Source organism: Pseudophryne corroboree, chromosome 2 (assembly GCF_028390025.1).
Source record: "Pseudophryne corroboree isolate aPseCor3 chromosome 2, aPseCor3.hap2, whole genome shotgun sequence".
Lineage (NCBI taxonomy): Eukaryota > Metazoa > Chordata > Amphibia > Anura > Myobatrachidae > Pseudophryne > Pseudophryne corroboree.
The window spans coordinates 14,477,642-14,549,730 of NC_086445.1; the positions used below are offsets into that span (position 1 = coordinate 14,477,642).

The 72,089-nt window shown below is 46.9% G+C and overlaps 1 protein-coding gene and 1 pseudogene across 1 annotated transcript; both read left to right on the top strand.

Moving 5' to 3' along the window:
- The first annotated feature begins 8,224 nt into the window (after positions 1 to 8,224).
- LOC134988967 (olfactory receptor 51G2-like) lies at positions 8,225 to 32,062 on the top strand. The gene is made up of 6 exons (XM_063950582.1): positions 8,225 to 9,155; positions 10,930 to 10,937; positions 29,246 to 29,374; positions 30,748 to 30,787; positions 30,893 to 31,083; positions 31,916 to 32,062. Exons 1-6 carry the CDS (start codon positions 8,225 to 8,227, stop codon positions 32,060 to 32,062), a joined length of 1,446 nt encoding a protein of 481 aa, XP_063806652.1.
- Positions 32,063 to 34,411: 2,349 nt separating this feature from the next.
- On the top strand, positions 34,412 to 53,214 carry LOC134988983 (olfactory receptor 51G2-like; annotated as a pseudogene).
- Positions 53,215 to 72,089: the final 18,875 nt, after the last annotated feature.

The following is a 72,089-nucleotide window of genomic DNA, read 5'->3' on the forward strand; positions in this document are numbered from 1 at the left end:
CTTTCACTAATCTCGTGGGTGTCGCTGTGCCTACTGTGGTCTCTGCTATGGTGGCTGCAAGAGAGAGAGCTGAAATTGTTGCTGAATCGTCTTCTTGATCACACTCCTGAGGAAGGTTCAAAACAGGGTACATCTTGCACGGGTTAATACTTGCATGAGTTATTTGGTTAACATCATTAACATTTACAGGGTTACTAAGAGTTTGTGTTTTACAACCCAGTGCGTTTCTCTCCGCAATCAACTTCTCTCCTGCAATGTATGGTGGAGGAGGAGCTGTGGCAATCAACTTCCTGACTGCCCCAGATCCTGCCGCCAGAGCCAAACCTCTCTGTATCTCACCTTCCTGATGCCATAACTGTAAATAATCATGATGCTGAATTCGTCTCTTTGCTGATTTTACGAGACATATCCTCCTCCTTAAATTTTGTAACACTTCTGGACTAAAGCTACCTATTCTTGGGAATTTGTCCCTGTCTTGTACAGTCATTCTCTCCCATTCATCACATAAAGATTCGGTGTGAATTCCATATTTTTCACACATTACATATCGTGCCGACCCAACTGGTCGGTTCACAGAATCAACCTGAACCAGGGTTGATCGCCCCCTACCTGAACAAATGGCCCCCATAATCTGCAGGCGTTGCTTATTCCTCCTTGAATATCAAGGCTTTCAGCGAACCCTTACAAACAAACCAAGATGTCCTTGGGCAGGCCGGCGGTGGTGGTTTATCAAGTACCCCACTTACTTCTCGCCCACGTTGGCCTGTGCTGCAATCACTGTAGCCAGAGCTGCTGGACCCAACCTAGGGCCCCTGTGAACCTTTAGTTTACTGGAACATATGAGGGTTACCCGCAGGACACTTACTCTTTCCAGTAAAGTTGGGGTTGTTAGATAGTTCCTGAGTGACCAGCGAACTTCCCTTCCAAAAATAAAAAATTACACAAATCACGTCAGAATGTACAGATAGCGTTTGTGACCACTTTACTCTAATGGTATTAGGTCAGATTACTAACTACTGCACACAATAACGTGCGGTCCAATCGTTCAGTATACGAGCACTACTTGTCATGTACTGAAAGATCAATGGAATCTATGTTTCCGGCTGCGATTCCTTCAGCCAGAGCTTGTATGGCCTATATGGGTTCTGCACCAACACCCCAGGCGTTGTGCCACTGGACTTTTATAGCGGACCTTTTACCTTACGACCTCCTGGTCTTGTTACCTTATGACCTCCTGGTCTTGTTACCTTATGACCTCCTGGTCTTGTTACCTTATGGTCCGCTATACTCTAATGCTCAAATATTATTTAACCAGGGATGCCTCCCTAGCCACCGTATATGTCACTTACACGTATGTCCCTTGACGAGTACCCGGCTTTCCTTTTGGTTCCACCTTAAAGTTATATAAACTTTTGTATACAAAACACACTCACTCAACACAAGTACACTTTTGTTTCTATATCTATTTCTGCGCAGAAATTGTCTTTAGGCCAAAAGTGTTACCAATTAGGAGCAGGATCTGTTAAACTAAATTTCAGATTTTCCAAAAATAGATTTGCGTTATTTACCGCTTCGCGTTATCTACCGCTGTGCGTTACTTATCGCCTTGCGCTAATTATCGCTTTGCGCTAATTCAACTTTTTCGTGACTTGAGCTACGTGAGCGTAACCGGACGCTACGTTGCGTAATGTACGCTGCGTGCGTCTGCCTTTTGGATTGCGTACGCTAGTCTTTGTTAGCGACACGTGTACGCAATGCAAAGGATCCACCGTAACACAATATATTTTTATCAATGTAAATGATCTCTGATCATCTACCGCAATCCACACTGACTGCCTTGTATCTCAGACAAACCGTGTGTTGTTCTATACTTTAACTATTACCTCTACTATTAAATAACAGCAAATCTCCTTTTAGCACTTTCTATCAACTATAAAATTTGGCAAACAGGAATAGTGATATACGAAAAATGAAATACACAAGTGAAAAGAAATGCAGGTATGTATGCGTACGCAAGACAAAAGAAAAATAAACAGTTTTAAAAAGACACAAGCGTTTTGTTCTTACTTCCGGTTACCGGGTTCCTTCAGCACTCTTTATCTAAGCGAAGCAGACGCTTATCCCGCCAGCACTATGAGACAATCTCCCACCCTTTGCTGGAGGGATAATGTCTGCTGATCTACCTAGTGCAGATATGAGAAGTATAGGACGAGCCCGCAATTGACAATGCTAAATTCCTTTGTCGTATAAACAACCCTTTATGAAGCTAAGAACACTGTACGCTGTTTACTTAAGAAGTACCGTAATGGTACGCTAGTTGCGTAACGATCGCTCAGCCGTAGGCGAGACGCTCAAGCGTCACGTTCGCTCACGGCCCAGGGATCACAGGACACGTTATTGGTTATGTCTAGGGTAATGATTCGCTATGGCGTAGCTTACGCTCGAGACCACGAGGAGGTCACCAGCGATGCAGACGCTCACAACACTATACCTTTATGATAAAACCTTATACCAATGAAATACACTGAATACCTTAATGTGAGTACAGGGTGTAAGTGCAACCTTGTGTAACCTGACTAACTACAAAGCTGCTTGAGCGTCACCGACGCTCAAGTGAACACTTAACACTATAGAAAATACACAGATACTGGTTTAGGTTCCAAGGCCTATTAACTGTATTATGTCTAATATACTTGTAAAAGGGGATAACAGTACATATGATACACTACAATATAACAGAGACTTCCTAACCACAGAACTAAACAATAAATACAAAAAGACAATACTACACTGACCTAAATGCAATACAATACAATACTATCTAATACAATACAATACTAGCCTAGTCTAGGGGAGATATGAGAGAACAGAACAGAGAGAGAGAGAGAGAGAGAGAGAGAGAGATGAGATGAGAGAAATTGGCTCACAGAATGACAATGATTACGGAGAGAAACTTACGCACAAAGGGTATGATCGCCTGCGCCTCGATATCCAGCTCCCGGCTATCAGCAGATAACCGTTGATGAGAGAGTGAGAGCTGGATGTGGTCGGCCTGCCTATTTATGCCCCACACACAATGCAATCTCCTGGTCCTACAATCCCATTGTCCATTGGCCGAAGGAATTCGGCCCTGCATCATAACAAAAGGTCATAGGGTGATTCATACAGGTGGGCTGTGACGATTTCCAACAGCTCAGGTGGGTGGGAAACTGGGTTTCCCGCCGCATACCTGAGTATGTGTAATTAATAGAAATGGACATAAACTTCTTATGTCCATAACTATTCGCACGAGCGATTAATACGCTCCAAACCAACACCGGAATATTGCTAATTAAATACTCTTCCGATGGGTACCAAACACTGCTGTACGATTCCTGTTAGACCCTTCGTACGATATAAAGAGGGATTCCTCAGCTCTGGGACATTGTATTTTAACCAAACTTTCAGAATCTATCAAAGGGACCATGATCTATAAACTACATTAGTTGTGAACATTTGTAACGAATGAGTCGCACGCTACGACTACATAAACTCTACCGTAAATACGCATACCGCGCCTGCGAGTGCACGTTATTGCGGGTATGCGAATCCACGGGAGAGCGCATGCACGCGCAGCGCGGACCAGTGTGCGGTGCAAATATGGCAACGTGCATTGAGACATTTTTCTGACTTTGACACAAAGTACATAAACTAATGAGCAAAACAATAAAAAAAAAATTACAGTACAAGACAATGTAGGACAAGTACAGGGTATACAGCGCATCCGGAAAGTATTCACAGCGCTTCACTTTTTCCACATTTTGTTATGTTACAGCCTTATTCCAAACTGGACTAAATTCATTTTTCCCCTCAAAATTCTACACACAATACCCCATAATGACAAAGTGGAAAGTTTTTTGGGTATGTTTTGCTAATTTATTAAAAGTAAAAAACTAAGAATTCACATGTACATAAGTATTCACAGCCTTTGCTCAATACTTTGTTGATGCACCTTTGGCAGCAATTACAGCCTCAAGTCTTTTTGAATATGATGACACAAGCTTGGCACACCTATCTTTGGGCAGTTTCGCCCATTCCTCTTTGCAGCACCTCTCAAGCTCCATCAGGTTGGATGGGAAGCGTCGGTACACAGTCATTTTCAGATGTCTCCAGAGATGTTCAATCAGATTCAAGTCTGGGCTCTGGCTGGGCCACTCAAGGACATTCACAGAGTTCTCCTGAAGCCCCTCCTTTGATATCTTGGCTGTGTGCTTAGGGTCGTTGTCCTGCTGAAAGATGAACCGTCGCCCCAGTCTGAGGTCAAGAGCGCTCTGAAGCAGGTTTTCATCCAGGATGTCTCTGTACCTTGCTGCATTCATCTTTCCCTCTATCCTGACTCGTCTCCCAGTTCCTGCCGCTGAAAAACATCCCACAGCATGATGCTGTCACCACCATGCTTCACTGTAGGGATGGTATTGGCCTAGTGATGAGCGTTGCCTGGTTTCCTCCAAACATGACGCCTGGCATTCACACCAAAGAGTTCAATCTTTGTTTCATCAGACCAGAGAATTTTGTTTCTCATGGTCTGAGAATCCTTCAGGTACATTTTAGCAAACTCCAGACGGGCTGCCATGTGTTTTTTTTACTAAGGAGTGGCTTCCGTCTGGCCACTCTATCATACAGGCCTGATTGGTGGTTTGCTACAGAGATGGTTGTCCTTCTGGAAGGTTCTCCTCTCTCCACAGAGGAATGCTGTAGCTCTGACAGAGTACCATCGGGTTCTTGGTCACCTCCCTGACTAGGGTTCTTCTCCCCCGATCGCTCAGTTTAGACAGCTGGTCAGCTCTAGGAAGAGTCCTGGTGGTTCCGAACTTCTTCCATTTACGGATGATGAAGGCCACTGTGCTCATTGGGACCTTCAAAGCAGAAGATATTTTTCTGTACCCTTCCCCAGATTTGTGCCTCGAGACAATCCTGTCTCGAAGGTCTACAGACAATTCCTTTGACTTCATAATTGGTTTGTGCTCAGACATGGGGGCCTTATATAGACAGGTGTGTGCCTTTCCAAATCATGTCCAATCAACTGAATTTACCACAAGTGGACTCCAATTAAGCTGTAGGAACATCTCAAGGATTATTAGTGGAAACAGGATGCACCTGAGCTCAATTTTGAGCTTCATGGCAAAGGCTGTGAATACTTATGTAAATGTGATTTCTTAGTTTTTTATTTTTAATAAATTTGCAAAAATCTCAAAAAATCTTTTTTCACGTTGTCATTATGGGGTATTGAGGTCAGATAGGAGGAGATACAGTAGTCCAGTCTTGAGATGACCAGTAAGACGAAAAGGGTTTTAGTAGCTTCCAGGGTAAGAAAAGGTCTGATACTGGAGATACCTCTGAGATGGAAGCAGCTATCTATTTTTCTTTCTTTCTTTCTTTCTTTCTTTCTTTCTTTCTTTCTTTCTTTCTTTCTTTCTTTCTTTCTTTCTTTCTTTCTTTCTTTCTTTCTTTCTTTCGTATATCTCTATATGATCACCCCCTAAGGAGTGCAGCCATGCCCCCAACATACTGTTGCCACACACCCTCCAGAGGGGGCCCAGGAAGTTGTTGTACTGGGGCCCAGGAATTATCTTGGCAGCCCTGAGTGTACTTGGGGGCTAGAGTTGATATAGTACTTGTGCCATCAATAGACAATGAATTTGTTGGAGGTGAGGTTGTGCGGGATTGTGGGGAGATGATCAACTCAATCTTAGACATGTTAAGTTTAAGAATGGGCTGGGACAGCCAAGAAGAGTTAGCAGAGAGACAGTTGGAGCTATGAGTGAGGAGAAAGGGTGTGAGGTCTGGGGAGGAAAGGTATCATCAGCATAGAGATGATATTGAAAGTCAAAGAGCTTATGAGCTCACCTAAACAGGATGTATTTAGAGAGAAAAGCAGAGTCTTGCGAGATACCTACTGTTAGTGGAAGAGGGGAGGAGGTGGAGTCCTGAGAGGAGACAGGGAAGGAATGATCAGAGAGGTAGCAGCGCAGCCAGGAGAAGGTAGTATTAGGCAGATCAAGGGACTGAAGATTTGAAGAAGGAAAGGTGGTCCACAGTGTCAAAAAGCAGCAAAGAGGTCAAGAAGAATAAGCAGAGAGTAGTAGCCCTTTGATTAAGCAGAAAGGATGTCATTGTAGACTTTCGTGAGGGCAGTTTAAGTGGAGTGAAGAGGATGAAAACCACACTGAAATGAGCCAAGCAGGGAGTGTGAGGAAAGACAGTAAGGCAGTTGTAGACAATATGCTCAAGGAGCATGGAGGCAAAAGGGGGAAGAAAGATGGGTCGGTGGTAGGAGAGAGTATCAATGGTAGGTTTTTAAGAATAGGGGAGCATGCTTGAAGGCAGTGTGGGCAGTGCCTGATGAGTTTGAGATACTGAGAAGGTGGGCAAGATGGGAACAGTCAGAAGGAGAGAGGGAGGAAGTGGTGGGAGGGGATAGGGTCAAGTGGGTGGTGGGGGGAGGACATGATGAGGGGCATGACTTTCTCTCCAGATACAGGGGAAAAGGAAGTCAGAGTTGGTGAGATGTATGGAGAAGAGTGGTCAGGGAAATAAGGGAGCAGGTTGTTGAGGGTCTGGTGATGTCCTGACATATGGAGTAAATGTTGATGTGAAGTGAGTGGCAAAGTCAAGGGTAGAGAGTGAAGAGGGGAGTTGAGGTGAGGACAGTAGCAAAGAAACGCCGGGAGTTTGAAGACTGGGAGGGGATGAGGTTCTTGAAATATGACTGTTTAGAGAGGGAGAGGGCAGTACTGTAGGATGAGAACATAAATCTGAAATGGAGGAAATCCATCTTGGAGCATAATTTCTTCCACTGCCACTCAGTGGTACATAAACACTTTTGCAGAAATCTGGTGAATTTGGAGCGCCAGAGTTGAGGTGTTGATCTGCGAGGGTGAATAGTGGTCGCTGGAGCAACAGAGTAAAAAGTAGAAGTAAGGGATGTGTTGTATAGGGAAGTGGCTTGTTCAGGGCGAGAGAGAGAGAGAGAATAGGAGAGAGAAGTGAGTCAAACAGGGAGGATAAAGAAACGGTGCCAATAGCTTCAATGTTACACTTAGAGATGGTAGCCTTAGGAGGCAGAGGTGGAGAAGCAGAGAGGGATTAGTTAAAAGAGAGGAGATATTGGGGAGTTGGAATAGTCAGAAATACCACAATAGTGAGTGAAAACCAGATCAAGTGAGTGTCCACCCATATGGGAGGGTAAGGAGGTCCATTGGGAGAGGCCAAGAGATGATGTGAGGTTAAAAAGATTAGAGGCAGAGGATTTTCTGGGGATATCGACTGGGAAGTTGAAATCACCTAAGATAATGTAGGGAATGTCTAAAGAGAAGAAGTGAGTGAGCCAGTAATAAAAGTTGTCAAGATATTTTGTGGGAATGCCAGGGGGATGGTATATGACATCTACTCATAGATGAACAGATTGGAAGAGGCATATAGCTTGGAACACAAATGTGGAGAATATAAGTGAAGGTTCTGGTGGTATCATTTGGTAGGAAAAACAGATTATAAAAGGACCCAACACCACCACTATGATGACCCCCGGGATGAAGGTTGTGAGAGAATGTGAGGCCCCCCGCAGAGAAAGCATGGGAGAAGTGGTGTCAGAGGGAGTAATCCAGGTTTCTGTAATTCATAGAAGATTCATTGAGTTGGAGATGAAAAGGTCATGGATGGCGACCAGTTTGTTATAGACAGATCTGGAATACCAGAAGTCACATGAGAGAGGGAAAGAGTTTGTGGGAGAATTGTGAATGAGGTGATGAGATTTGGTGTAGCATTGAGGTGAGATTCATTTGGATGGCAGGGATGAAGAGGGTGTAGTGGTGGTGTGGGCTGCTGGGTTAGTAAAGGAAACAGCCAAAGGTTGGCATGGAAGGAGTACAGTGTGATGCGGATGTAGGCGAGATGAGGTAACAAATAGAGAAGGGAGGGAGCAGAGCTGAGTGGTGGAGTAGTAGGCCCATGGTGGGGCAGAGGTGAATGAAAGTAGGATAACAGGAAAGTAAAGTGAATCTCTGAATTTGTGGCACCCGTGGGGAGCTAGGAAAACAAGTCACTTGTACACTGACTACTGACTGAGTTAGCTGCAGATACATAGATTAGGGTAGATGTTACTTACTGGGATTGGCTATGATGGAAATTAATGCATGAGGTGTTAATTCATATGTTCTCATATTATTTTTACTGCATCTAGGTAACCATGTTGCCACTGAACAGCAGCCATATTCCAGCAACATTCATCTTGTTGGGCTTCCCTGGTCTGGAAGCCATCTATGGCTGGATCTCCATTCCATTCTGCTTTATGTTAATCATATCATTTGCTGCGAATGGGCTACTTCTTCATGTGATTATTAGAGACTACAAACTCCACCAGCCAATGTACCTATTCCTCTCCATGCTGGCCATCACAGACATCCTCTTCTTGCTTTCTACATGTCCAACGATGCTAGGTATTTTCCTCTTACACTGCCAGAGCATTAGATCTGAAGCTTGTCTCTTACAGATGTTCGCTCTCCACATCCAGGTCATAATTGAGTCCTCAGTATTGGTAGCTATGGCCTTTGACCGATATGTAGCCATCTGCCAGCCTCTAAGATACACATCCATTCTTAGCAATTCTGTTATAACCAAGGTTGGCTTGTTCTCTGTCCTCCGGGGAACTGTGATGCATGCTCCCTTAGTGACTAGCCTCCTGTTTCTGCCATACTGCAAAGGTAATCATCTGTCCTATTCTTTCTGCTTACACCAAGACCTTATGAAGTTGGCCTGTGATGAAACCAATACCTTCAACATCATGTATGGCCTCGCAGTCATCATCTGCAGCTTTGCTTTGGATTTGGCCATTATTATACTATCTTACATCCTCATAATTAGAGGTGTGCTTGATGTTACCTCAGAAATGGAGCAGAAAAGATTATTTAACACATGCGCCTCTCATCTCTTAGCTGTTTTCTTTTTCTATCTTTCTAACCTGGCATCAAGTGTATCAAACAGATACATTCCGATGAATCCGCTATTTACAACTGTTGTGACCAATACTTTAATGTTTGTTTGCCCCTTGCTGAACCCCATCACTTACAGCATCAAGAACAAACAGATCCATGATAGCTTGTATCAAGCGTTCCACAAACGTAAGATAGGTTTCTAAAGGTTACATGTTCCAGAATTCTTCTCAATAGTCTACATGATGCAATCTGCATGCTTAGAGTAATTTGTAGACTGCACGAGTTAAGCTGGCCTCCTGTGTATGGAATTACACAATCAGATGGGGGCTTGAAGAACAGTCAACAAAATGTTAACACTGTGTCAAAGTCGAAAAATATAGCGACCTATGATGCCTTGTACTAACCCCATGCGCTTGCCCGCTGCACATCCTCTCCCGTGCGTGTGCATATTCGCAGTTGCGTGACGACGCCTCCATGGTCGTGCGCTCAGGCGCGTGGTATGTGCATTTACGGTAGAGTTTGTGTGCGTCTGGCGGGCGACTCGATCGTTACATAGTTAATCCAAATAGTGTATTTTATAGGTTATGGTCCCCTTAATAATATCAGTAAGTTTGTTTAGTGTAACTGGTTCATGGACAGAGAGATCCCTCTTTACATGATACGAAGGGTCAGACAGGCTTTGAGCAATGGTGTTTAGTATGTAACGGAAGAGTATATTATTAGTAACATTCCGGTGTTGGTTTGAATGAGATTAATCGCTCCTGCGAATAGTTATGTTTATAAGAAGTTTATGGGCATTTACTGTATTTGCAGTTCATTATCCATGCGGCGGGAATCCTGAGATTCCCTCCCACCTGAGCAGTTTGAAATAGTCGCAGCCCACCTGTTCGAATCAACCTATGACCTTTTGTTATAATGTGAAGACAGATTCCTGTGTCCAATGAACAATGAGATTGTAGGGCCCTTTGTAGTGTACTGTATGTAGTGTATAAAAGAACAGCCAGCCAGGGCCAGCTCAGTCTACTCTCCACAACGGTTTTCATCATTGACTAACTAGAGAGCTGGTACCAGGACTGCGCAGCGATCATTCCCCACGTGTGTAAGTTCTCTGTAACCAACTTATTCTCTGTTTGTATTTGCCATATTCTCTCTCTCTCTCTCTCTCTCTGTTATTGTTTAGGATGAAGACGCTGTTGTATATTGTATAATTTCAGTTATTCTGTTTAGGTGTTTTATGTTAGTGCTGTAGTGTATAAGCTGTAACTGTTTTCCCCTTTTTACATAGCTAAATCTAGTTAGTAAAGGTGTTGGAACCTAAGCAAAGTGTCTGTGTTTCTCTAGCTAGTATAGAGGGTTTCTGAGCGTCTCAATCGCTCAATCAGCTTTTATGTAATAGAGGTTAATCAGCGTTACATTGTGTTAACATTACAAGACCAAGGTTTACAGTATAAGCTTAGCCTTTCAGTGTGTTGCATACAAGGTTTACTGTGTGTCATCCTGTGAGCATCTGCGCCGCTCGTGTTCCTCTTGTGGGCACAGCGTCCGCTACGCTAGTAGCGTAGCATTACGGTACTCGGGCCGCCTATAGCGTGCTCGATACCCAGCGTAAGCCGTGAGCGAACGTGCCGCTCGTGCATCTTGACCACGGCCTAGCGTCTGCGTACCATTACGGTACCCCGTACGCCCATTGCGTACTGAGTCTCTTACCAATATATAGTGAATGTCATAAGATAAATAATCAGCTTTATCAACTGCTATAAAGTATCAACACCATAGAGCAGAATGAACCAGGTTTGAAGCTCTCCTTCCGCCAAGGACCCAAGCCACGAGTTACAGTAAAGTGGTCACCGCTGTGTACATTTTCCTGCTGCGGTGCCATCATGGACACCTGTGGACTGAATTCATAACTAATACTGTGCGTAATATATGTTCAACTCTAATAACGTGTTGTATTTATTAGGTGGCACTGTAACATAGTAACATAGTAATTGAGGTTGAATAGAGGCAAATTGCCCATCGTGTTCATCCTGTTTTAAGTTGTGATGATTCTACATACTTGCTGAATAATGTTTTATGACTAGTTAGCTACTATAACTCATGTTACCCCCGGATTAACCATGTTGATATTTTAAGTATTATAACCTTGGATAGCTTTTTCATTCAGAAATGTATCCATTCCTTTTTTAAATCCAATTACAGAGTCCGCCATTACCACCTTCCCTGGCAGGGAATTCCACATCCTGATTGCCCTAACAGTGAAGAACCCTTTCCTCCATTGCGTTCGGAACTTTCTCTCCTCCAGTCGCAGCTAGTGATGTGCACCGGACATTTTTCGGGTTTTGTGTTTTGGTTTTGGATTCGGTTCCGCGGCCGTGTTTTGGATTCGGACGCGTTTTGGCAAAACCTCCCTGAAATTTTTTTGTCGGATTCGGATGTGTTTTGGATTCGGGTGTTTTTTTCAAAAAAAACTAAAAAACAGCTTAAATCATAGAATTTGGGGGTCATTTTGATCCCATAGTATTATTAACCTCAATTACCATAATTTCCACTCATTTCCAGTCTATTCTGAACACCTCACACCTCACAATATTATTTTTAGTCCTACAATTTGCACCGAGGTCGCTGGATGGCTAAGCTAAGTGACACAAGTGGCCGACACAAACACCTGGCCCATCTAGGAGTGGCACTGCAGTGTCAGGCAGGATGGCACTTCAAAAAAATTGTCCCCAAACAGCACATGATGCAAAGAAAAAAAGAGGCGCACCAAGGTCGCTGTGTGACTAAGCTAAGCGACACAAGTGGCCGACACAAACACCTGGCCCATCTAGGAGTGGCACTGCATTGTCAGGCAGGATGGCACTTCAAAAAAATTGTCCCCAAACAGCACATGATGCAAAGAAAAAAAGAGGCACACCAAGGTCGCTGTGTGACTAAGCTAAGCGACACAAGTGGCCGACACAAACACCTGGCCCATCTAGGAGTGGCACTGCAGTGTCAGGCAGGATGGCACTTCAAAAAAATTGTCCCCAAACAGCACATGATGCAAAGAAAAAAAGAGGCGCACCAAGGTCGCTGTGTGACTAAGCTAAGCGACACAAGTGGCCGACACAAACACCTGGCCCATCTAGGAGTGGCACTGCAGTGTCAGGCAGGATGGCACTTCAAAAAAATTGTCCCCAAACAGCACATGATGCAAAGAAAAAAAGAGGCGCACCAAGGTCGCTGTGTGACTAAGCTAAGCGACACAAGTGGCCGACACAAACACCTGGCCCATCTAGGAGTGGCACTGCAGTGTCAGGCAGGATGGCACTTCAAAAAAATTGTCCCCAAACAGCACATGATGCAAAGAAAAAAAGAGGCGCACCAAGGTCGCTGGATGGCTAAGCTAAGCGACACAAGTGGCCGACACAAACACCTGGCCCATCTAGGAGTGGCACTGCAGTGTCAGGCAGGATGGCACTTCAAAAAAATTGTCCCCAAACAGCACATGATGCAAAGAAAAAAAGAGGCGCACCAAGGTCGCTGGATGGCTAAGCTAAGCGACACAAGTGGCCGACACAAACACCTGGCCCATCTAGGAGTGGCACTGCAGTGTCAGGCAGGATGGCACTTCAAAAAAATTGTCCCCAAACAGCACATGATGCAAAGAAAAATTAAAGAAAAAAGAGGTGCAAGATGGAATAGTCCTTGGGCCCTCCCACCCACCCTTATCTTGTATAAACAGGACATGCACACTTTAACGAACCCATCATTTCAGCGACAGGGTCTGCCACACGACTGTGACTGAAATGACTGGTTGGTTTGGGCCCCCACCAAAAAAGAAGCAATCAATCTCTCCTTGCACAAACTGGCTCTACAGAGGCAAGATGTCCACCTCATCATCATGCTCCGATTCCTCACCACTTTCACTGTGTACATCCCCCTCCTCACAGATTATTAAATCGTCCCCACTGGAATCCACCATCTCAGGTCCCCGTGTACTTTCTGGAGGCAATTGCTGCTGGTGAATGTCTCTACGGAGGAATTGATTATAATTCATTTTGATGAACATCATCTTCTCCACATTTTCTGGAAGTAACCTCGTACGCCGATTGCTGACAAGGTGAGCGGCTGCACTAAACACTCTTTCGGAGTACACACTGGAGGGAGGGGAACTTAGGTAGAATAAAGCCAGTTTGTGCAAGGGCCTCCAAATTGCCTCTTTTTCCTGCCAGTATACATACGGACTGTCTGACGTGCCTACTTGGATGCGGTCACTCATATAATCCTCCACCATTCTTTCCATGGTGAGAGAATCATATGCAGTGACAGTAGACGACATGTCAGTAATCATTGGCAGGTCCTTCAGTCCGGACCAGATGTCAGCACTCGCTCCAGACTGCCCTGCATCACCGCCAGCGGGTGGGCTCGGAATTCTTAGCCTTTTCCTCGCACCCCCAGTTGCGGGAGAATGTGAAGGAGGAGATGTTGACGGGTCACGTTCCGCTTGACTTGACAATTTTCTCACCAGCAGGTCTTTGAACCTCTGCAGACTTGTGTCTGCCAGAAAGAGAGATACAACATAGGTTTTAAATCTAGGATCGAGCACGGTGGCCAAAATGTAGTGCTCTGATTTCAACAGATTGACCACCCGTGAATCCTGGTTAAGCGAATTAAGGGCTCCATCCACAAGTCCCACATGCCTAGCGAATTGCTCTGTTTTAGCTCCTCCTTCAATGTCTCCAGCTTCTTCTGCAAAAGCCTGATGAGGGGAATGACCTGACTCAGGCTGGCAGTGTCTGAACTGACTTCACGTGTGGCAAGTTCAAAGGGTTGCAGAACCTTGCACAACGTTGAAATCATTCTCCACTGCGCTTGAGTCAGGTGCATTCCCCCTCCTTTGCCTATATCGTGGGCAGATGTATAGGCTTGAATGGCCTTTTGCTGCTCCTCCATCCTCTGAAGCATATAGAGGGTTGAATTCCACCTCATTACCACCTCTTGCTTCAGATGATGGCAGGGCAGGTTCAGGAATGTTTGGTGGTGCTCCAGTCTTCTGTACGCGGTGCCTGAATGCCGAAAGTGGCCCGCAATTCTTCGGGCCACCAACAGCATCTCTTGCACGCCCCTGTCGTTTTTTAAATAATTCTGCACCACCAAATTCAATGTATGTGCAAAACATGGGACGTGCTGGAATTTGCCCAGATGTAATGCACGCACCATATTGCTGGCGTTGTCCGATGTCACAAATCCCCAGGAGAGTCCAATTGGGGTAAGCCATTCTGCGATCTTCCTCAGTTGCCGTAAGAGGTTGTCAGCTGTGTGCCTCTTATGGAAAGCGGTGATACAAAGCGTAGCCTGCCTAGGAACGAGTTGGCGTTTGCGAGATGCTGCTACTGGTGCCGCCGCTGCTGTTCTTGCTGCGGGAGGCAATACATCTACCCAGTGGGCTGTCACAGTCATATAGTCCTGAGTCTGCCCTGCTCCACTTGTCCACATGTCCGTGGTTAAGTGGACATTAGGTACAACTGCATTTTTTAGGACACTGGTGACTCTTTTTCTGACGTCTGTGTACATTTTCGGTATCGCCTGCCTAAAGAAATGGAACCTAGATGGTATTTGGTACCGGGGACACAGTACCTCAATCAAGTCTCTAGTTGCCTGTGAATTAACGGTGGATACCGGAAACACGTTTCTCACCACCCAGGCTGCCAAGGCCTGAGTTATCCGCTTTGCAGCAGGATGACTGCTGTGATATTTCATCTTCCTCGCAAAGGACTGTTGGACAGTCAATTGCTTACTGGAAGTAGTACAAGTGGTCTTCCGACTTCCCCTCAGGGATGACGATCGACTCCCAGCTGCAACAACAGCAGCGCCAGCAGCAGTAGGCGTTACACTCAAGGATGCATCGGCGGAATCCCAGGCAGGAGAGGACTCGTCAGACTTGCCAGTGACATGGCCTGCAGGACTATTGGCTTTCCTGTATAAGGAGGAAATTGACACTGAGGGAGTTGGTGGTGTGGTTTGCAGGAGCTTGGTTACAAGAGGAAGGGATTTAGTGGTCAGTGGACTGCTTCCGCTGTCATCCAAAGTTTTTGAACTTGTCACTGACTTCTGATGAATGCGGTCCAGGTGACGTATAAGGGAAGATGTTCCTAGGTGGTTAACGTCCTTACCCCTACTTATTACAGCTTGACAAAGGCAACACATGGCTTGACACCAGTTGTCCGCATTTCTGTTGAAATAATTCCACACCGAAGAGGTGATTTTTTTGGTATTTTGACCAGGCATGTCAATGGCCATATTCGTCCCACGGACAACAGGTGTCTCCCCGGGTGCCTGACTTAAACAAACCACCTCACCATCAGAATCCTCCTTGTCAATTTCCTCCTCAGCGCCAGCAACACCTATATCCTCATCCTGGTGTACTTCAACAGTGACATCTTCAATTTGACTATCAGGAACTGGACTGCGGGTGCTCCTTCCAGCACTTGCAGGGGGCGTGCAAACGGTGGAAGGCGAAACCTCTTCCCGTCCAGTGTTGGGAAGGTCAGGCATCGCAACTGACACAATTGGACTCTCCTTGGGGATTTGTGATTTAGAAGAACGCACAGTTCTTTGCTGTGCTTTTGCCATCTTAACTCTTTTAAGTTTTCTAGCAGGAGGATGAGTGCTTCCTTCCTCAGTTGAAGCTGAACCACTAGCCTTGAACATAGGCCAGGGCCTCAGCCGTTCCTTGCCACTCCGTGTCGTAAATGGCACATTGGCAAGTTTATGCTTCTCCTCAGACGATTTTGATTTAGATTTTTGGGTCATTTTACTGAGCTTTATTTTTTTGGATTTTACATGCTCTCTACTATGACATTGGGCATCGACATTGGCAGACGACGTTGATGGCATTTCATCGTCTCGGCCATGACTAGTGGCAGCAGCTTCAGCACGAGGTGGAAGTGGATCTTGATCTTTCCCTATTTTACCCTCCACATTTTTGTTCTCCATTTTTTAATGTGTGGAATTATATGCCAGTATCAATAGCAATGGCCTACTACTATATATACTGCGCACAACTGAAATGCACCACAGGTATGGATGGATAGTATACTTGACGACACAGAGGTAGGTAGAGCAGTGGCCTTCTGTACCGTACTGCTATTTATTATATACTGGTGGTCAGCAAACTGTGCAAAACTGAAATGCACCACAGGTATGGATGGATAGTATACTTGACGACACAGAGGTAGGTAGAGCAGTGGCTTACTGTACCGTACTGCTATATATTATATACTGGTGGTCAGCAAACTGTGCAAAACTGAAATGCACCACAGGTATGGATGGATAGTATACTTGACGACACAGAGGTAGGTAGAGCAGTGGCCTACTGTACCGTACTGCTATATATTATATACTGGTGGTCAGCAAACTGTGCAAAACTGAAATGCACCACAGGTATGGATGGATAGTATACTTGACGACACAGAGGTAGGTAGAGCAGTGGCCTACTGTACCGTACTGCTATATATTATATACTGGTGGTCAGCAAACTGTGCAAAACTGAAATGCACCACAGGTATGGATGGATAGTATAATTGACGACACAGAGGTAGGTAGAGCAGTGGCCTTCTGTACCGTACTGCTATATATTATATACTGGTGGTCAGCAAAATTATGCACTGTACTCCTACTATATACTACAATGCAGCACAGATATGGAGCGTTTTTCAGGCAGAGAACGTATAATACTGGTGGTCACTGGTCAGCAAAACTCTGCACTGTACTCCTCCTATATAATACTGGTGGTCCCCAGTCCCCACAATAAAGCAGTGTGAGCACAGATATATGCAGCACACTGAGCACAGATATGGAGCGTTTTTCAGGCAAAGAACGTATAATACTGGTGGTCACTGGTCAGCAAAACTCTGCACTGTACTCATCCTATATAATACTGGTGGTCCCCAGTCCTCACAATAAAGCAGTGTGAGCACAGATATATGCAGCACACTGAGCACAGATATGGAGCGTTTTTCAGGCAGAGAACGTATAATACTGGTGGTCACTGGTCAGCAAAACTCTGCACTGTACTCCTCCTATATAATACTGGTGGTCCCCAGTCCCCACAATAAAGTAGTGTGAGCACAGATATATGCAGCACACTGAGCACAGATATGGAGCGTTTTTCAGGCAGAGAACGTATAATACTGGTGGTCACTGGTCAGCAAAACTCTGCAATGTACTCCTCCTATATAATACTGGTGGTCCCCAGTCCCCACAATAAAGCAGTGTGAGCACAGATATATGCAGCACACTGAGCACAGATATGGAGCATTTTTCAGGCAGAGAACGTATTATACTGGTGGTCACTGGTCAGCAAAACTCTGCACTGTACTCCTCCTATATAATACTGGTGGTCCCCAGTCCCCACAATAAAGCAGTGTGAGCACAGATATATACAGCACACTGAGCACAGATATGGAGCGTTTTTCAGGCACAGAACGTATAATACTGGTGGTCACTGGTCAGCAAAACTCTGCACTGTACTCCTCCTATATAATACTGGTGGTCCCCAGTCCCCACAATAAAGCAGTGTGAGCACAGATATATGCAGCACACTGAGCACAGATATGGAGCGTTTTTCAGGCACAGAACGTATAATACTGGTGGTCACTGGTCAGCAAAACTCTGCACTGTACTCCTCCTATATAATACTGGTGGTCCCCAGTCCCCACAATAAAGCAGTGTGAGCACAGATATATGCAGCACACTGAGCACAGATATGGAGCGTTTTTCAGGCAAAGAACGTATAATACTGGTGGTCACTGGTCAGCAAAACTCTGCACTGTACTCATCCTATATAATACTGGTGGTCCCCAGTCCTCACAATAAAGCAGTGTGAGCACAGATATATGCAGCACACTGAGCACAGATATGGAGCGTTTTTCAGGCAGAGAACGTATAATACTGGTGGTCACTGGTCAGCAAAACTCTGCACTGTACTCCTCCTATATAATACTGGTGGTCCCCAGTCCCCACAATAAAGTAGTGTGAGCACAGATATATGCAGCACACTGAGCACAGATATGGAGCGTTTTTCAGGCAGAGAACGTATAATACTGGTGGTCACTGGTCAGCAAAACTCTGCAATGTACTCCTCCTATATAATACTGGTGGTCCCCAGTCCCCACAATAAAGCAGTGTGAGCACAGATATATGCAGCACACTGAGCACAGATATGGAGCATTTTTCAGGCAGAGAACGTATTATACTGGTGGTCACTGGTCAGCAAAACTCTGCACTGTACTCCTCCTATATAATACTGGTGGTCCCCAGTCCCCACAATAAAGCAGTGTGAGCACAGATATATACAGCACACTGAGCACAGATATGGAGCGTTTTTCAGGCAGAGAACGTATAATACTGGTGGTCACTGGTCAGCAAAACTCTGCAATGTACTCCTCCTATATAATACTGCTGGTCCCCAGTCCCCACAATAAAGCAGTGTGAGCACAGATATATGCAGCACACTGAGCACAGATATGGAGCGTTTTTCAGGCAGAGAACGTATAATACTGGTGGTCACTGGTCAGCAAAACTCTGCAATGTACTCCTCCTATATAATACTGCTGGTCCCCAGTCCCCACAATAAAGCAGTGTGAGCACAGATATATGCAGCACACTGAGCACAGATATGGAGCGTTTTTCAGGCAGAGAACGTATAATACTGGTGGTCACTGGTCAGCAAAACTCTGCAATGTACTCCTCCTATATAATACTGCTGGTCCCCAGTCCCCACAATAAAGCAGTGTGAGCACAGATATATGCAGCACACTGAGCACAGATATGGAGCATTTTTCAGGCAGAGAACGTATTATACTGGTGGTCACTGGTCAGCAAAACTCTGCACTGTACTCCTCCTATATAATACTGCTGGTCCCCAGTCCCCACAATAAAGCAGTGAGCACAGATATTTGCAGCTACCTGAATAAAACTGAGAGGACGCCAGCCACGTCCTCTCTCTATCATTTCCAATGCACGAGTGAAAAATGGTGGCGACGCGCGGCTTCTTATATAGAATACGAATCTCGCGAGAATCCGACCGCGGGATGATGACGTTCGGGCGCGCTCGGGTTAGCCGAGCAAGGCGGGAGGATCCGAGTCTGCCTCGGACCCGTGTAAAAAGGGTGAAGTTCGGGGGGGTTTGGATTCCGACGAACCGAACCCGCTCATCACTATATCTATATATACATAGTTATTTTTATATATACATATATATATATATATATATATATATATATACTGATCCAATTCAGCCGGCACTCCTTGCTGCAGTAACAACTGGTCCTGGTGCCCAGTGCAAGACAATCAACATATCCATACAAAAAGCACGGCACTCCAAGGACTCTTATGCAATCGCCTTTATTGGCGGTGTGTTACATCAACATGTTTCAGGGCGTCAGCCCTTTCGTCAGGATATTGGTGTATCCTGACGAAAGGGCTGACGCCCTGAAACATGTTGATGTAACACACCGCCAATAAAGGCGATTGCATAAGAGTCCTTGGAATGCCGTGCTCTTTGTATGGATATATATATATATATATATATATATATATACTGCACAGGATATATAAATATATATATATATATATATATATATATACACACATTGTACAGTAAAATTACAGGCTGCCCATGAAACGTCTGCCATCTCACCGTGAGGATCGACGGCGTCAGACAGACACTAATGCAGCACAGAACTGCAGGCAGCCAGGGCTTCCATCACGGCCCGGGGCTTCCAGTCAGGCAGTCATGGCCAGTCACAGTGTGAGCGCTCTGCCTGTGCGCTGCGTAGCTGGACTGGAGACTGGGTGCGGCGGCAGGTCGGTGCCTTTGTGACGTCACACGTCGTGACGTTGGCGGCGTGGAGGAGGCGCCGGGTTTCTGTTAGGGATGAGCGGGTTCGGTTCCTCTGAATCCGAACCCGCCCGAACTTCAGCTTTTTTCCACGGGTCCGAGCAGGCTCGGATCCTCCCGCCTTGCTCGGTTAACCCGAGCACGCCCGAACGTCATCATCCCGCTGTCAGATTCTCGCGAGACTCGGATTCTATATAAGGAGCCGCGCGTCACCGCCATTTTCACACGTGCATTGAGAGTCATCGGGAGAGGACGTGGCTGGCGTCCTCTCCGTTTAGAGAAGAGAGAGACACAGTATTTTGGGGAGCATTATTAGGAGGAGTACTACTATACTGTATACTACTATACTACTTGCTGAAGTGATATTTATAGAGTCATAGGGAGAGGACGTGGCTGGCGTCCTCTCCGTTTAGAGAAGAGAGAGACACAGTATTTTGGGGAGCATTATTAGGAGGAGTACTACTATACTGTATACTACTCTACTACTTGCTGAAGTGATATTTATAGAGTCATAGGGAGAGGACGTGGCTGGCGTCCTCTCCGTTTAGAGAAGAGAGAGACACAGTATTTTGGGGAGCATTATTAGGAGGAGTACTACTATACTGTATACTACTCTACTACTTGCTTAAGTGATATTTATAGAGTCATAGGGAGAGGACGTGGCTGGCGTCCTCTCCGTTTAGAGAAGAGAGAGACACAGTATTTTGGGGAGCATTATTAGGAGGAGTACTACTATACTGTATACTACTATACTACTTGCTGAAGTGATATTTATAGAGTCATAGGGAGAGGACGTGGCTGGCGTCCTCTCCGTTTAGAGAAGAGAGAGACACAGTATACTATTTTGGGGAGCATTATTAGGAGGAGTACTACTATACTGTATACTACTCTACTACTTGCTGAAGTGATATTTATAGAGTCATAGGGAGAGGACGTGGCTGGCGTCCTCTCCGTTTAGAGAAGAGAGAGACACAGTATTTTGGGGAGCATTATTAGGAGGAGTACTACTATACTGTATACTACTCAGACACAGTATTTTGGGGAGCATTATTAGGAGGAGTACTACTATACTGTATACTACTCTACTACTTGCTGAAGTGATATTTATAGAGTCATAGGGAGAGGACGTGGCTGGCGTCCTCTCCGTTTAGAGAAGAGAGAGACACAGTATTTTGGGGAGCATTATTAGGAGGAGTACTACTATACTGTATACTACTCTACTACTTGCTGAAGTGATATTTATAGAGTCATAGGGAGAGGACGTGGCTGGCGTCCTCTCCGTTTAGAGAAGAGAGAGACACAGTATTTTGGGGAGCATTATTAGGAGGAGTACTACTATACTGTATACTACTCTACTACTTGCTGAAGTGATATTTATAGAGTCATAGGGAGAGGACGTGGCTGGCGTCCTCTCCGTTTAGAGAAGAGAGAGACACAGTATTTTGGGGAGCATTATTAGGAGGAGTACTACTATACTGTATACTACTCTACTACTTGCTGAAGTGATATTTATAGAGTCATAGGGAGAGGACGTGGCTGGCGTCCTCTCCGTTTAGAGAAGAGAGAGACACAGTATTTTGGGGAGCATTATTAGGAGGAGTACTACTATACTGTATACTACTATACTACTTGCTGAAGTGATATTTATAGAGTCATAGGGAGAGGACGTGGCTGGCGTCCTCTCCGTTTAGAGAAGAGAGAGACACAGTATACTATTTTGGGGAGCATTATTAGGAGGAGTACTACTATACTGTATACTACTCTACTACTTGCTGAAGTGATATTTATAGAGTCATAGGGAGAGGACGTGGCTGGCGTCCTCTCCGTTTAGAGAAGAGAGAGACACAGTATTTTGGGGAGCATTATTAGGAGGAGTACTACTATACTGTATACTACTATACTACTTGCTGAAGTGATATTATAGAGTCATAGGGAGAGGACGTGGCTGGCGTCCTCTCCGTTTAGAGAAGAGAGAGACACAGTATACTATTTTGGGGAGCATTATTAGGAGGAGTACTACTATACTGTATACTACTCTACTACTTGCTGAAGTGATATTTATAGAGTCATAGGGAGAGGACGTGGCTGGCGTCCTCTCCGTTTAGAGAAGAGAGAGACACAGTATTTTGGGGAGCATTATTAGGAGGAGTACTACTATACTGTATACTACTCAGACACAGTATTTTGGGGAGCATTATTAGGAGGAGTACTACTATACTGTATACTACTCTACTACTTGCTGAAGTGATATTTATAGAGTCATAGGGAGAGGACGTGGCTGGCGTCCTCTCCGTTTAGAGAAGAGAGAGACACAGTATTTTGGGGAGCATTATTAGGAGGAGTACTACTATACTGTATACTACTCTACTACTTGCTGAAGTGATATTTATAGAGTCATAGGGAGAGGACGTGGCTGGCGTCCTCTCCGTTTAGAGAAGAGAGAGACACAGTATTTTGGGGAGCATTATTAGGAGGAGTACTACTATACTGTATACTACTCTACTACTTGCTGAAGTGATATTTATAGAGTCATAGGGAGAGGACGTGGCTGGCGTCCTCTCCGTTTAGAGAAGAGAGAGACACAGTATTTTGGGGAGCATTATTAGGAGGAGTACTACTATACTGTATACTACTCTACTACTTGCTGAAGTGATATTTATAGAGTCATAGGGAGAGGACGTGGCTGGCGTCCTCTCCGTTTAGAGAAGAGAGAGACACAGTATTTTGGGGAGCATTATTAGGAGGAGTACTACTATACTGTATACTACTATACTACTTGCTGAAGTGATATTTATAGAGTCATAGGGAGAGGACGTGGCTGGCGTCCTCTCCGTTTAGAGAAGAGAGAGACACAGTATACTATTTTGGGGAGCATTATTAGGAGGAGTACTACTATACTGTATACTACTCTACTACTTGCTGAAGTGATATTTATAGAGTCATAGGGAGAGGACGTGGCTGGCGTCCTCTCCGTTTAGAGAAGAGAGAGACACAGTATTTTGGGGAGCATTATTAGGAGGAGTACTACTATACTGTATACTACTATACTACTTGCTGAAGTGATATTATAGAGTCATAGGGGGAGAGGACGTGGCTGGCGTCCTCTCTGTTTAGAGAAGAGAGAGACACAGTATTTTGGGGAGCATTATTAGGAGGAGTACTACTATACTGTATACTACTCAGACACAGTATTTTGGGGAGCATTATTAGGAGGAGTACTACTATACTGTATACTACTCTACTACTTGCTGAAGTGATATTTATAGAGTCATAGGGAGAGGACGTGGCTGGCGTCCTCTCCGTTTAGAGAAGAGAGAGACACAGTATTTTGGGGAGCATTATTAGGAGGAGTACTACTATACTGTATACTACTATACTACTTGCTGAAGTGATATTTATAGATTAGATAGTGTGACTGTAAGTGTATTATCTGACTTGTGGGGGAGACACTGACAGTGGGGAGCAGTTAGAGTCTGAGAGCAGGACTCAGGAGTACATATAACGGACAGTGCACACTTTTGCTGCCAGAGTCAGTGCCACACTGCCATTGTTGTGACCACACTGACCACCAGTATAATAATATATTTTGTGATTGTCTGCTTAGGACTCGGAGTACTAGTTGCAAGTTGCAACGTGACCTGACCACCAGTTTAATAATCAATCACCACCAGTTTAATATATATATAATTGTATATAATATATATATATATATATATAATATTGTATACCACCTACCCGTGGTTTTTTTTTTCTTTCTTCTTTGTACATACTACTATAGTATAGTAGCTTACTGTAGCAGTCTGCGGTGCTGCTGAGCTGACAGTGTCCAGCAGGTCCGTCATCAGTCATCATTACCAATACCTAATAAATATATTATCTACCTGTCCGGCTGCAGTACTAGTGATATTATATATATATACATACATATATATATTGATTTCATCTCATTATCAATCATCCAGTCTATATTAGCAGCAGACACAGTACGGTAGTCCACGGCTGTAGCTACCTCTGTGTCGGCACTCGGCAGTCCATCCATAATTGTATACTAGTATCCATCCATCTCCATTGTTTACCTGAGGTGCCTTTTAGTTGTGCCTATTAAAATATGGAGAACAAAAATGTTGAGGTTCCAAAATTAGGGAAAGATCAAGATCCACTTCCACCTCGTGCTGAAGCTGCTGCCACTAGTCATGGCCGAGACGATGAAATGCCAGCAACGTCGTCTGCCAAGGCCGATGCCCAATGGCATAGTACAGAGCATGTCAAATCCAAAACACCAAATATCAGTAAAAAAAAGACTCCAAAACCAAAAATAAAATTGTCGGAGGAGAAGCGTAAACTTGCCAATATGCCATTTACCACACGGAGTGGCAAGGAACGGCTGAGGCCCTGGCCTATGTTCATGGCTAGTGGTTCAGCTTCACAGGAGGATGGAAGCACTCAGCCTCTCGCTAGAAAACTGAAAAGACTCAAGCTGGCAAAAGCACCGCAAAGAACTGTGCGTTCTTCGAAATCCCAAATCCACATGGAGAGTCCAATTGTGTCGGTTGCGATGCCTGACCTTCCCAACACTGGACGTGAAGAGCATGCGCCTTCCACCATTTGCACGCCCCCTGCAAGTGCTGGAAGGAGCACCCGCAGTCCAGTTCCTGATAGTCAGATTGAAAATGTCAGTGTTGAAGTACACCAGGATGAGGAGGATATGGGTGTTGCTGGCGCTGGGGAGGAAATTGACAAGGAGGATTCTGATGGTGAGGTGGTTTGTTTAAGTCAGGCACCCGGGGAGACACCTGTTGTCCGTGGGAGGAATAGGGCCGTTGACATGCCTGGTGAAAATACCAAAAAAATCAGCTCTTCGGTGTGGAAGTATTTCACCAGAAATGCGGACAACATTTGTCAAGCCGTGTGTTGCCTTTGTCAAGCTGTAATAAGTAGGGGTAAGGACGTTAACCACCTCGGAACATCCTCCCTTATACGTCACCTGCAGCGCATTCATAATAAGTCAGTGACAAGTTCAAAAACTTTGGGTGACAGCGGAAGCAGTCCACTGACCAGTAAATCCCTTCCTCTTGTAACCAAGCTCACGCAAACCACCCCACCACCAACTCCCTCAGTGTCAATTTCCTCCTTCCCCAGGAATGCCAATAGTCCTGCAGGCCATGTCACTGGCAATTCTGACGAGTCCTCTCCTGCCTGGGATTCCTCCGATGCATCCTTGCGTGTAACGCCTACTGCTGCTGGCGCTGCTGTTGTTGCTGCTGGGAGTCGATGGTCATCCCAGAGGGGAAGTCGGAAGACCACTTGTACTACTTCCAGTAAGCAATTGACTGTCCAACAGTCCTTTGCGAGGAAGATGAAATATCACAGCAGTCATCCTGCTGCAAAGCGGATAACTGAGGCCTTGGCATCCTGGGTGGTGAGAAACGTGGTTCCAGTATCCATCATTACTGCAGAGCCAACTAGAGACTTGTTGGAGGTACTGTGTCCCCGGTACCAAATACCATCTAGGTTCCATTTCTCTAGGCAGGCGATACCGAAAATGTACACAGACCTCAGAAAAAGAGTCACCAGTGTCCTAAAAAATGCAGCTGTACCCAATGTCCACTTAACCACGGACATGTGGACAAGTGGAGCAGGGCAGGGTCAGGACTATATGACTGTGACAGCCCACTGGGTAGATGTATGGACTCCCGCCGCAAGAACAGCAGCGGCGGCACCAGTAGCAGCATCTCGCAAACGACAACTCTTTCCTAGGCAGGCTACGCTTTGTATCACCGGTTTCCAGAATACGCACACAGCTGAAAACCTCTTACGGCAACTGAGGAAGATCATCGCGGAATGGCTTACCCCAATTGGACTCTCCTGTGGATTTGTGGCATCGGACAACGCCAGCAATATTGTGTGTGCATTAAATATGGGCAAATTCCAGCACGTCCCATGTTTTGCACATACCTTGAATTTGGTGGTGCAGAATTTTTTAAAAAACGACAGGGGCGTGCAAGAGATGCTGTCGGTGGCCAGAAGAATTGCGGGACACTTTCGGCGTACAGGCACCACGTACAGAAGACTGGAGCACCACCAAAAACTACTGAACCTGCCCTGCCATCATCTGAAGCAAGAAGTGGTAACGAGGTGGAATTCAACCCTCTATATGCTTCAGAGGTTGGAGGAGCAGCAAAAGGCCATTCAAGCCTATACAATTGAGCACGATATAGGAGGTGGAATGCACCTGTCTCAAGTGCAGTGGAGAATGATTTCAACGTTGTGCAAGGTTCTGATGCCCTTTGAACTTGCCACACGTGAAGTCAGTTCAGACACTGCCAGCCTGAGTCAGGTCATTCCCCTCATCAGGCTTTTGCAGAAGAAGCTGGAGACATTGAAGGAGGAGCTAACACGGAGCGATTCCACTAGGCATGTGGGACTTGTGGATGGAGCCCTTAATTCGCTTAACAAGGATTCACGGGTGGTCAATCTGTTGAAATCAGAGCACTACATTTTGGCCACCGTGCTCGATCCTAGATTTAAAGCCTACCTTGGATCTCTCTTTCCGGCAGACACAAGTCTGCTGGGGTTGAAAGACCTGCTGGTGAGAAAATTGTCAAGTCAAGCGGAACGCGACCTGTCAACATCTCCTCCTTCACATTCTCCCGCAACTGGGGGTGCGAGGAAAAGGCTCAGAATTCCGAGCCCACCCGCTGGCGGTGATGCAGGGCAGTCTGGAGCGACTGCTGATGCTGACATCTGGTCCGGACTGAAGGACCTGACAACGATTACGGACATGTCGTCTACTGTCACTGCATATGATTCTCTCACCATTGAAAGAATGGTGGAGGATTATATGAGTGACCGCATCCAAGTAGGCACGTCACACAGTCCGTACTTATACTGGCAGGAAAAAGAGGCAATTTGGAGGCCCTTGCACAAACTGGCTTTATTCTACCTAAGTTGCCCTCCCACAAGTGTGTACTCCGAAAGAGTGTTTAGTGCCGCCGCTCACCTTGTCAGCAATCGGCGTACGAGGTTACATCCAGAAAATGTGGAGAAGATGATGTTCATTAAAATGAATTATAATAAATTCCTCCGTGGAGACATTGACCAGCAGCAATTGCCTCCACAAAGTACACAGGGAGCTGAGATGGTGGATTCCAGTGGGGACGAATTGATAATCTGTGAGGAGGGGGATGTACACGGTGATATATCGGAGGATGATGATGAGGTGGACATCTTGCCTCTGTAGAGCCAGTTTGTGCAAGGAGAGATTAATTGCTTCTTTTTTGGTGGGGGTCCAAACCAACCCGTCATTTCAGTCACAGTCGTGTGGCAGACCCTGTCACTGAAATGATGGGTTGGTTAAAGTGTGCATGTCCTGTTTATACAACATAAGGGTGGGTGGGAGGGCCCAAGGACAATTCCATCTTGCACCTCTTTTTTCTTTAATTTTTCTTTGCGTCATGTGCTGTTTGGGGAGGGTTTTTTGGAAGGGACATCCTGCGTGACACTGCAGTGCCACTCCTAGATGGGCCCGGTGTTTGTGTCGGCCACTAGGGTCGCTTATCTTACTCACACAGCTACCTCATTGCGCCTCTTTTTTTCTTTGCGTCATGTGCTGTTTGGGGAGGGTTTTTTGGAAGGGACATCCTGCGTGACACTGCAGTGCCACTCCTAGATGGGCCCGGTGTTTGTGTCGGCCACTAGGGTCGCTTAGCTTACTCACACAGCTACCTCATTGCGCCTCTTTTTTTCTTTGCGTCATGTGCTGTTTGGGGAGGGTTTTTAGGAAGGGACATCCTGCGTGACACTGCAGTGACACTCCTAGATGGGCCCGGTGTTTGTGTCGGCCACTAGGGTCGCTTATCTTACTCACACAGCTACCTCATTGCGCCTCTTTTTTTCTTTGCGTCATGTGCTGTTTGGGGAGGGTTTTTTGGAAGGGACATCCTGCGTGACACTGCAGTGACACTCCTAGATGGGCCCGGTGTTTGTGTCGGCCACTAGGGTCGCTTATCTTACTCACACAGCTACCTCATTGCGCCTCTTTTTTTCTTTGCGTCATGTGCTGTTTGGGGAGGGTTTTTTGGAAGGGACATCCTGCGTGACACTGCAGTGACACTCCTAGATGGGCCCGGTGTTTGTGTCGGCCACTAGGGTCGCTTATCTTACTCACACAGCTACCTCATTGCGCCTCTTTTTTTCTTTGCGTCATGTGCTGTTTGGGGAGTGTTTTTTGGAAGGGCCATCCTGCGTGACACTGCAGTGACACTCCTAGATGGGCCCGGTGTTTGTGTCGGCCACTAGGGTCGCTTAGCTTAGTCATCCAGCGACCTAGGTGCAAATTTTAGGACTAAAAATAATATTGTGAGGTATGAGGTATTCAGAATAGACTGAAAATGAGTGTAAATTATGGTTTTTGAGGTTAATAATACTTTGGGATCAAAATGACCCCCAAATTCTATGATTTAAGCTGTTTTTTAGTGTTTTTTGAAAAAAACACCCGAATCCAAAACACACCCGAATCCGACAAAAAAAATTCGGTGAGGTTTTGCCAAAACGCGGTCGAACCCAAAACACGGCCGCGGAACCGAACCCAAAACCAAAACACAAAACCCGAAAAATTTCCGGCGCTCATCTCTAGTTTCTGTAAGAACGCAGTGCAGTGAGGGCTTGGAAAGCCTTTCACTGCGCCGCCATTGTATTGAAAACCTGTATTCCTTTGGCAGCATTTAAATAAACTCGGTGGCGGATGGTAGGTAGGAGGGGGCGGGGCAGCGTGATGTTAGAATGCTGCAGTAGAAGGAAAATTTTTTTTTCCTGTCTACAGCAGCATAAAGCAGCAGAGATGCTGTGGGCCTATTTGAAGTGTGGGCCTGGAGCTACAGCTCCATCCGCCCCATTGTTAATCTGGCCCTGGGTATACTGTGCGCCAGGATCCCGACATTCGGCAACCAGAAGACCACCCCTTTTTACCACCACTGCCCATCATTATGCTGCTCTACCCACCATTATACTGGCCCCCCTGCCCAAAATGCTGCACTACTGCAAGCCCCATGCGGCCACGCCCTAAACGCCATTATACTGCCCCACTGGCCACCAATGACTATTATGCTGTTTTATCACCACTGACCACCACTATGATGCACCCACCATTATACTGGCCCCCTGCCCAAAATGCTGCACTACTGCAAGCCCCATGCGGACGCGCCCTAAATGCCATTATACTGCGCCACTGCAACCCACATCCCACCATTATGCTGCTGCACCCTGCACACCAATATATTCTCACTACATATTTCAGATAACTCACACCAGTAACTAGAAAACAAACTTTATTTAACCAGAATAGTTGAACTTTTTTCATGTTTTTTAATTTTCCTTTTTTTGTATTCTGCAGATGTCCTATGAGAACCGTAAGTTTCTTTCCGGCTTCATCAGCCTGTACCGCGAGGAGGAGTGTCTGTGGCTGACGTCCTCACCAGACTACAGCAACAAGCAGAAGAGGGAGGCTGCTTATACCCGCATGGTGCAGTACTCCAAGCCCACCTACTAGCAGCCTCGTGGACTGATATTAGATCTCTGATATAATATAATAGAATATGTAAAATATAGATAATGCTTTTGTTATAACTATTGCCCTGATTAAATGCATTAATATAAGGTTAAACAATGGATAGTGGTCCATTATTGCACACAGATAAGGAGTATGATATCGGTATATATGGTGCAATATAGGAGGCTGTAGAAGCTCTCTCTCTCTCTCTCTCTCTCTCTATATATATATATATATATATATATATGAGTATATGTTCCTAGTGAGAGAATTAGTTTTTATTTTTTGTTCAATTTTAACTACATTTTGCTCTGCTTTTGGATAGATAATTGTGATATATTGTATCTGATTAATGTGATCAGATTGTCTAAATATATAGCTCCGATATGGTATTTATAGCTATTGTAACCTGCTAAGCTCCTATGCAGCCCTATAAGTTGAAGTAAACTAAATGTGTGGCTATCAGCGGACATTACTGGCAGCTGTTAAATGACTGTTAATAACGAGACTCGGAGTGAAGGAGATACACGTAATTGTATACTGATAACTCCGGGAACACGAACAGCTGATAAACAGAAAATGAGGCTTGGAGCGCAGGAGGTGCACGCAAGCGCACACGTGAAATGTCGGGGATAAAAGAGAGCAGGGCATCAGACTTGAAATATCTGACTGAGGAAGCCGCCGATGTTTATAGGCGGAGAAACGCGTCTTCATCTATCCTACTTACCCGCGATCAGCACACCACGAATCTGCCTCAAATACTGGGAAGAACGTAAACGATCTCCGGATAAGGCTTTTTCAAAAGGTATTCGAGCACCAGAGCCGGGAGTATAACGGAACGGAACCCAGGAGGAATCGTGGTAAAGATGTATTTATAACATGGCCATGTTCAAAATATCTGCTGAGATACTCTATTAACTTTGCTGCTTTGAGATGAGTTACTAAATGCATGCATGCCAAACCAGCTAATGAATAAATAATCAACTGCTGCCGTGCACTAAATCAGTGTTGCTCCCAAGGGGGAGAAAAAATGATTGAGATTCCGCATGTCAAGTTAACATTTGGAAGCAAAGATTACCATTATTAAATTCCACTTTTTTCTCAATGGCTGTTCTGCTATAATGCACTAACTAAGTATTAACTTTCAGCTCGAGTTAACAGAGCTTATTTAACATCAGAGCAGAGTTGGGAGACCTTGTAACACTGAAGTGAAACAGTGTGAGTCAATTGTATCCAGCTGTATGTTATGAGTATTTCAGAAAGGAATCACTCCACAGAGCAGTACATTGAACGGTGTTTATTAAATGTGTTATTATTGGTCTATGTGTACAGTGTCATATTTTTAGATAGACATTTTTTTAAAACTATATGAAATTAGTCTTAGAGGTAAGAAAAGGAGCTCTTTATTAAATGTATGAATAGAGGAAAATAAAATAATTATTTTAATAAGAAATCTACTAGCGCTGTCTGTATTTTTTCTTGTTTTTCTAGTGGGTCCGAAAGAAAATCGCAAGGTGGAGGAGTCCAAGAGGTCAGGGGCCGGTGCAGACAAGGTGTATGTGCCGCAGCTGTGGTACTACAAAGATCTCCACTTCCTCCTGGAGAAAAGGTCAGCTACGGAGTCCCTGGTGGTGATGGCCGAGTTCGAGGAGGGAAGTCTGGACGTGGAGGAGACCGAAGGGGTAAGTTGCTTTTTAAATGGTTTTTACCTAATACATTCCTCCTGCCATGCCACAGCTCCCTCCCCATTGAAGAAGGCATTATATTTTCCCCTGACCTCTTTTGCCCTTGCAGTGCCGCGTATAGTTGCTGCAGGTGGTCCCACCAAGCAAATCATCGCTGTCATCACTGGCTGGTTGGGATCTTCCGGTCCTGCTGGCAGCAGAGAATGTTGTGTAGTATACAACATGCTGTTACTACACAGTCAATTTTGTCCTGCCTCATGTTAATGGGTTTGTGGAAGATCCTGAACCGGTTGCTGAGAATGCCAAATGCATTGTCAACAACCCTGCGGGCCCTAGAAAGACGGTAGTTAAAAATGCGCCTATCGTGGTTCGGGACTCTTTGCGGGCAGGGCTTCATTATGTGTTTGTGCAGTGCGAAGGCCTCATCTGCCACGAACACAAATCCCAGGCTATTCCTTGTTTGCTCCACAGGCGGCAGATGAATGGAGTTGGTGGTGAGCCTATCATAGAAGAGCATATTTTTCAACGATCCACCATCCAAGCAACGACCATTTTGCCCAACATCCAGGAAAATAAACTCATAGTTTGCATTGACCACCCGCCATGAGAACAATGCTAAAGTAGCCTTTATAATTGAAGTAGTCAGACCCGCTGTTGGTGGGTTTGGTGATGCGCACATGTTTCCCGTCTATTGCACCACCACAGTTTGAGTAATTTCAGTGCCTGTCAAAGTCCTCTGCAATAGCTTGCCATTCTGCCACGCTTGTAGGGAACTGTAGAAGAAAAAAAAAAGTTTGACTATCCACTAAATATGTTTCTCTTTACGCAGGCACCTGAAGAAGACCTCAGCCGTACCCCTGCCCTCATCAACACCTCCCCAGGGGAACCAACCTCTCCGCAGCGACCTACTGGCAAGAGGAAGCCACGGAAAACAAAATTTATAGAAGACCCTCTACTAGCGGAGGCCCGTTCATAGCTGCTACGTAAACCGGATGAGTTTGACGACTTTGCATCATATGTGAGCAAAACTATGTGGAAGGTTTCTGCGCAGCAGCAAGTAGAGTGCCAGCGCCTGGTGTTGCAGGTTTTGTACCAAACACTCTCAGGGCAACTGACACCAGAGTGGAACGTTCATGGGTCAGAACCTCAAGCACCTGCTCCTCATCTCCCATTGACCTTCAGTTCACCACCACCCACCTACTCTACATCTACTACTCCCCTTCCCAGCTACCATTCCAATTATCCGCAACCACAGGCCCAATCCAACTACCCTTCCTCCACTTTCCATCCTCCTCAAACCCCTCATCAAACCAGCCACCCTCCCCATTTTCATCAACCCCCATCCACCCACCCTTTTCCCACTTTCCAATCTCCTCCTCAAACCAGCTACCCTTCCCAAGGCAGCCACACATCCACCGTCTCCTCCGCAATTTTGACCTCCTTGATGTCACAGGGGGGACAAGTGGAGGAAGAGGAGGAGACAAGTCTCTTTCAAATGTAGGGTGATTCTCAATTACTGGTGCCCTTGTTATACATACCAATAGATGTGGTGCAGTCTGATACTACAGTGAGTGTCAACGCTTTCATGCGGACAATGCACACATGCTGCTAGGGACAGGTTGATGGTACCGGGGACCCATCTTCCTGCCCCTAGTTGCATGTGTGCATTGTGCCCCTAGCTGCGGTGCCACTCAACACTGCACTATCAGAATGCACCATATCTGTTGGTATATAAAATTCCTGCTGCCCTGGTATATACTGCGATAGATCTGGTGCACTATGATATATAAGGCGTTTTAGTGGCACCGCTTTCAGGTGGACAATGCACACATGCTGCTTAGGTCCGGTTGATGGTGCCGGGGAGCCTGAAGCCAGGCCTACCTGCATGTGTGCATTGTGCCCCTGAAAGCGCTGCCACTCAAAAAACACTGTATATCATACTGCACCGTATATCGGCCCTCATTCCGAGTTGATCGCTCGCTGCTGTTTTTCACAGCATAGTGATCAGGCTAAAAATTGGCTGTTCTGCGCATGCGTATGGTACGCAGCGCGCACGCGTGAAGTACTTTCACACAAAACTACGCAGTTTTACACAAGCTCGAGCGATGCTTTTCAGTCGCTCGAGTGATCGTAGTGTGATTGACAGGAAGTGGGTGTTTCTGGGTGTCAACTCAGCGTTTTCAGGGAGTGTGCTGAAAAACGCAGGCGTGCCTGATAAAAACGTAGGAGTGGCTGGGGAAACAGGGGAGTGGCTGGCCGAACGCAGGGCGTGTTTGTGACGTCAAACCAGGAACTAAACATTCTACAGTCATCGCAAGCTAGGAGTAAGTCTTGAGCCACTCTGAAACTGCATGAAATTTTTTAGTAGCAGAACTGCTAATCTTTCGTTCGCTATTCTGCTAAGCTAAGATACACTCCCAGAGGGCGGCGACATAGCGTGTGCAATGATGCTAAAAGCAGCTAGCGAGCGAACAACTCGGAATGAGGTCCATCATACTGTACTTATATAATGCAACAGATGTGGTGCATTTTGATACTACGGCGTTGAGTGGCACCGCAGCCAGAGGCACAATGCACACTTGCAACTTGGGGTAGGAAGATGGGTCCCTGGTTCCATCAACCTGCACCAAGTTGCATGTGTACATTGTGCCCCTGGTCTATGATATTGCATAGCTGTGTGCAATTAACCATTTCTTGGTTCGCTCCTATCCCCCTTTTTCCTTGTCTGTGTCTCTTTGGGTCTGGGACTGAGGGTCGACAGCACAAAGGTCGACACACCTTAGGTCGACGCCAATTGGTCGACACACCTTAGGTCGACATGGACAAAAGGTCGGCATGAACAAGGTCGACGTGGAAAAAAGGTCGAAAAGAGTTTTTTATGTTTTTTTGGTGTCGTTTTCTTCGTAGAGTGACCGAGAACCCCAATTAGTGCACCGCGTCCCCTCCGATGGCTCGCTTCGCTCGCCATGCTTCGGGCATGGTGCCTTCGCTCCGCTACCGCTTCGCTCGGCACACTTTACCATTCCAATCGTAGTCCACGTGGATCGTTAAGTATGAAAAGGTTCAAAAAAAAAGAAAAAAATCGTGAAAAACTCATGTCGACCCTTTTCCATGTCGACCTTGTTCCTGTCGACCTTTTGTCCATGTCGACCTAAGGTGTGTCGACCAATTGACGTCGACCTAAGGTGTGTCGACCTTTGTGCTGTCGACCTGGAGTCCGGATACCGTCTCTTTCCTCCCCCCTCCCTTCTTTTGAGAAAGATGTCTCTCCTGATCTGTTATATGTTGGATTCCAGTACCATCTTTTTGCAATCTCTTTTGAATAATGCCTGATTTAACAGTGGGGTCATGGAACGTTGGAGGCTTCAACTCCCCTGCCAAGAGACGTAAAGTATTACTTTATCTCACTAAACAACAGACTGACCTGGCATTCCTCCAGGAAACGCATTTGATGCGGGAAGAGACTGCAGAACTGACTTGCTTAAATTGGCAGGTGTTGGGTTCTAGCACCTTTAACTCTAAAGCACAGGGGGGTAGTGATACTGATCAAACGCCATTTATCATATGATATTGTATCCTCCTTAGTTGATCCGCAGAGTCGTTATGTCATTTTATCAGTTAAGATTCAGGATAAGCCTTAAAGATGGAGCGACCTTTATCTTGGCCTTTAATAGGATTAATTGAGCCAGGGCAGTCGGACTTAATTCCCTACTGTAATGACTTAATCCCCTGATGTATTGTTCTCTCTGTATTGTATTGCAGCTGAGAATAATAGATGAATGGCTTATGCCAATAAACCATCGTGTGCCTAGGTGCAGCAGAGGAGCCAAGATGACTGTGGCTCCGTCTGTATGTACTGTGCAATGCATACACTCCCAATGTGTATTCCAAATCTTTCTTTCAAACGTTATTAGCCAAACTCAGTCCATTGCTTTTGGAACCTCTGAGATTTTGTGGTGATCTACACTTGATCTCTTCTCCTTATTTAGATAGATCTCAAGCACCCATTAAACCCATTACCTTACCCAAGTTAGGAGTCCCTCTTTTGGCTGAGAGAGTACAAGCTGTAGACATATGGAGAGCTCTCCATCCTATAGACAAGGAATTTACTTGTTTATCTGCCGCACGCCATACCCTCTCTAGCATAGACTACAGTATATACTACTGTCCCATTGCCTCCTACCCCAGGTAACCAGTTCACACATTGAAGCAATCACCCTCTCCAATCACACCATAGTCTCGACTACCCTTCACTTTCCAGACACTCCAGCATCCCCTAAATTGTGCAGGTTCCCCTCATACTTAGCGAACTCTCTTTAATTCCAGCAGCGCTTGGAATCTGCTTGGGAGACTTTTAAAACTGATAATTCACCCCATCTAGATGATGATCCTCTCCTGTTTTGGATGGCAGCCAAATCTGTCCTTCGGGGCGATATTATTTCTTATGTTTCTGCCACAAACAAGAAATATGCCTCCCAATATCTGGAATTCCAAGGGAACCTGTCGACAGCCTTTCAGCAACACAAATCCTTTTCTACACCCCATTACCGGCAGTTGTACCTAGATGCAAAGACACATTTTGATGAATTTATGAAACTAATGGGAGATAGATATCTCTTTTCTGTAAATTATAAATATTACAAGTTTGGTAATAAAACAGGGAAATTACTGACGCATTTGCTTAATGGTTCCGATGACTATTCGCCCATTACATACTGCTTCAGGTGCAGTAACCACTACTAACCAGGAAATATCGGAGGTCATGAAATCATTTTACCAAGCTCTATACTCTACCTCTTCCCCCCCTCCCTTTGCTGCGTTACATGGAAACTCTCATTGGCCTCCTGCCTTTTGGGACAACCTTCCTATCCCACGCCTCCCAGATTCCATGGTGCAAACGCTCCTGGATCCTATTACATTGGAAGAAGTCAGTCGTGTTACAGGTTTATTTGGTCGTGATAAGGCGCCTGGTCCAGACGGTTTCAGTGCGGATTTCTATAAAATTCTGCACCCCCGTTTAGGCGAAACCCTGGTTGAAGTACTGAACGCCTTGTTGTCCTCCAAATCCCACCCATTCTATTTTAACACAGCTATACTAAAAACACTGCCCAAACCCAGAAAAGATCCATCACTCCCGGGTTCCTACCGGGAGTGATGGATCTTTGCTCCTCAATCTCGACTATACATTACTTACCAAAATTCTGGCAGATCGTATTAAGCTATTACTTCCCCATATTATTCATACGGATCAAACCGGATTCATAGCGGGACGACATTCTGAAATCAATGTTCAACGGGTACTCTCGGCAATTCATATATCCAACAATTTACCCCCTTCTGACCTCCCACTAATCCTCTCCATGGATGCTGAGAAAGCATTTGACATGGTCATTGGGACCACCTCTTCCTCACCCTCTCTTTATTTGGCTTTCCGGACCCCTTCATTTCACTTCTAAAGCTTTTATATTCTAACCCCCAAACCATGGTATCCTGTAGCAGAGTACTCTCCTCCCCTTTTACGATCAGTAGAGGCACCAGACAGGGTTGCCCCCTGTCCCCCTTACTTTTTGCATTAGCCCACGAGCCACTAGCAATTGCTCTGCAATCGGAGAGGTTTTCTGGAATCCGACTGGGTGGTGTTGATCTTCGTCTCGCTCTCTTCGCTGACGATATGCTGTTATTCGTCACCAACCCGACCTCCTCTATCCCTGAAATACTTGGACTAATAGGAGCTCTTGGGGAGCGGGCGGGATATAGTATCAATATCACCAAGTCGGAACTCCTTCCCTTGGAAACTTCTCTCATTAATCTTTCCACTTCCCTTCCAGGTCTCTCTTTCCAGGTCGCCTGTTCAAAAATCACATACTTAGATCCAGATTCCGGCGAAATTAATCTTTACCCACATGTTGACCCGTATCATGACTCTTGATAGCTGGAAGTTGCTTCCATTATCCCTTCTAGGTAGAGTAGCTGTCCTTCAAAGTATCGTATTCCCTAATTATTAAATTTAATGCAAATGCTCCCGATAGGTCTATCAAAAAAGGACCTACAGTCCTTGCGTTCAATAACGACAACATTTTTATGGAAAGGTAGGAAACCATATATAGCATTGCACAAACTCATGGCACCTAAATCGGCGGGTGGGATAGGTATCCCAGATTATGGATTTTACTCCCTAGCTTACTTATTTTGCTGTGCTGCTGACTGGCTGTTTGACAGGAACCTTTTCACGGACCCAGCTCTAGATGAGACTTTTTTTCTCCTTATGCACCTGGAGCTCTCTTACTGTCCAAAGTCTCCTCAATCCCTCCTCACATACTCCCAAATCCACTTTTCCATGATATCTATTATGCCTGGAATACTCGACACAAATAATTTGGTTGTGGCCCTCTAACCGCACCATGTATCCCATTATGGGGTAATCCTGCATTTCCCCACTCCCTCACCAACTCCAATTTTCTTGTCTGGAAAGAGAAGGGTTACAATTCACAACCCTCCAGGAGAAATTTACATGTACTTGCTCACATTTTTACATGTACTTGCAAGTCCGTCATGACCTCAACTCGGTTTTGTCTAATCAGACAACTCCTAGACCTAGGGTAATATCAAGCTTGTCTAATCCTTTGATGATCTCTCTAAATATTCATAAACAAGGTCCTACACGCATTAGACAGCTCTATACTGCTCTTACGTCGATTTCCACTGATACTAGATGGGATAAACTCTTACTGCAAGGACATACCACATCTTACGGATCACCACCAACTTAGGGCTCACTATACTGTATCTGTGATGAAATGGCTTACATCCCCATATTTACAGGAGGTTCATCTTCGCACCCTCCAAAGAGCCTACATTTCCCCAACCCAACACGCTAGATTTAATCCATCTGAATCAAGGGAATGCCCCAAATGTCATGCCCGTATTGCTTCCTATTTTCATATGTTTTGGGAATGTGATCGGATTCGTCACTTTTGGCATAAAGCGGTAGCATTTATTAATCACTGACTGGACTTGAGGGTTGAGGCCACACCGTTGACCTGCCTATGTGCAAACTTTAATAAATGGGATCTGGGATCATCCCGCCAGAGTTTTTTACAGTTTCTTACAATATTGGTCACAGTGTCCCAAAAAATAATTTTGACCCACTAGCTCTTGACTTCCTACCCAAAACTGATGGAAGTCCATGGGAAACTTTTACATATCTTGTATTTCGATAGGAAGACAGCCCAGGGTCAATATTGAGTCTGGAGTTAAATCTTTTTACAAAAAATGGGGCATTTATATTGACTCACGTGACCAGACCACACAAACCCAAATGTTTAAGGTATTCGAACACACAGAATGGTTTCTTCATAGACGACTTTTAGAAGTCCCCACACTTGACCCTTCATCTCATTGATTTTGGTCTTCACACTTTATATGATCTTTTACAACTGTGGTACTGGATTTACGTCCCCGATTTTACAGATCGACTGTTATGCTGTGCCCCCTCCCCTTGTGTGCGCTCCCTTTCTTCCCTACCCTCTTACCCTCCCTCTTTTTCTTCTTTAAAAATTGTATATTCAATTATAATTTGATTGCTATGTATGATTGCAGATGGTATGATCGCTATTTTTCTTATGTCAATGACCAGGACCATACTCTTTTGCAATTATTGGCTACTTTGAGTGTTTACCTTTTTTGTACTGATATTGATAATGTCGATATTACCTTAAAACACAAAGCTATACCTTTAAACACACTTTTACCATGGAGCCGCTGCGGCCACTAGACTTAATACACACGCTACGCACTTTGCACGCTATCTGCGTACAGAGTCCCGTACCGTGTACGCGCTTAGCGTACAAACGCCGCACTGGGGGTACAACGTACACACAGCGCGCGCACACACTTTTGATAAACTTTAAACCTTATTCGTAATGCAATGCAATGTTATTATTACACTCTAAACCTTGTGCCGCAAAGCACTGCAATGATGTTACACCTTAAACCTTACGCAGCGCTGACGGTACAAAGTACCCGCAGCGCGTACACACCTTATCAATACACTTAAACCTTATACAGTTAGGTAATGTAATACGCTTTAAACCTTAGCAGGGAAATGAGGACACAACACCGATTTGTAGTTAACCGCTGGGTTCTAACGCCACAGTGGATTATTTGAAAGGGGATAACAATACAAGTTATACACTACAAGGCTAACAAGATAAATCTACAACAGAATAATGGCTACAGTCAATGTACATACGTGAGAATATTCGCTTGCGCAACCTGGACCAGTCCTCCGCTCATCAGGTAGTTAGCGTTCAGAGTCTTCTGACCGGCCAGGCAGCAACAGGCTTTTTATACACTACTTCCATAAACAATACAATGGTTACTGTAATCTCTTTGTCCATTGGACACAGAGATGCATCTTTACATTACAGGAGAGGTCATAGGTTGATTTGAAAAGGTGGGAGATGTCTTTCTCAACTGCTCTTGTGGGTGGTCTCCTCTGGATTCCCGCCGCATACATAATATACAGTAAATACAGTTTATATCTATATTCTACTTCTGCACATAACTATATGCAGGAACATGTGATCTTCCTCTAACCAACACCGGGATGTTACCCTTAAAATACCCTACAGCTGGATACTAGACATCACCCTATAACCTTAGTCTGTCCCTTCCTATCATGCAAAGGCGAATCTCTCTGTCCTGGAATCATTTAAACTGTTGATACTTGCTGATGTGGTGCAGGGGAGCTATGTGTACAAAGTGCACTATTTGGGTTAAATATGTAATGTTTTGATAACCCTCTATGTGCTCACAAACTCCGCCGTAAATACCCATACCACGCGCAGGATCGCGGGAGCGATCATACGCAAATTGCGGATATGTGCACGCACGGCGGAACAAGTGCACGCGCAGCGGGCATGTGTGTGTGGTTAGTACGTGGTGTGTATTACAATATTTTTCGACTTTGACAGTCCACCCTTTGGCAGTCAACAATAACTGCCACTATCTAAACACTAAACAGAAAAATATACAATACAATATCTACAGATGATTGGATGGTAGGAGGAGAGGTGTAGGTGAGAAATGTATGACCTAGTGGGATAGTAAAAGTATGTATGTATGTATGAATCCATGTCTGAGGGGCATGTATCATCATGCCGTATATGTTCTAGATAAGCTTCGAGGTATTGCGAAGTATACATTAAATCCTTCTCATCCCGTATTAAGGGTCTGTAAGTGGGCCAACAAACACTACCAAGCTCTTTTCGGCTTCTTGTTCCAACAAATGGGGTGCACATTTAGTTGATGATACATGGGGGGGAACATATGTGAGTGCTAGTATATGTGGATATCACCTGTCGACTATGTGTGTCACTAACTGAAGGTTGTAGAGAGGAAGATAAGACACATATCTAAAATACATTCACATAACATTTTCATAAACATTCTTGGGTGTAGTTGATGTCTTTTCCGGATCGAGGTATCTGGGCAAAGGGGGAGACAAAGGAGAAACGGGTGAAAGAAACAGGCCATGGAATTCATTTGCAATCCTTATCATAACACTGTCTCTATGGATGGATCATAAATGAAATCTGCTGCTGTAACAATGCCCCCGCTCCTTAGACTCATCAATTTTGTGCCGTACTTGCGCCGCGTTAGAATTCGAACACACCTAAATCTCAAACCAATAATTATGACGACTCCCAGGATACAAAGGAGAAACTTCCCTACACTCATAATAACATTTTGAGCCCATTCTCCTAAACCTGAGAACCAATTGCGTGGGTTCAACCATGAGACCCAGCCGGTCAGTTCATTACTCACAGCAGTCAGGGTAAGGTTGTGTCTCCTTCGGAACTCCCACTTCAACTGCAAGATATCGTCCATCTTTTGATCGATGATCTCGGTTGGGTCATCAGTGCTGTTTGTAATATACGTGCAGCACTTCACACCATATTGAGTTGCCAAAGTGACACAGTACCCACCCGTCACGGCTGTGATATAATTGAGGACCATCCTGTGCTGGATCAGTTCCGTTTTGTAAGCTTGCAACTCCCTACCCGTATACCTGAAGGTGTCGTCATACATCTCAGTGATATTATCTATAAAGTTCGCTAGCGCATGGATATACCTATAATTTATAATTCCTCTGGCAGTACGGGTGATGTCTAATGCGAGAAGGAATTGAATCCCGGTGGATTCGTGGATCAAATCAGAGGCTACGTGCTCTGTCCCCTCTATGAGGTGTCTCTTGACGATGTGTTCATAGTGAGTATGAGTATAAGGAGCCTGAGCACTGCGGTGAACATCTTTCATTTTATCATGGGTTATGGTCATGACCTCTGGCAACACTCTTCCAATGTAACACAATCCCTCTGAGTTTGGCGCAAGCCACTTATACGCCTTCCTCCCACATATGAAATAAGTATCATCGGGGAGAACATATGGGACAGAATATGACATCCCCATATTACAAACTTTCCAAGTGAAAAATCCTATCCCTAACTCTCCCATCTGCTCAGTACAAGTATCAGGCTGTATGATATGAGCACAGTACCCTGGTGATACTTCTCCAACCCACATGGTCTTGCTTCCTTGAGTATACCTATACCGGAAATACCTTCCACTGTTGGCTATTTGGCATATAAGTTCAGAGTCTACGGGTATCCTATCAGCTCTGTGCGAAAATGCCATGGTTTGATTATTCCATGTCACCTCCCAATTTCCAGGTTTTCGGAGATTGGAAATGTTGAAACATAACAAGGATCTATCTACATGATACTGGTGGAGCTTCAAACTAGGGGGCCTAGAAATATTAAATTTCTTGTCCACCGGTCTCCCACCCCGTAATTCGAGTACCTCATCTATTGCTAAAGGGTACGGTACTAATCCTGACTTGCTCTGACCTTGAGGTACTTGTGAGCACACCCAGCATTCTGTTTGGTTTAAAACCTTACCCACTAGTGAGTGGTAATCACTCAATGGATGACGGTCCATGTTGATATTAAGGCTGGACTGACATCTCTGGATGCACCCATCCTCAACTATGTTCTCACAATTTTTACAAATGCAATTTTACTCAGCCAATAACCCTTCACAGTGCCTCCTAGTTCCCTGACTACCAGATCGTTTTCTGATAGTCGCCTTTGCTCGAGTGATGTGTTGCTCTTGGAATTCTACAAATCAGTCCTCGCCATCAGAACCCATTCCAGACCATTTCTCGACCTCTCTGGTACTCTCACCGAAACAGACTGTTTTGGTCAACAACAGGGTTAACAGGAAAACCCGGAACGCAGTCTCTTGGGGTAAGTCCATCTTGTTAAGGGAAGAGAAAGGAAAAAAGAAGGGGGAGGAAAGGAGGGTAGTTGGAGATGGAGAAATAATAAAAAGGGAAAAAGAAAACTGGTGCGACAACCGCCTCTTGGTCTTGTTGTTCTCCGCGCTCAGGTGCCGTCTCAACAGTACTGCCTCTCAGCCTTCCTGGAACAGACACTCCAGTGGTACGATGTTCTCTCCGGGTCAGCGACCTTTCTGTAGGAAACATAAATCTGTTTAACTGTTGTGTATTATCAGTTGTGTGATCTTTGGGAAGTGAGAAGAGAGGGAAAATAATAAAAAGAGAATTTGTCAGATTTGCGTTCACCATCAGGCTGTCACACCATCATGTATATCGGTATCTATGCACAGTCTATCTTCACCAGTATTCCCATTCTCCACCCTTTGTGCATGACCAGGCACACTGATACTGGTGTCCCTATGCTGGTGAGATATACTGGATTTAGGCAGAGCTCTGAAAGACCGAATAGGCATGTGGCGTTTGAACTATAATCCTGTCAGTGAACGTAAGAAATGAAGAGGAAACTTTGAAGACAAATCACAGAGTTTACCTGGCCGCCCCTGTATCTACATGGAATGATCTACCAGCAACATCCACTATGACCTCAGGTTCACTACCAAGGCTAGCAATCAACTTCACTGGCTGCAGACTACAGGCGTGGCCCAGCCCCTATTGTATATTGTGACCCTCCCGCAGCGCGCTGGCAGCTACAATATGTGAGGGGGGTAACTGAGAATTTTCGGAGGCCTGCCAGTCCCTCCTAGGTGGATACCTCCTTGTTTCCCCTGCGTGTGGCTCATAATTTTTCCTATGTGATCCCTGATCCCAATTGCGTGTATCATAACTTTGCTCGTGTTCTTGTCTAGGGGGTCTGACTTTTTGTGTGCTGTTACAATTGCTGGCATAATGCCCTTCCCTTTTACACAGATAACAAACTCTTGGCTTTCTCCATGAGTCAGAAGCCTGGGGTTTTGGCTGATGGGGCTTTGCTGTAAGAGCCTGTATACTTACTGTCATCAGCCTTTCCCCCTGTACCTCCCTGTGCCTAATGATGTTCCTATCATGCTCGACAGCGGACTCTCTCAATGCAGCCACCGAGATACCTCTCCAGTTTGGTAGAGAGGTCTGTACCCTTGTTCTCAGTGCCTCCTTCAACCCGTCCATTAATACTGACACAGCTACCTCCTTGTGATGTACATTTTCCTTAATGTCCTCGACCTTAGTGTATCTAGCCATTTCCTGCAGTGCTCGGTGGAAATATTCAGATGCCGTTTCACCTTCTTTTTGTCTTATGGAAAAGGTTTTATTCCATCTGACAACAGTAGGGAAATATACTCCTAATTGCAGATTGATCTGTCGTACATTCTCCTGAGTGTACTCATCAGTGAGAGGTACTTCTGCGTCTAATTTAAATCAGTAATGAATTTCGCGGGGTCAATATTGGAAGGTAAACATACTTGTAGCACTGTTCGCCAATCTTTGTTTGTGGGTTCGGTGGCGTTACCTAATTCTTTAATAAACCTCTGGCATGCGACTAGATCCTTTCTGGGATCGGGAAATTCAGACATAATTGTCCTCAATTCTGTGCGGGACCAGGGACAATGCATAGCAATGTTTCTGATGGGAGTGATTCCCTGAGCGTCAGTCCTCCCATTGGGGACTGCAATCACCCTGACAGGATTTTGTTCAATTACATCATTCTGAGTTGGCTCCACAATCTGAGGTGCTATTGTCTCTGCATAATGTATGGTACCGTACTTACCTGTGGACACGACCTCACCTATTCCTCCGCTAGGGGCCTTCACTACTGATCTTACTGGTTGGGCCGTGCCCACCTGAGTGTTCTGTATGGTGGCTGCTAGATAGAGTGCCGATATCGTGCTGGGCTCATCTTCTTGTTCACAGTCCTGAGGGAAGTTTAAAATGGGATACAATTTGCACGGGTTAGCATTAATACATTTATCAACTTTACTCTTATCATATACCAGTATGCCATTGTCTGTAGCCACTTTCTCCCCTACAATATACGGTGGTGGTGGTGCGGTTGCCATAATTTTCCTGCTAGGTTTGGAACCTGCTGCGTGAGCTAGTTCCCTCTGCATATAGCCCTCTTGCTGCCATAAATGTAAACAATCTGTATGTCTAATCCTTTGTTTTCTGGATTTTATTAGACATATCCTACTCCTTACATTGTGTAGTACCTCTGGATCAAAACTACCTATCCCAGGAAATTATGCTTTATCCCCCACAGTCGTTCGTGTCCATTCATCACAAAAGGTCTCAGTGTGGGGACCATACTTCCCCCACATTACCAACCGAGCTGACCCCCTCGGTCTCAATTCTGCTGTCTGAACCTTGACTGAGGAACGTCCCTGTGTTGTGCACTTGGCTCCCATTGTGGACCCTTTTAACACGGGAAGACTTCCTAAAATGCTCCAAACACAGTAACGGTGGAAGTCCTTAAAGTTCTTCCACTAACTTCTTCTGCTCTGAGAACCACGGATCCGCCCCTTTTAGCAGACACGTGTAGCCAATGCAGGCCCTACTTCGGCCTATATCCCCTGGGCCTTTAGGAGTAACTTACCGTACCCAGTGAATATCTGCCTAAAAGACAATGTTTACACAAATCACGCTTGCATGTGCTCTACACAACGCGTATGATGACGAGATTTACGCACAAATATGCAAAACTTCGTATCACGTTGCGCCACGTATTGCTCACACAACCGCGCGGTCCAATCGTACCGCTTATAGACACTTGCTATCTATAAGTTGTAGGATCACTGGAGTTTTCACACTGTGCTCCAAAACAGCCGGAGTGTAATACCAAGAAAACAACAACTTCACACTCCGTTGCACATATTCACCTAGACCGTGCTCACCAAGTTCACCGAGTTCACCAAGTTCACCGAGTTCACCAAGCGGGGTTCAATACATTCACACCTTTTTCAGCCCACACTAACACTCTATAGTTTTCTGATCAGAAAAATATCCTTTCCTGTTGACTGATAGCTTTCCCCAGAGGTAATACAGTAGAAAAGGTTTTATTTAAACTAAATATTGGAAACCGAGCAATTTGTGCTATTGTAGTGTGGCTACTGTTCCGCCCCTAAACTAAACAATGCTATTGTGTAATTTGTACTTAGCGGCCGTACCCTTACGCACGTTGCGTAAACACGCTACCATGCGTATGTTTTTACGTTGCGTACGCAGTCCCGTACTTTGTCCGAGACACGTGTACAAAAACCGTATGACCGCAATAGCACAAATCCCACACTTCTATAAATGTAAGCGATATTACCTATAATCGTTTACTTAACACAACACAGTTTCTTTCTGTATAAACCTGTTTAACTAGGCCAGACTGTATTTGTGTTTTACGTTTACTTCCTTAATATTTATTCTATATTTTAACTAAATAGCAACAAATTTCTCCGTATAGGTCTAAATGAGTCTAGTAATCAGTATTTATGGCAACAATATGAGCAGGTATACAAATACAAAGTACAGGTGTATGCTTGTGTTGTGTGCGCATTTGGCGCCAAACAGAAATTCACAGACTTTTAAAAATAGCTTTTCGTATTTACCTTACGGATCCCACCAGCATCCCTACAAACCATGCAGAGCAGACGCCATCTTATCAGCAATGAGGTAGGGTTTACCAGTGTATCCACCAACCAGGAGAAGGCTTACGTGGATACCTGTCCGCCCTTTGCTGATAGATAAAGTCTGCTTTAACCTGCTAGGCTGCGTGTATGAGGAAAAAACGGACGATGCCCCCAATTGATAATGTCGATATTACCTTAAAACACAAAGCTATACCTTTAAACACACTTTTACCATGGAGCCGCTGCGGCCGCTAGACTTAATACACACGCTACACACTTTGCACGCTATCTGCGTACAGAGTCCCGTACCGTGTACGCACTTAGCGTACAAACGCCGCACTGGGGGTACAACGTACACACAGCGCGCGCACACACTTTTGATAAACTTTAAACCTTATTCGTAATGCAATGCAATGTTATTATTACACTCTAAACCTTGTGCCGCAAAGCACTGCAATGATGTTACACCTTAAACCTTACGCAGCGCTGACGGTACAAAGTACCTGCAGTGCGTACACACCTTATCAATACACTTAAACCTTATACAGTTAGGTAATGTAATACGCTTTAAACCTTAGCAGGGAAATGAGGACACAACACCGATTTGTAGTTAACCGCTGGGTTCTAACACCACAGTGGATTAATTGAAAGGGGATAACAATACAAGTTATACACTACAGAGCTAACAAGATAAATCTACAACAGAATAATGGCTACAGTCAATGTACATACGTGAGAATGTTCGCTTGCGCAACCTGGACCAGTCCTCCGCTCATCAGGTAGATAGCGTTCAGAGTCTTCTGACCGGCCAGGCAGCAACAGGCTTTTTATACACAACTTTCATAAACAATACAATGGTTACTGTAATCCCTTTGTCCATTGGACACAGAGATGCATCTTTACATTACAGGAGAGGTCATAGGTTGATTTGAAAAGGTGGGTGATGTCTTTCTCAACTGCTCTTGTGGGTGGTATCCTCTGGATTCCCGCCGCATACATAATATACAGTAAATACAGTTTATATCTATATTCTACTTCTGCACATAACTATACGCAGGAACATGCGATCTTCCTCTAACCAACACCGGGATGTTACCCTTAAAATACCCTACAGCTGGATACTAGACATCACCTTATAACCTGTGTCTGTCCCCTCCTATCATGCAAAGGTGAATCCCTCAGTCCTGGAATCATTTAAACTGTTGATACTTGCTGATGTGGTGCAGGGGGGCTATGTGTACAATGTGCACTATTTGGGTTAAATATGTAATGTTCTGATAACCCTCTATGCGCTCACAAACTCCGCCGTAAATACCCATACCACGCGCAGGACCGCGGGAGCGATCATACGCAAATTGCGGATATGTGCACGCACGGCGGAACAAGTGCACGCGCAGCGGGCATGTGTATGGGGTTAGTACATGGTGTATGCAGTACAATATTTTTCGACTTTGACAATAAAGATTTTTGTTAACGGGTTTCTGTGTGATTCCTGGTTAACTACACCGTTGCTTCTATGTATCAGTCCCTGTTTATTCTGGTGCCTCACTACCATAGTTATATGATAATGTTTGAGCTGTACCTGTATCGCTCTTTAGCACCATGTCTAGATGGATGATCTTGATATTTTATCGATTGTTGTGTTTTATCTTTGTCACACTTGCACTACGTCTATGTCTCCTGACCAGAGACATCTGCTTTCTTGCTTGTATTATAGTGTGGAAACAAATAAACAGATTTAAATAAAAATAAAAAAAAGCATTTCTGATGGCACATTTTTAGGAAACAGATCCATTTCTTATCCAGATCCCTGGCGTGTGCCAGCCTATAACCCAATAATAATACATTTGTGGTTATTTAAAGAAATGGAAATGATTTGAATCTTTTGAGGGTTTCGTTCATCTTTGATCTCACAGCGGGCCTGTGCACTAGAGGAAACCTAACGTACGACAGGATAATGACTCCAAGGACTATGCCGGGCAGCCTGGAGTATATATCAGCGAAGGAGCGAATCATTCTGTGCAGATCCCTGACTGACTGACTGACCTCTCCTGATGGACTCTATAAGAAGCTCTGCAGAAGATGCTGCTCAGAACTGGGCTGAATATTGTTCCTGCAGCTTCCCTGTGTCTCAGAGACAGCTCAGGTGAGTTTATTAGACTGTAATATAATACTGAGTGCTAAGTAACATCATTATCCAGACAAACCCCACTGCCATGCAAGGGGAAGCTAATGCATTTGTATGTTTTCTGTGCAGGGTAAATACTGTCTGCTTCCGCATGTAGCCCACACATGTCGGACAGCTTTATTCCTGCACTGCTATTTAGGGATCAGCTAGAACCCTATGAACCTCACAGGAACACCCACTGAACTCCACAGCTTTTGTGTCCTGGTCCTGGGCCATCAACAGCTCCAGTGGGCCCGGGTACTGGGATCCGGTCTGAAGATCGACAGTGTCTAGGTCGACAATGTTTAGGTCGACCACTATAGGTCGACAGTCACTAGGTCGACATGGATGGAAGGTCGACAGGGTTTCTAGGTCGACATGTGCTAGGTCGCCAGGTCTAAAGGTCGACATGAGTTTTTCACATTTTTTTTCTTTTTTTTAAATTTTTTCATACTTAACGATCCACATGGACTACGATTGGAACGGTAAAGTGTGCCGAGCAAAGCGGTAGCGGAGCGAAGGCACCATGCCCGAAGCATGGCAAGTGAAGCGAGCCATGTGAGGGGACACGGTGCACTAATTTGGGATCCCGGTCACTCTACGAAGAAAGTGACACAAAAAAAAAAAAAATCCTCATGTCGACCTTTAGACCTGTCGACCTAGCACATGTCGACCTAGAAAACCCTGTCGACCTTCCATCCATGTGCTAGGTCGACAGGTCTAAAGGTCGACATGAGGATTTTTTTTTTGTGGTGTCGTTTTCTTCGTAGAGTGACCGGGATCCCAAATTAGTGCACCGTGTCCCCTCGCATGGCTCGCTTCGCTCGGCATGCTTCGGGCATGGTGCCTTCGCTCCGCTACCGCTTCGCTCGGCACACTTTACCGTTCCAATCGTAGTCCACGTGGATCGTTAAGTATGAAAAAATTCAAAAAAAGAAAAAAAAATTGAAAAACTCATGTCGACCTTTAGACCTGTCGACCTAGCACATGTCGACCTATAAACCCTGTCGACCTTCCATCCATGTCGACCTAGTGACTGTCGACCTATAGTGGTCGACCTAAACATTGTCGACCTAGACACTGCCGATTTGATGAACCACACCCCCGGGTACTGTGGGAGTGTGACTGTCGTGGCCACCAAACCCCCCCCCCCCCCCCCCCCCCCCCAAAAAAAAAAAAAAAAAAAAAACTGGCAAGAGACCGTCATTTAGGGCACTGCAAGATGATGCCACACGCTAAGCACAGGGACACGTTTCATGCGATCACCCCCACTATCTGTAAAACCCCCATTAAGTCACCCAGAGGTAGCACCAGAGAGTCTGTTTGACCAGCGGAGGGCGTGAGCTGGGGAACCACCCTGCACACAGCACACTGATGCTTCTCCAGCAATAAAGTCGCTCTGGATAATTAAAGTGTGCAGCGGAGTATTGGGCAGACCGCATTTCCCTATCCCAGCTGTATGTCCGTGGGGACCGAGCTCTGCACCTTCAGCGGGTGTCACTACATGGAGGTAAATGTAATGGGGTCCAAGTTCTTAAAAAGTGCGAGTTTATAGCTAAACTTTTTTAGGACTGACACATGTAATAGGGTGCAGGAACATGCAAACTCTCATGTTTCTGCCTTTACCAAACCTCGCAATATGCAAGCTCACATACAGAGGTTTTCCTATGGAAATATACAACCCGCCCAAAGCAATAGGGTGCGAGTTGTAAATTTGCACCCAAAACCTTATCAAAACTTGCCTAAAAAACGTTCAGATAGGGGAGTTTAACAGAAGCATGCACAGAACAGAGAGATCTGTATATGCTTCTGCCTGGAAAGGAAAGGAAATAGTTAAAACTTTGTTTTGGTTTTTAAATGAAGCCCCCAACCTAACCCCTGGTAAAAAAAAAAAATACAGGGGGAAAAATGTGTAGGTATCCCATATATTTTTAAACCGACACTGGGCTCTTGGACTGAACTAGTTAACCATGTCCGTAGTTTCGTGGGGAAGTGTAGATCAACAAGTACCAGCATGCGGGGCATTAAGTGCCCACTGTTATCTATAGCCCCCTGTAAAAATATATATATAAAAAAAAAAAAAAACAAGACACAGCGCACAACATGAAAGTAAAACTTTAGTAAATCACTCTTGTATACTCACACTGGGCCTAATTCAGAGTTGATTGCAGCAGCAGATTTGTTAGTAGTTGGGCAAAACCATGGGGTTCATTCCGAGTTGTTCGCTCGCTAGCTGCTTTTAGCAGCCGTGCAAACGCATAGTTGCCGCCCACGGGGAGTGTATTTTTGCTTTGCAGGAGTGCGTACGCCTTTGCAGTGGAGCGCCTGCAACACATTTTGTGCAAAACAAGACCAGCGCTGTCGTTACTTATTCTATGCGATGATTCTAACGACGGAGGTCCTGGAATTGATGTCAGACACCCGCCCTGCAAACGCCCGGACACGCCTGCGTTTTCCCTACCACTCCCAGAAAACGGTCAGTTGACACCCATAAACGCCCTCTTGCTGTCAATCTCCTTGCGATCGACTGTGCGAATGATTCCTCGCTAGATCCCATTGCACAGCAACGATGCTCTTTGTACCTGTACGACACACATACGCATGCGCAGATTTGCCTTTTTTTTAACTGATCGCTACGCAGTAATCAACGGCAGGCTAGTGATCAACTCGGAATGGCCCCCCATGTGCACTGCAGGGGGGCAGATGTAACATGTGCAGAGAGAGTTAGATTTGAGTGGGGTGTATTCAATCTGAAATCTAAATTGCAGTGTAAAAATAAAGCAGCCAGTATTTACCCTGCACAGAAACAAAATAACCCACCCAAATCTAACTCTCTCTGCACATGTTACATCTGCAGTGCAGCATGGTTTTGCCCAACTGCTAACAAATTTGCTGCTGCAATCAACTCTGAATCACCCCACTCACACATACTCACAATTCCTGCAGACAATCGTCCCTCTTCTCCAGTAGCATCCAACAAAACTTGTTAAAAAAACTTCCATACTCACCTATTCCAAGTGTAGATCAGGTCTTATATATACAATATATAATATTGGGGGAGCAAAGGATAGTTCTGAGTGAGGAAGACATCTTGGGTAGGGTTTTCCTGCCATGTTATCAGGAATATTGATGTTGGCCAATGGTAATTACCGGCTCCATGTGTGAGGGATGTATTTGTTGGTGTGAGATGACATCAGTCATGTCAGTAAGACATTCAGTAATTCAGGCCAACATGGATGGTGTAGTGTTACATTTGCCATCATCTGCATAGAGATGAGACTGAAACCAAAGGAGATTTGAAGTTTCCAATAGATGTAGCATAGGTAGAGAAGAACAGATGACTTAGGACTCAGCCTTGCGGTCTCCAACTAATAGAGGAAGCAAAGAGGAGGTGGATCCAGAGAAATGAGCACTGAGAGAGCGATTAGATAAGGAGGATGAGAGCAGGATAGGATTGTGCCCTGAGGACCTAGGGATTGTTGCGTTTGTATAAGAACAGACATTAATAAGCATTATGAGTATCTTAATTACCTATTTCTATCCTTATCCCTGTTTGTTACAAATAGAACCTCTAAATGTGTGGCACCTGTGAGGAAATTGCGAAACGCGTCACTTGTGAACTAATCATATGTCGGACTATCAAGTTCTTTTGCCGAAAATAGATACAGACACATAAGGTACTGTAGAAATGACTTAGCTGGGGTGGGTTATGTTGGAAACTGTTAATTAAAGTATGAGGTGGGTAATTTGCTTGTACTCATATTACTAATATTTTACCTCCAGGTAACCATGTTGCCATTGAACAGCAGCCATATTCCAGCAGCATTCATCTTGATGGGCTTGCCCGGTCTGGAAGCCATCTACGGCTGGATCTCCGTTCCATTCTGTTTCATGTTTGTTACTTCTGTTGCTGGAATGGGCTAATTCTTCATGTGATAATCAGAGACTACAAACTCCACCAGCCAATGTACCTATTCCTCTCCATGCTGGCCATCACAGACATGTTCTTTTCTCTTTTCACATGTCCATCAGTGCTACCTATATTCTTATTCCACTCCCGGAGCATTAGATCTGAAGCATGCCTCTTCCAGATGTTCTTCATCCACTCCCTCTCCATCACTGAGTCCTCACTACTGGTAGCTATGGCCTTGGACCGATTTGTAGCCATCTGTCACACCTCTAAGATACACATCCATTCTTAGCAATTCTGTTATATCCAAGGTTGGCTTGTTCTCTGTCCTCCGGGGGACTCTGATCCATGTCCCACCAGTGACTAGCCTCCTGTTTCTGCCCTACTGTAAAGGTAATCATCTGTCTCATTCTTACTGCTTGCACCAAGACGTTATGAAGTTGGCTTGTGATGGAACCAACGCCTTCAACATCATGTATGGCCTCGCAGTCATCCTCTGCACCTTCACTCTAGATGTGGTCCTTATTGTCCTATCCTACGTTCTGATAATTACAGCTGTGCTTGCCGTCACCTCGCACACGGAGCAGTGTAGGCTCTTTAGTACGTGTGTTTCCCACCTCTGTGCTGTCTTCATCTTCTATGTTCCTATTGTGACATTGTCCGTTGTGCACAGATTTGGGATTCGGGTGTCTCCAGTATTTATACAGTTCATGGCCAACACTTACCTATTTGTTCCACCAATGCTCAACCCCATCATTTACAGCATCAAGAGCAGACAGATGCGTGACACATTGTATCAAACGTTCCACAAACGTAAGACACGTTTGTTACCTGTTCCACACAGATGTGTTGTCATTACACCCATCTATTCCCAATAGTCCACATCAGTGGTTTCTTCACTCCAGTCCTCAAGTACCAGCAACAGGTCATGTTTTCTGGATTTCTTTACTCATGCACAGGTGAGGTCATCTATTTTGCTGGGTCAGTTATTGCCTGCTTCCACATACACAAATCCTTAGAACATGGCCTGCTGGGGGTTACTGAGGACTGGAGTAGTGAACTTCTGGTCTACATGATGCAAGTACACGATAAATCTTTTTGAGGGGGAGATGTACTAAGCCTTGGAAAGTTATAAAATGGAGAGAGATATAGTACCAACCGATAAGCTCGGTATACGGACTCCAGGTCGACAGCAAAAAGGTCGACACACCTTAGGTCGACGCCAATTTGTCTGACACACCTTAGGTCGACATGGACAAAAGGTCGACATTGACAAAAGGTCGACAGGAACAAGGTCGACATGGAAAAAGGTCGACATGAGTTTTTCACGATTTTTTTCTTTTTTGGAACCTTTTCATACTTAACGATCCACGTGGACTACGATTGGAACAGTAATCTGTGCCGAGCGGAGCGAAGGCACCATGCCCGAAGCATGGCGAGCGAAGCGAGCCATGCGAGGGGACGCGGTGCACTAATTGGGTTCCCGGTCACTCTACGAAGAAAACGACACCAAAAAAACATAAAAAACTCATGTTGACCTTTTTCCATGTCAACCTTGTTCCTGTCGACCTTTTGTCCATGTCGACCTAAGGTGTGTCGACCAATTGGCGTCGACCTAAGGTGTGTCAACCTTTTTGCTGTCGACCCTGAGTCCCAGACCCAATAAGCTCCTAGCTGTCATTTTTCAAACACAGCCTGTAACATGGCAGCTGGTAGCTGATTGGCTGATACTTTATCTCTCTCCACTTTCTCTCTCTCTTCAAGACTTAGCACAAATCCCCTTCTGAAAGAGAAACAAAGAAATTCAATTAATTATAACAACGATTCAATTTCATAGAACAATACAAATGTAATGTTTTGTTTAGGAAGTGAGTTATTAAAGTAGTGGAGAAGGAAGATACACGTGGTGTGCAGAATGGTTGCATAGTGGCTAGCACTACTGACTCACAGCACTGTGGCCATTGGCTTATTTCCCTTTCTGTGTTGAGTTTGTATGTTGTGCTCCAGTTTCCTCCCACTCCTCAGAACACGTAGAAAGCGATGCAAATGACTAATATTCCCAGTAAAGTGCTGTGTAATATGCGTGCGTTACATAAATAAATAATACTAAATAAACCATGTGTCTCGCAGACCCTTAATGAGGAAAAATACATGGAAGGAGTAGTGGAAAAGCATGTACCAGAGCTCTCAGCTGTCTGTGACTGACTGTAGTATAGTAGGGTGTGGTATGGCTTGCAGGCGGCCGGATTCCTGGCACCGGGATCCCAACCGCCGTAATGCCGGCAGCGGGGCGAGCGCAAATGAGCCCCTTGCGGGCTCGCTGCACTCGCCATGCTATTTATTCTCCCTCCAGGGGGATCGTGGACCCCCAAGAGGGAGAATAGGTGTCGGTATGCCGGGTGTCGAGATTCCGGCGCCGGGATCCCAACAGCCGGCATACTGAATACCACCCGTATAGTAGCTGCGTGTATAGCAGACTGAATGGACAGCAGGATACTGCAGTAACTCACTCACCAGCCAGGAATGGGCAGTGATAGGTTGTGACTGGACAGTTGTCATGGTGACAGAAGAGAAGAGCATGACGTAGAGTGACTACTACATAGGGTACGCTGGCCTCCTGTACTGCAACACGGGGGCATTAAACATGCGGCCCTCAAGCTGCTGTAAAACTACATATACCAGAATGCACTGCACACAGTGTGTGGGGGGTAATACAGGTGGTGTGCTGTAAAGAGAGGTACACAGTGTGTGGGGGGTAATACAGGTGGTGTGCTGTACAGAGAGGTACACAGTGTGTGGGGGGGTAATACAGGTGGTGTGCTGTACAGAGAGGTACACAGTGTGTGGGGGGGTAATACAGGTGGTGTGCTGTACAGAGAGACACACAGTGTGTGGGGGGTAATACAGGTGGTGTGCTGTACAGAGAGGTACACAGTGTGTGGGGGGTAATACAGGTGGTGTGCTGTACAGAGAGGTACACAGTGTGTGGGGGGTAATACAGGTGGTGTGCTGTACAGAGAGGTACACAGTGTGTGGGGGGGTAATACAGGTGGTGTGCTGTACAGAGAGGTACACAGTGCTGTGGGGGGTAATACAGGTGGTGTGCTGTACAGAGAGGCACACAGTGTGTGGGGGTAATACAGGTGGTGTGCTGTACAGAGAGGTACATAGTGTGTGGGGGGTAATACAGGTGGTGCACTGTACAGAGAGGTACACAGTGTGTAGGGGGTAATACAGGTGGTGTGCTGTACAGAGAGGTACACAGTGTGTAGGGGTAATACAGGTGGTGTGTTGTACAGAGAGGTACACAGTGTGTAGGGGGTAATACAGGTGGTGTGCTGTACAGAGAGGTACACAGTGTGTGGGGGTAATACAGGTGGTGTGCTGTACAGAGAGGTATACAGTGTGTGGGGGGTAATACAGGTGGTGTGTTGTACAGAGAGGTACACAGTGTGTGGAGGGTAATACAGGTGGTGTGCTGTACAGAGAGGTACACAGTGTGTGGGGGGTAATACAGGTGGTGTGCTGTACAGAGAGGTACACAGTGTGTGGGGGTAATACAGGTGGTGTGCTGTACAGAGAGGTACACAGTGTGTGGGGGGTAATACAGGTGGTGTGCTGTACAGAGAGGTACACAGTGTGTGGGGGTAATACAGGTGGTGTGCTGTACAGAGAGGTACACAGTGTGTAGGGGGTAATACAGGTGGTGCGCTGTACAGAGAGGCACACAGTGTGTGGGGGGTAATACAGGTGGTGTGCAGTACAGAGAGGTACACAGTGTCTGGGGGGTAATACAGGTGGTGTGCTGTACAGAGAGGTACACAGTGTGTGGGGGTAATACAGGTGGTGTGCTGTACAGAGAGGTACACAGTGTGTGGGGGGTAATACAGGTGGTGTGCTGTACAGAGAGGTACACAGTGTGTGTGGGGTAATACAGGTGGTGTGTTGTACAGAGAGGTACACAGTGTGTGGGGGGTAATACAGGTGGTGTGCTGTACAGAGAGACACACAGTGTGTGGGGGGTAATACAGGTGGTGTGCTGTACAGAGAGGTACACAGTGTGTGGGGGGTAATACAGGTGGTGTGCTGTACAGAGAGGAACACAGTGTGTGGGGGGTAATACAGGTGGTGTGCTGTACAGAGAGGTACACAGTGTGTGCGGGGTAATACAGGTGGTGTGCTGTACAGAGAGGTACACAGTGTGTGGGGGGTAATACAGGTGGTGTGCTGTACAGAGAGGTACACAGTGTGTGCGGGGTAATACAGGTGGTGTGCTGTACAGAGAGGCACACAGTGTGTGGGGGGTAATACAGGTGGTGTGCTGTACAGAGAGGACACAGTGTGTGGGGGGTAATACAGGTGGTGTGCTGTACAGAGAGGTACACAGTGTGTGGGGGGTAATACAGGTGGTGTGCTGTACAGAGATACACACAGTGTGTGGGGGGTAATACAGGTGGTGTGCTGTACAGAGAGGTACACAGTGTGTGTGGGGGTAATACAGGTGGTGTGCTGTACAGACAGGTACACAGTGTGTGGGGGGTAATACAGGTGGTGTGCTGTACAGAGAGGCACACAGTGTGTGGGGGGGTAATACAGGTGGTGTGCTGTACAGAGAGACACACAGTGTGTGGGGGGTAATACAGGTGGTGTGTTCTACAGAGAGGTACACAGTGTGTGGGGGGTAATACAGGTGGTGTGCTGTACAGAGAGACACACAGTGTGTGGGGGGTAATACAGGTGGTGTGTTGTACAGAGAGGTACACAGTGTGTGGGGGGGGGGGTAATACAGGTGGTGTGCTGTACAGAGAGGTACACAGTGTGTGGGAGGTAATAAAGGTGGTGTGCTGTACAGAGAGGTACACAGTGTGTGGGGGGTAGTACAGGTGGTGTGCTGTACAGAGAGGTACACAGTGTGTGGGGGGTAATACAGGTGGTGTGCTGTACAGAGAGACACACAGTGTGTGGGGGGTAATACAGGTGGTGTGCTGTACAGAGAGGTACACAGTGTGTGGGGGGTAATACAGGTGGTGTGCTGTACAGAGAGGTACACAGTGTGTGGGGGGTAATACAGGTGGTGTGCTTTACAGAGAGGTACACAGTGTGTGGGGGGTAATACAGGTGGTGTGCTGTACAGAGAGGTACACAGTGTGTGGGGGGTAATACAGGTAGTGCGCTGTACAGAGAGGTACACAGTGTGTGGGGGGTAATACAGGTGGTGTGCTGTACAGAGAGACACACAGTGTGTGGGGGGTAATACAGGTGGTGTGTTGTACAGAGAGGTACACAGTGTGTGGGGGGTAATACAGGTAGTGTGCTGTACAGAGAGGTACACAGTGTGTGGGGGGTAATACAGGTGGTGTGCTGTACAGAGAGGTACACAGTGTGTGGGGGTAATACAGGTGGTGTGCTGTACAGAGAGGTACACAGTGTGTGGGGGGGGGTAATACAGGTGGTGTGCTGTACAGAGAGGTACACAGTGTGTGGGAGGTAATAAAGGTGGTGTGCTGTACAGAGAGGTACACAGTGTGTGGGGGGTAGTACAGGTGGTGTGCTGTACAGAGAGGTACACAGTGTGTGGGGGGTAATACAGGTGGTGTGCTGTACAGAGAGACACACAGTGTGTGGGGGGTAATACAGGTGGTGTGCTGTACAGAGAGGTACACAGTGTGTGGGGGGTAATACAGGTGGTGTGCTGTACAGAGAGACACACAGTGTGTGGGGGGTAATACAGGTGGTGTGCTGTACAGAGAGGTACACAGTGTGTGGGGGGTAATACAGGTGGTGTGCTGTACAGAGAGGTACACAGTGTGTGGGGGGTAATACAGGTGGTGTGCTGTACAGAGAGACACACAGTGTGTGGGGGGTAATACAGGTGGTGTGCTGTACAGAGAGGTACACAGTGTGTGGGGGGTAATACAGGTGGTGTGCTGTACAGAGAGGTACACAGTGTGTGGGGGTAATACAGGTAGTGCGCTGTACAGAGAGGTACACAGTGTGTGGGGGGTAATACAGGTAGTGCGCTGTACAGAGAGGTACACAGTGTGTGGGGGGTAATACAGGTAGTGCGCTGTACAGAGAGGTACACAGTGTGTGGGGGGTAATACAGGTGGTGTGCTGTACAGAGAGGTACACAGTGTGTGGGGGGGTAATACAGGTGGTGTGCTGTACAGAGAGGTACACAGTGTGTGGGGGGTAATACAGGTGGTGTGCTGTACAGAGAGGTACACAGTGTGTGGGGGGTAATACAGGTGGTGTGCTGTACAGAGAGGTACACAGTGTGTGGGGGGTAATACAGGTGGTGTGCTGTACAGAGAGGTACACAGTGTGTGGGGGGTAATACAGGTGGTGTGCTGTAGAGAGAGGTACACAGTGTGTGGGGGGTAATACAGGTGGTGTGCTATACAGAGAGGTACACAGTGTGTGGGGGGTAATACAGGTGGTGCGCTGTACAGAGATACACACAGTGTTTGGGGGGTAATACAGGTGGTGTGCTGTACAGAGAGACACACAGTGTGTGGGGGGTAATACAGGTGGTGCGCTGTACAGAGAGGTACACAGTGTGTGGGGGATAATACAGGTGGTGTGCTGTACAGAGAGGTACACAGTGTGTGGGGGGTAATACAGGTGGTGTGTAGTACAGAGAGGTACACAGTGTGTGGGGGGTAATACAGGTGGTGTGCTGTACAGAGAGGTACACAGTGTGTGGGGGTTAATACAGGTGGTGTGCTGTACAGAGAGGTACACAGTGTGTGGGGGGTAATACAGGTGGTGTGCTGTACAGAGAGGTACACAGTGTGTGGGGGGTAATACAGGCGGTGTGCTGTACAGAGAGGCACATAGTGTGTGGGGGGGTAATACAGGTGGTGTGTTGTAAAGAGAGGTACACAGTGTGTGGGGGGTAATACAGGTGGTGTGCTGTACAGAGAGGTACACAGTGTGTGTGGGGTAATACAGGTGGTGTGCTGTACAGAGAGGTACACAGTGTGTGTGGGGTAATACAGGTGGTGTGCTGTACAGAGAGACACACAGTGTGTGGGGGTAATACAGGTGGTGTGCTGTACAGAGAGGTACACAGTGTGTGGGGGGTAATACAGGTGGTGTGCTATACAGAAAGGCACACAGTGTGTGGGGGGTAATACAGGTGGTGTGCTGTACAGAGAGGTACACAGTGTGTGGGGGGTAATACAGGTGGAGTGCTGTACAGAGAGGTACACAGTGTGTGGGGGGTAATACAGGTGGTGTGCTGTACAGAGAGGTACACAGTGTGTGGGGGGTAATACAGGTGGTGTGCTGTACAGAGAGGTACACAGTGTGTGGGGGGTAATACAGGTGGAGTGCTGTACAGAGAGGTACACAGTGTGTGGGGGGTAATTCAGGTGGTGTGCTGTACAGAGAGGTACACAGTGTGTGGGGGGTAATACAGGTGGTGTGTTGTACAGAGAGGACACAGTGTGTGGGGGGTAATACAGGTGGTGTGCTGTACAGAGAGACACACAGTGTGTGGGGGGTAATACAGATGGTGTGTTGTACAGAGAGGACACAGTGTGTGGTGGTAATACAGGTGGTGTGCTGTACAGAGAGGTACACAGTGTGTGGGGGGTAATACAGGTGGTGTGCTGTACAGAGAGACACACAGTGTGTGGGGGGTAATACAGGTGGTGTGCTGTACAGAGAGGTACACAGTGTGTGGGGGGTAATAGAGGTGGTGTGCTGTACAGAGAGGTACACAGTGTGTGGGGGGTAATACAGATGGTGTGCTGTACAGAGAGGTACACAGTGTGTGGGGGGTAATACAGGTGGTGTGCTGTACAGAGTGTTACACAGTGTGTGGGGGGTAATACAGGTGGTGTGTTGTACAGATAGGTACACAGTGTGTGGAGGTAATACAGGTGGTGTGCTGTACAGAGAGGTACACAGTGTGTGGGGGGTAATACAGGTGGTGTGCTGTACAGAGAGGTACACAGTGTGTGGAGGTAATACAGGTGGTGTGCTGTACAGAGAGGTACACAGTGTGTGGGGGGTAATACAGGTGGTGTGCTGTACAGAGAGGCACACAGTGTGTGGGGGGTAATACAGGTGGTGTGCTGTACAGAGAGACACACAGTGTGTGGGGGGTAATACAGATGGTGTGCTGTACAGAGAGGTACACAGTGTGTGGGGGGTAATACAGGTGGTGTGCTGTACAGAGAGGTACACAGTGTGTGGGGGGTAATACAGGTGGTGTGCTGTACAGAGAGGTACACAGTGTGTGGGGGGTAATACAGGTGGTGTGTTGTACAGAGAGGCACATAGTGTGTGGGAGGTAATACAGGTGGTGTGCTGTACAGAGAGGTACACAGTGTGTGTGGGGTAATACAGATGGTGTGCTGTACAGAGAGGTACACAGTGTGTGGGGGGTAATACAGGTGGTGTGCTGTACAGAGAGGTACACAGTGTGTGGGGGGTAATACAGGCGGTGTGCTGTACAGAGAGGTACACAGTGTGTGGGGGTAATACAGGTGGTGCGCTGTACAGAGAGGTACATAGTGTGTGGGGGGTAATACAGGTGGTGTGCTGTACAGAGAGGCACACAGTGTGTGGGGGGTAATACAGGTGGTGTGCTATACAGAGAGGTACACAGTGTGTGGGGGGTAATACAGGTGGTGTGCTGTACAGAGAGGTACACAGTGTGTGGGGGGTAATACAGGCGGTGTGCTGTACAGAGAGGTACACAGTGTGTGGGGGGTAATACAGGTGGTGTGCTGTACAGAGAGGTACATAGTGTGTAGGGGGTAATACAGGTGGTGTGCTGTACAGAGAGACACACAGTGTGTGGGAGGTAATACAGGTGGTGTGCTGTACAGAGAGGTACACAGTGTGTGGGGGGTAATACAGGTGGTGTGCTGTACAGAGAGGTACACAGTGTGTGGGGGGTAATACAGGTGGTGTGCTGTACAGAGAGGTACACAGTGTGTGGGGGGTAATACAGGTGGTGTGCTGTACAGAGAGGTACACAGTGTGTGAGGGGTAATACAGGTAGTGTGCTGTACAAAGAGGTACACAGTGTGGGGGGGGGGTAATACAGGTGGTGTGCTGTACAGAGAGGTACACAGTGTGTGGGGGGTAATACAGGTGGTGTGCTGTACAGAGAGGTACACAGTGTGTGGGGGGTAATACAGGTAGTGTGCTGTACAGAGAGGCACACAGTGTGTGGGGGGTAATACAGGTGGAGTGCTGTACAGAGAGGTACACAGTGTGTGGGGGGTAATACAGGTGGTGTGCTGTACAGAGAGGCACACAGTGTGTGGGGGGTAATACAGGTGGTGCGCTGTACAGAGAGGTACACAGTGTGTGGGGGGTAATACAGGTGGTGTGCTGTACAGAGAGGTACACAGTGTGTGGGGGGTAATACAGGTGGTGTGCTGTACAGAGAGGTACACAGTGTGTGGGGGATAATACAGGTGGTGTGTTGTACAGAGATTTACACAGTGTATGGTGGGTAATACAGGTGGTGTGCTGTACAGAGAGGCACACAGTGTGTAGGGGGTAATACAGGTGGTGTGTTGTACATAGAGGTACACAGTGTGTGGGGGGTAATACAGGTGGTGTGCTGTACATAGAGGTACACAGTGTGTGTGGGGTAATACAGGTGGTGTGCTGTACAGAGAGGTACACAGTGTGTGGGGGTAATACAGGTGGTGTGCTGTACAGAGAAGCACACAGTGTGTGGGGGGTAATACAGGTGGTGTGCTGTACAGAGAGGTACACAGTGTGTGGGGGGTAATACAGGTGGTGTGCTGTACAGAGAGGTACACAGTGTGTGTGGGGTAATACAGGTGGTGTGTTGTACAGAGAGGTACACAGTGTGTGTGGGGTAATACAGGCGGTGTGCTGTACAGAGAGGTACACAGTGTGTGTGGGGTAATACAGGTGGTGTGCTGTACAGAGAGGTACACAGTGTGTGGGGGTAATACAGGTGGTGTGCTGTACAGAGAAGCACACAGTGTGTGGGGGGTAATACAGGTGGTGTGCTGTACAGAGAGGTACACAGTGTGTGGGGGGTAATACAGGTGGTGTGTTGTACAGAGAGGTACACAGTGTGTGGGGGGTAATACAGGTGGTGTGCTGTACAGAGAGACACAGAGTGTGTGGGGGGTAATACAGGTGGTGCGCTGTACAGAGAGGTACACAGTGTGTGGGGGTAATACAGGTGGTGTGCTGTACAGAGAAGCACACAGTGTGTGGGGGGTAATACAGGTGGTGTGCTGTACAGAGAGACACACAGTGTGTGGGGGGTAATACAGGTGGTGCGCTGTACAGAGAGGTACACAGTGTGTGGGGGGTAATACAGGTGGTGTGCTGTACAGAGAGGTACACGGTGTGTGGGGGGTAATACAGGTGGTGTGCTGTACAGAGAGGTACACAGTGTGTGTGGGGTAATACAGGTGGTGTGCTGTACAGAGAGGTAAACAGTGTGTGGGGTAATACAGGTGGTGTGCTGTACAGAGAGGTACACAGTGTGTGGGGGTAATACAGGTGGTGCGCTGTACAGAGAGGTACACAGTGTGTGGGGGGTAATACAGGTGGTGCGCTGTACAGAGAGGCACACAGTGTGTGGGGGGTAATACAGGTGGTGTGCTGTACAGAGAGGTACACAGTGTGTGGGGGGTAATACAGGTGGTGTGCTGTACAGAGAGTGTGTGGGGAGTAATACAGGTGGTGTGCTGTACAGAGAGGTACACAGTGTGTGGGGGGTAATACAGGTGGTGTGCTGTACAGAGAGTGTGTGGGGGGTTATACAGGTGGTGTGCTGTACAGAGAGGTACACAGTGTGTGGGGGTAATACAGGTGGTGTGCTGTACGGAGAGGTACACAGTGTGTGGGGGGTAATACAGGTCGTGTGCTGTACAGAGAGGTACACAGTGTGTGGGGGTAATACAGGTGGTGTGCTGTCCAGAGAGGTACACAGTGTGTGGAGGGTAATACAGGTGGTGCGCTGTACAGAGAGGTACATAGTGTGTGGGGGGTAATACAGGTGGTGTGTTGTACAGAGAGGTACACAGCATGTGAGGGGGTAATACAGGTGGTGTGTTGTACAGAGAGGTACACAGTGTCTGGGGGGTAATACAGGTGGTGTGCTGTACAGAGAGGTACACAGTGTCTGGGGGGTAATACAGGTGGTGTGTTGTACAGAGAGGTACACAGTGTGTGGGGGGTAATACAGGTGGTGTGCTGTACAGAGAGGTACACAGTGTGTGGGGGTAATACAGGTGGTGCGCTGTACAGAGAGGTACACAGTGTCTGGGGGGTAATACAGGTGGTGTGTTGTACAGAGAGGTACACAGTGTGTGGGGGGGTAATACAGGTGGTGCGCTGTACAGAGAGGTACACAGCATGTGAGGGGGTAATACAGGTGGTGTGCTGTACAGAGAGGTACACAGTGTGTGGGGGGTAATACAGGTGGTGTGCTATACAGAGAGGTACACAGTGTGTGGGGGGGTAATACAGGTGGTGTGTTGTACATAGAGGTAGGCAGTGTGTGGGGGGTAATACAAGTGGTGTGCTGTACAGAGAGGCACACAGTATGTAGGGGGTAATACAGGTGGTGTGTTGTACAGAGAGGTACACAGTGTGTGGGGGGTAATACAGGTGGTGTGCTGTACAGAGAGACACACAGTGTGTGGGGGGTAATACAGGTGGTGCGCTGTACAGAGAGGTACACAGTGTGTGGGGGGTAATACAGGTGGTGTGCTGTACAGAGAGGTACACAGTGTGTGGGGGGTAATACAGGTGGTGTGCAGTACAGAGAGGTACACAGTGTGTGGGGGGTAATACAGGTGGTGTGCTGTACAGAGAGGTACACAGTGTGTGGGGGGTAATACAGGTGGTGTGTTGTACAGAGAGGTACACAGTGTATGGGGGGTAATACAGGTGGTGTGCTGTACAGAGCGGCACACCGTGTGTAGGGGGTAATTCAGGTGGTGTGTTGTACATAGAGGTACACAGTGTGTGGGGGGTAATACAGGTGGTGCGCTGTACAGAGATACACACAGTGTGTGGGGGGTAATACAGGTGGTGTGCTGTACAGAGAGACACACAGTGTGTGGGGGGTAATACAGGTGGTGTGCTGTACAGAGAGGTACACAGTGTGTGGGGGGGTAATACAGGTGGTGTGTTGTACAGAGAGGTACACAGTGTGTGGGGGTAATACAGGTGGTGTGCTGTACAGAGAGGTACACAGTGTGTGTGGGGTAATACAGGTGGTGTGCTGTACAGAGAGGTACACAGTGTGTGTGGGGTAATACAGGTGGTGTGCTGTACAGAGAGACACACAGTGTGTGGGGGGTAATACAGGTGGTGTGCTGTACAGAGAGGTACACAGTGTGTGGGGGGTAATACAGGTGGAGTGCTGTACAGAGAGGTACACAGTGTGTGGGGGGTAATACAGGTGGTGTGCTGTACAGAGAGGTACACAGTGTGTGGGGGGTAATACAGGTGGTGTGCTGTACAGAGAGGTACACAGTGTGTGGGGGGTAATACAGGTGGAGTGCTGTACAGAGAGGTACACAGTGTGTGGGGGGTAATTCAGGTGGTGTGCTGTACAGAGAGGTACACAGTGTGTGGGGGGTAATACAGGTGGTGTGTTGTACAGAGAGGACACAGTGTGTGGGGGGTAATACAGGTGGTGTGCTGTACAGAGAGACACACAGTGTGTGGGGGGTAATACAGATGGTGTGTTGTACAGAGAGGACACAGTGTGTGGTGGTAATACAGGTGGTGTGCTGTACAGAGAGACACACAGTGTGCGGGGGGTAATACAGGTGGTGTGCTGTACAGAGAGGTACACAGTGTGTGTGGGGTAATAGAGGTGGTGTGCTGTACAGAGAGGTACACAGTGTGTGGGGGGTAATACAGATGGTGTGCTGTACAGAGAGGTACACAGTGTGTGGGGGGTAATACAGGTGGTGTGCTGTACAGAGTGTTACACAGTGTGTGGGGGGTAATACAGGTGGTGTGTTGTACAGATAGGTACACAGTGTGTGGAGGTAATACAGGTGGTGTGCTGTACAGAGAGGTACACAGTGTGTGGGGGGTAATACAGGTGGTGTGCTGTACAGAGAGGTACACAGTGTGTGGGGGGTAATACAGGTGGTGTGCAGTACAGAGAGGTACACAGTGTGTTGGGGGTAATACAGGTGGTGTGCTGTACAGAGAGGTACACAGTGTGTGGGGGGTAATACAGGTGGTGTGTTGTACAGAGAGGTACACAGTGTATGGGGGGTAATACAGGTGGTGTGCTGTACAGAGCGGCACACCGTGTGTAGGGGGTAATTCAGGTGGTGTGTTGTACATAGAGGTACACAGTGTGTGGGGGGTAATACAGGTGGTGCGCTGTACAGAGATACACACAGTGTGTGGGGGGTAATACAGGTGGTGTGCTGTACAGAGAGACACACAGTGTGTGGGGGGTAATACAGGTGGTGTGCTGTACAGAGAGGTACACAGTGTGTGGGGGGTAATACAGGTGGTGTGTTGTACAGAGAGGTACACAGTGTGTGGGGGTAATACAGGTGGTGTGCTGTACAGAGAGGTACACAGTGTGTGTGGGGTAATACAGGTGGTGTGCTGTACAGAGAGGTACACAGTGTGTGTGGGGTAATACAGGTGGTGTGCTGTACAGAGAGGTACACAGTGTGTGTGGGGTAATACAGGTGGTGTGCTGTACAGAGAGGTATACAGTGTGTGGGGGGTAATACAGGTGGTGTGCTGTACAGAGAGGTACACAGTGTGTGGGGGGTAATACAGGTGGTGTGCTGTACAGAGAGGTACACAGTGTGTGGGGGGTAATACAGGTGGTGTGCTGTACAGAGAGGTACACAGTGTGTGGGGGGTAATACAGGTGGTGTGCTGTACAGAGAGACACACAGTGTGTGGGGGGTAATACAGGTGGTGTGCTGTACAGAGAGGTACACAGTGTGTGGGGGGTAATACAGGTGGAGTGCTGTACAGAGAGGTACACAGTGTGTGGGGGGTAATACAGGTGGTGTGCTGTACAGAGAGGTACACAGTGTGTGGGGGGTAATACAGGTGGTGTGCTGTACAGAGAGGTACACAGTGTGTGGGGGGTAATACAGGTGGAGTGCTGTACAGAGAGGTACACAGTGTGTGGGGGGTAATTCAGGTGGTGTGCTGTACAGAGAGGTACACAGTGTGTGGGGGGTAATACAGGTGGTGTGTTGTACAGAGAGGACACAGTGTGTGGGGGGTAATACAGGTGGTGTGCTGTACAGAGAGACACACAGTGTGTGGGGGGTAATACAGATGGTGTGTTGTACAGAGAGGACACAGTGTGTGGTGGTAATACAGGTGGTGTGCTGTACAGAGAGACACACAGTGTGCGGGGGGTAATACAGGTGGTGTGCTGTACAGAGAGGTACACAGTGTGTGGGGGGTAATAGAGGTGGTGTGCTGTACAGAGAGGTACACAGTGTGTGGGGGGTAATACAGATGGTGTGCTGTACAGAGAGGTACACAGTGTGTGGGGGGTAATACAGGTGGTGTGCTGTACAGAGTGTTACACAGTGTGTGGGGGGTAATACAGGTGGTGTGTTGTACAGATAGGTACACAGTGTGTGGAGGTAATACAGGTGGTGTGCTGTACAGAGAGGTACACAGTGTGTGGGGGGTAATACAGGTGGTGTGCTGTACAGAGAGGTACACAGTGTGTGGGAGGTAATACAGGTGGTGTGCTGTACAGAGAGGCACACAGTGTGTGGGGGGTAATACAGGTGGTGTGCTGTACAGAGAGACACACAGTGTGTGGGGGGTAATACAGATGGTGTGCTGTACAGAGAGGTACACAGTGTGTGGGGGGTAATACAGGTGGTGTGCTGTACAGAGAGGTACACAGTGTGTGGGGGGTAATACAGGTGGTGTGTTGTACAGAGAGGCACATAGTGTGTGGGAGGTAATACAGGTGGTGTGCTGTACAGAGAGGTACACAGTGTGTGTGGGGTAATACAGATGGTGTGCTGTACAGAGAGGTACACAGTGTGTGGGGGGTAATACATGTGGTGTGCTGTACAGAGAGGTACACAGTGTGTGGGGGGTAATAGAGGTGGTGTGCTGTACAGAGAGGTACACAGTGTGTGGGGGGTAATACAGATGGTGTGCTGTACAGAGAGGAACACAGTGTGTGGGGGGTAATACAGGTGGTGTGTTGTACAGAGAGGTACACAGTGTGTGGGGGGTAATACAGGTGGTGTGCTGTACAGAGAGGTACACAGTGTGTGGGGGATAATACAGGTGGTGTGCTGTACAGAGTGTTACACAGTGTGTGGGGGGTAATACAGGTGGTGTGTTGTACAGATAGGTACACAGTGTGTGGAGGTAATACAGGTGGTGTGCTGTACAGAGAGGTACACAGTGTGTGGGGGGTAATACAGGTGGTGTGCTGTACAGAGAGGCACACAGTGTGTGGGGGGTAATACAGGTGGTGTGCTGTACAGAGAGACACACAGTGTGTGGGGGGTAATACAGATGGTGTGCTGTACAGAGAGGTACACAGTGTGTGGGGGGTAATACAGGTGGTGTGCTGTACAGAGAGGTACACAGTGTGTGGGGGGTAATACAGGTGGTGTGTTGTACAGAGAGGCACATAGTGTGTGGGAGGTAATACAGGTGGTGTGCTGTACAGAGAGGTACACAGTGTGTGTGGGGTAATACAGGTGGTGTGCTATACAGAGAGGTACACAGTGTGTGGGGGGTAATACAGGTGGTGTGCTGTACAGAGAGGCACACAGTGTGTGGGGGGTAATACAGGTGGTGTGCTATACAGAGAGGTACACAGTGTGTGGGGGGTAGTACAGGTGGTGTGCTGTACAGAGAGACACACAGTGTGTGGGAGGTAATACAGGTGGTGTGCTGTACAGAGAGGTACACAGTGTGTGGGGGGTAGTACAGGTGGTGCGCTGTACAGAGAGGTACATAGTGTGTGGGGGGTAATACAGGTGGTGTGCTGTACAGAGAGGCACACAGTGTGTGGGGGGTAATACAGGTGGTGTGCTATACAGAGAGGTACACAGTGTGTGGGGGGTAATACAGGTGGTGTGCTGTACAGAGAGGCACACAGTGTGTGGGAGGTAATACAGGTGGTGTGCTGTACAGAGAGACACACAGTGTGTGGGGGGTAATACAGGTGGTGTGCTATACAGAGAGGTACACAGTGTGTGGGGGGTAATACAGGTGGTGTGCTGTACAGAGAGGCACACAGTGTGTGGGGGGTAATACAGGTGGTGTGCTATACAGAGAGGTACACAGTGTGTGGGGGGTAATACAGGTGGTGTGCTGTACAGAGAGGCACACAGTGTGTGGGAGGTAATACAGGTGGTGTGCTGTACAGAGAGACACACAGTGTGTGGGAGGTAATACAGGTGGTGTGCTGTACAGAGAGGTACACAGTGTGTGGGGGGTAGTACAGGTGGTGTGCTGTACAGAGAGGTACACAGTGTGTGGGGGATAATACAGGTGGTGTGCTGTACAGAGTGTTACACAGTGTGTGGGGGGTAATACAGGTGGTGTGCTGTACAGAGAGGTACACAGTGTGTGGGGGGTAGTACAGGTGGTGTGCTGTACAGAGAGGTACACAGTGTGTGGGGGGTAATACAGGTGGTGTGCTGTACAGAGAGGTACACAGTGTGTGGGGGTAATGCAGGTGGTGTGCTGTACAGAGAGGTACACAGTGTGTGGGGGATAATACAGGTGGTGTGCTGTACAGAGTGTTACACAGTGTGTGGGGGGTAATACAGGTGGTGTGTTGTACAGATAGGTACACAGTGTGTGGAGGTAATACAGGTGGTGTGCTGTACAGAGAGGTACACAGTGTGTGGGGGGTAATACAGGTGGTGTGCTGTACAGAGAGGCACACAGTGTGTGGGGGGTAATACAGGTGGTGTGCTGTACAGAGAGACACACAGTGTGTGGGGGGTAATACAGATGGTGTGCTGTACAGAGAGGTACACAGTGTGTGGGGGGTAATACAGGTGGTGTGCTGTACAGAGAGGTACACAGTGTGTGGGGGGTAATACAGGTGGTGTGTTGTTCAGAGAGGTACACAGTGTGTGGGGGGTAATACAGGTGGTGTGCTGTACAGAGAGGTACACAGTGTGTGTGGGGTAATACAGGTGGTGTGCTGTACAGAGAGGTACACAGTGTGTGGGGGGTAATACAGGTGTAGTGCTGTACAGAGAGGTACACAGTGTGTGTGGGGTAATACAGGTGGTGTGCTGTACAGAGAGGTACACAGTGTGTGGGGGGTAATACAGGTGGTGTGCTGTACAGAGAGGTACACAGTGTGTGGGGGGTAATACAGGTGGTGTGCTGTACAGAGAGGTACACAGTGTGTGGGGGGTAATACAGGTGGTGTGCTGTACAGAGAGGTACACAGTGTGTGGGGTAATACAGGTGGTGTGCTGTACAGAGAGGTACACAGTGTGTGGGGGGTAATACAGGTGGTGTGTTGTTCAGAGAGGTACACAGTGTGTGGGGGGTAATACAGGTGGTGTGCTGTACAGAGAGGTACACAGTGTGTGTGGGGTAATACAGGTGGTGTGCTGTACAGAGAGGTACACAGTGTGTGGGGGGTAATACAGGTGTAGTGCTGTACAGAGAGGTACACAGTGTGTGTGGGGTAATACAGGTGGTGTGCTGTACAGAGAGGTACACAGTGTGTGGGGGGTAATACAGGTGGTGTGCTGTACAGAGAGGTACACAGTGTGTGGGGGGTAATACAGGTGGTGTGCTGTACAGAGAGGTACACAGTGTGTGGGGGGTAATACAGGTGGTGTGCTGTACAGAGAGGTACACAGTGTGTGGGGTAATACAGGTGGTGTGCTGTACAGAGAGGTACACAGTGTGTGAGGGGTAATACAGGTGGTGTGCTGTACAAAGAGGTACACAGTGTGGGGGGGGGGTAATACAGGTGGTGTGCTGTACAGAGAGGTACACAGTGTGTGGGGTAATACAGGTGGTGTGCTGTACAGAGAGGTACACAGTGTGTGGGGGGTAATACAGGTGGTGTGCTGTACAGAGAGGTACACAGTGTGTGGGGGGTAATACAGGTAGTGTGCTGTACAGAGAGGCACACAGTGTGTGGGGGGTAATACAGGTGGAGTGCTGTACAGAGAGGTACACAGTGTGTGGGGGGTAATACAGGTGGTGTGCTGTACAGAGAGGCACACAGTGTGTGGGGGGGTAATACAGGTGGTGCGCTGTACAGAGAGGTACACAGTGTGTGGGGGGTAAAACAGGTGGTGTTCTGTACAGAGAGACACACAGTGTGTGGGGGGTAATACAGGTGGTGTGCTGTACAGAGAGGTACACAGTGTGTGGGGTAATACAGGTGGTGTGCTGTACAGAGAGGTACACAGTGTGTGGGGGGTAATACAGGTGGTGTGCTGTACAGAGAGGTACACAGTGTGTGGGGGGTAATACAGGTGGTGTGCTGTACAGAGAGGTACACAGTGTGTGGGGGATAATACAGGTGGTGTGTTGTACAGAGAGGTACACAGTGTATGGGGGGTAATACAGGTGGTGTGCTGTACAGAGAGGCACACAGTGTGTAGGGGGTAATACAGGTGGTGTGTTGTACATAGAGGTACACAGTGTGTGGGGGGTAATACAGGTGGTGTGCTGTACAGAGAGGTACACAGTGTGTGTGGGGTAATACAGGTGGTGTGCTGTACAGAGAGGTACACAGTGTGTGGGGGGTAATACAGGTGGTGTGCTGTACAGAGAAGCACACAGTGTGTGGGGGGTAATACAGGTGGTGTGCTGTACAGAGAGGTACACAGTGTGTGGGGGGTAATACAGGTGGTGTGCTGTACAGAGAGGTACACAGTGTGTGTGGGGTAATACAGGTGGTGTGTTGTACAGAGAGGTACACAGTGTGTGTGGGGTAATACAGGTGGTGTGCTGTATAGAGAGGTACACAGTGTGTGTGGGGTAATACAGGTGGTGTGCTGTACAGAGAGGTACACAGTGTGTGGGGGTAATACAGGTGGTGTGCTGTACAGAGAAGCACACAGTGTGTGGGGGGTAATACAGGTGGTGTGCTGTACAGAGAGACACAGAGTGTGTGGGGGGTAATACAGGTGGTGCACTGTACAGAGAGGTACACAGTGTGTGTGGGATAATACAGGTGGTGTGCTGTACAGAGAGGTACACAGTGTGTGGGGGTAATACAGGTGGTGTGCTGTACAGAGAAGCACACAGTGTGTGGGGGGTAATACAGGTGGTGTGCTGTACAGAGAGACACACAGTGTGTGTGGGGTAATACAGGTGGTGCGCTGTACAGAGAGGTACACAGTGTGTGGGGGGTAATACAGGTGGTGTGCTGTACAGAGAGGTACACAGTGTGTGGGGGGTAATACAGGTGGTGTGCTGTACAGAGAGGTACACAGTGTGTGGGGGGTAATACAGGTGGTGTGCTGTACAGAGAGGTAAACAGTGTGTGGGGTAATACAGGTGGTGTGCTGTACAGAGAGGTACACAGTGTGTGGGGGTAATACAGGTGGTGCGCTGTACAGAGAGGTACACAGTGTGTGGGGGGTAATACAGGTGGTGCGCTGTACAGAGAGTGTGTGGGGGTAATACAGGTGGTGTGCTGTACAGAGAGGTACACAGTGTGTGGGGGTAATACAGGTGGTGTGCTGTACGGAGAGGTACACAGTGTGTGGGGGGTAATACAGGTGGTGTGCAGTACAGAGAGGTACACAGTGTGTGGGGGTAATACAGGTGGTGTGCTGTACAGAGAGGTACACAGTGTGTGGGGGTAATACAGGTGGTGTGCTGTACAGAGAGGTACACAGTGTGTGGAGGGTAATACAGGTGGTGCGCTGTACAGAGAGGTACATAGTGTGTGGGGGGTAATACAGGTGGTGTGCTGTACAGAGAGGTACACAGCATGTGAGGGGGTAATACAGGTGGTGTGTTGTACAG

What these genes read in the sequence shown, in the direction of transcription:
- LOC134988967 (XM_063950582.1), top strand. Translation starts at nt 8,225, where the DNA reads ATGTTGCCACTGAACAGCAGCCATATTCCAGCAACATTCATCTTGTTG. An exon ending in AGGCTGCTTATACCCGCATG is followed by an intron (nt 29,375 to 30,747) that starts GTGCAGTACTCC and finishes TCATATTTTTAG; the next exon opens with ATAGACATTTTTTTAAAACT. An exon ending in ACGTGGAGGAGACCGAAGGG is followed by an intron (nt 31,084 to 31,915) that starts GTAAGTTGCTTT and finishes CTCTTTACGCAG; the next exon opens with GCACCTGAAGAAGACCTCAG.